The sequence below is a fragment of the Petromyzon marinus genome, chromosome 40 (genome assembly GCF_048934315.1).
Source record: "Petromyzon marinus isolate PM22_M1 ecotype Great Lakes invasive population chromosome 40, UKy_Petmar_22M1.pri1.0, whole genome shotgun sequence".
Taxonomy (NCBI): domain Eukaryota; kingdom Metazoa; phylum Chordata; class Hyperoartia; order Petromyzontiformes; family Petromyzontidae; genus Petromyzon; species Petromyzon marinus.
In genome coordinates, this window is record NC_133706.1 from 2,470,086 (window position 1) to 2,542,174 (window position 72,089).

The following is a 72,089-nucleotide window of genomic DNA, read 5'->3' on the forward strand; positions in this document are numbered from 1 at the left end:
CCCCTCTATCCGGCCGAACAAAAACTGTTTAGGCATGTGGTGACTGGGCATGCGGGCTACATGACCCAGCCAATGCAGCCTTGCCTGCCGGAGAAGCTCATTGATGGGACTTTGTCCAGATTTTTCGAGAATTTGTGAGCTCCTCACACAATCCAGCCTGGTTAAACCCAGAGTGGATCATAGGCAGGCCAGCCTAAATCTTTCTAACCGTCGAAAATGTTCCATTAGGGGGGTCCACATTTCGCAAGCGTAGAGAAGTGAGGGAATGGCTGTGCCCGAGAAGACCTGAAGCTTCGTGCAGAGCGACAGACCGGGTAGCTTCCACACAGCATTACGCAACCGATTAGAAGATAATGCCGTTCGACTGATTCGGAGTGAGACCTCTGCTGTCAAACCGGAGCCGGTCATGAGCACACTGCCCAGGTACGGGAAGCTCTCTACTCTCTCCACAACTGCCCCATCACCAATTGGGAGTTGTGGGGGTGGAGTGTCCGATGGTACAAAATACCCAGGCAGGTGCTAAGTTTTGGTGGGCCTGATGGTAAGGCCCCACCTCTTAGTGGCACGCTCCAGGTTCAGCAGCAGCGCCTCCAACTCCTTCTCTGAGCGAGCGGAAATTACCAGATCATCGGCATACATAACGTGGTTGACCAATAGGGAGCCATCCCTTGACCGCACCTGGGCATCGATCAACCTCCCATTGTATCTGTACCAGACAAAAATTCCTCCGGTACAGCCATCAAAGGCTTCACGAACTATGTGGTCGAAAAAGATGTTAAATAATGTGGGAGCCAGGGGAAATCCCTGTCGCACCCCAAGGTGAACAGGGAATGGCTCCGACTCCCGGCCACGTAGTTTTACCCGGGCCTGCTCACCATCATGAAGGACCTTAATGATCGTGAGTAGAGGATCAGGGACTCCGAAAGCACGAAGAATAACCCAGAGCCCAGGCCTACTGATGGTATCATAGGCCTTGACCAAGTCAATAAAGCAGAGATGTAGGTTTTGTTGGCATTCCCTACACCTCTGATGTAGCAGACGGACAGAAAATATGGTATCTATTCTAGATATGAAGCTTTCGTGACTGCAAGGATCCATACTCTTTGGTTCTATTCGGTAAAGTCACGTAGGTAAAAAATAAAACAACAAAATCACGACGTTTTGGCCACAATACAAGCGGCCTTCATCAGGTGAAGGGACCAGACTGTCTCGAGGATAGCGCTGGAGTGAAACACAGCCAAGCTCAGACAAAAGATTCGTCTCCCCATCCGCCAAGCTGTTTCTCCCTCCATACAGAAACAACCACTTGATACTCTGGTCAAAACCATCACACTACCATATATAGCAGGCGTTACTAAAAAGATTTCCAAAACTCTAAACAAACACAAGATCCAGGTCCGGTTAAATACAAATACACAAAATTCGTGATCTGATCCCATCCGTGAAGGATGTCATTCCTGACTTACAGTGCCCCCGGGTTTACAAATTGAGTTGTACCTGCGGTGATTGCTGTATCGGGGAGATGAAGTGACATGTCTCTGACCGAATTCGCGAGCACAAATCAGATTTGAAACACGGCAGAACGAATTCTTCTGCCGTAGCTGATCATTGTTACAACGCTGTGGGTGATCACGATATAATTTTCTCCGATACCAAGGTTCTTTGCAAACCCACGGGTTTTTATCAGAGATTTGTTCACGAGGCAATTCAGATCTACAAACACAGACACAATTTCAACCGAGAAGATGGTTTCAAATTAAGCAACCATTGGAAAGATGTTCTAAATCGAACCAAACATTAAACTAATTTTCAATGGTACAGTATATTTTTCAAGTAGTGGTACCCCAAACTTTCACAGCTTCTTAAAATCCCCTTTTCACACCACCACCATGTGGACGCTACCGTGCCCCCTCGCCAGCCTGCACAGGTCGACCCCCTTCCTACCTTTCATCATGCTAAGTCCGCCTATTAAAATGCAATTGTTTATGCTAATTCATTTGTCAAGGCACCTTAATTACTCTCACACAGCTTAAAGGTCGCGGTCTGAGCTTGGCTGTGTTTCACTCCAGCGCTGTCCTCGAGACAGTCTGGTCCCGTCACCTGATGAAGGCCGCTTGTGTTGTGGCCGCAACGTCGTGATTTTTTGTTGTTTTATTTTTTACCTACGTGACTTTACCGAATAGAACCAAAGAGTAATATGGTATCTGTGCAGGACCGCCCTTTCCTAAAACCGCATTGGGGCTCCGCAAGCCTCTCCTTAGCGTGCCTGGCAAGGCGATGCTGAATAATCCTTGCCAGGACCTTTCCCGACACACTGAGGAGTGATATGCCCCTGTAGTTATTACAGTCTGTGCGGTCCCCCTTCTTAAAGAGGAGGATCACCAGGACATCCTTCTAATCCTGTGGAATCCGTCCAGTGGTCCAGACTGTTGTTATGATGTCATGTGGGGCAGTCTGTGCACAAACGCCACCCTCCCTCAGCATTTCACTTGGGAGATCATCTCTGCCCAGCGCCTTTCCTGTTCTCAGACTCTGGATTGCCTTCAGTACTTCCTCTACAGACGGCACCTCAGCCAGCCACTCAGTCACAGGTGGTGACTTCTTCTTCCAATATTTGAGACACCGCAGCCTCAGCAGGGTCATCCCCACTTTGTCCCATGATGTTTTCCATACCGAGGGATTTCCCTCCCCCAAGACTTTACAGAAATGCTCAGTAAATCTGCAAACCTGTTCCTGGGGGTCGGAGATTGGATCACCGTTTTTTCCCCTAATGATGGTAATAGGTGTGGCGCTGCAGGTTACTTTTTTGATGATTTGTGATCGTGGGCCTCTGAGGCAAACTCCATCTCCTCAGAAACCTGCGACCACCACCCAAACTTGCAGCGCCTCATGGCTCTCCAAACCTCCGAGCGAAGGCTGCGGTAAGCCTCCTCATTCTCCGACGTGGGATGCTGTAGACAATTTGAGTGGGCCTGTCGCTTTTTATGAGCCAGACTGAACACCTCCTCTGTCAGCCAGGGTCTCTGGGGAGGTCTGGACCGTGTACCCAAAGCAGCTATTGCAGCTGCATGAGCCACTGTTCTAAACCTTGCCAATTTCCCCTTGACATCTGAAGGAGTGGGGGACGACGCCAACCTCAGCCGCAAGCGATGATTAAACTCTCGCTTGCAACTTTCATCAGCTAGCTGAGACCAGGCCACCTTGGGTTTTAATGGGGTCCTGGGTGTATACCCACCACCAGAGTGGGAGAATGGCAGGCGCATCTTACAGATGACAAGTCGATAGTCAGTGGGCAGATCAGTTCCACGGTGGTCCTGGTGTCAAGGACATGGTCCCGCATCCGCTGTTTCCTGTGTTGTCCCGCAGATGTTCTTACTTGGACCCGGTATGCATCCATGATGTTGTGTGGATGAGCCGATGCCAGAACAGAGTGTTGGTAGTTACAAGCCCATGGGCTGCACAAAAATCTAGCAGCCTCCGACCGTTGTTATTGCGCTGATCTGGTCCATGCCTTCAAATCACTCTAGACCAGGTGCCAGCATCATGACCAACTCGGACATTGAAGTCGCCCAACAGGATGACTCTATCCCGAGGGGCCACTTTAGCTAGCACCTGTGACAGGAGGTCATAGAAGCCAACTGACTCATCAGCCTTGCCTGCATCCCTCAACGGATGTTCATCTTCGGTGGGGGCATAAGTAACTATGACCCCCAATCCTCTCCTCTGGTTGATGGGAAAGTGAGCCCAAAATAGTCTGGGGCTTACCGCTTCCCACACCTCACCGCCACGCTCCCACACCCCTTTCAATCTTTTGTTCAGAAGTACAGCCACTCCCTTTTGTTTGGTAGTCTCCTGCCCCGAGTAGAGGACTGTCCACCCCTCATGGTGGCAGGAGCCAGAGCCGGTCCACCGAACCTCCTGAATACCACAGAGATCCAGGCGGTACCGGTCCAGCTCCCAACAGAGGAGTGGCAGCCTCTCCTCTGCAGTGCGCGTTTGAACATTCCACGTGGCCACACGTCGTGTTTTTTTGTTTCCGCCAAATGAGGTTTGGCCAGGAGACGTCACCTGGCCTCCGGCACAGGCTTATTAATGATATTTTCTTTTACGTGGTTTTGTGGTAATTAATTGTAGGCAGAAGGGTTACCAGCCCCTCGCACCCCTCCAGAGCCCCCATTTGGCCGCTGTGGTGATTAGAAACACCATGAGGGGAATAGTCAATCTAAATTGGCCCTCCCCCCATGGCACTGCCCACTACAGCGTTGCCATCCGGCACCACGAGGAGTTAGGGGTTGTTTTTTTACACATACACACACTCCACACACACACACCCCACGCACACACCCCACACAAAACACACACACTCCACACACTCCACACACACACACCCTACACACACACACTTCACACACACTCCACACACCCTACACACACACCGGACACACACTCCAGAGACACACATACTCCACACACACACCCTACACACACACACTCTTACACATACACACACTCCACAAACACCACACACACTCCACACACACACTAAACACACACTCTACACACACTCCACACACACCCTACACACACTCCACACACAAACATTCCACACACACACACACTCCACACACCCTCCACACACTCCACACACACACATTCCACACACACTGCACACATTACACACACACCCTGCACACACGTCACAAATACATGCTACACACACTCCACACCCTCCACACACGCTCCACATATACACACTCCATATATACACACTCTACACAGACACAATCCGTACACACTCCACACACTCTACACACACTCCACAGACTGCACACACACTCCACATACACACTAAACGCACACACTTCGCACACACACTAGACATACACACACACTCCACACACACTCCAATACACACACACTAGACACATCCCCACTCCACACACTCACACTCCACACACACCGTCCACACACACTCCACACACACACTACACAAACACTACACACACAACACACTCCACACACACACTCCACACACACTCACACGCCACACACACACTACATACACACACTCAACACACACACAATCCACACACTACATACACACAATCCACACACACTACACACACTACATACACACACAATACACACACACTACATACACTCCACACACACACTACATACACAACACACTCCACACACACTACATACACACACTACATAGACACACACTACACACATACTCCACACACACACCCTACACACACACACACTCTTACACATACACACACTCCACAAACACCACACACACTCCACACACACACTAACACACACACTCTACACACACTTCACACGCAAACATTCCACACACACACTCCACACACCCTCCACACACTCCACACACACACATTCCACACACACTGCACACATTACATACACACCCTGCACACACTTCACAAATACATGCTACACACACTCCACACCCTCCACACACGCTCAACATATACACACTCCATATATACACACTCTACACAGACACAATCCGTACACACTCCACACACTCTACACACACTCCACAGACTGCACACACACTCCACATACACACTAAACGCACACACTCCGCACACACACTAGACACACACACACTCCACACACACTCCAATACACACACACTAGACACATCCCCACTCCACACACACACACTCCACACACACACTACACAAACACTACACACACAACACACTCCACACACACACTCCACACACACTCCACACACTCACACGCCACACACACACTACATACACACTCCACACACACTCCAAACACACAATCCACACACTACATACACACAATCCACACACACACTACATACACACACAATACACACACACACACTACATACATACCCTCCACACACACACACTACATACACAACACACTCCACACACACTACATACACACACTACATACACACACTACACACATACTCCACACACACACTACATACACACAATCCACACACACTACACGCACACACTACATACACACCCTCCACACATACTACATACACACACTCCACACACACACATTACATACACAACACACTCCACACACACACACTACATACACACACTACACACACACTAGACACACACACTCCACACACACACTACATACACAACACACTCCACACACACTACATACACACACTACACACACACTCCACACTACATACACAACACACTCCACACACACACTACATACACACAATCCACACACACTACACACACACTACATACACACTCCACACACATTACATACACACACACTACAAACACACAATCCACACACACTACATACACATACTCCACACACACACTATATACACAACTCACTCCACACACACACTACACACACACTACATACACACACTCCACACACACACACTACATACACAACACACTCCACACACTACATACACACACTACACACACACTACACACACACACTCCACACACACACACTACATACACACACAGTCCACACACACACACACTACATGCACACACTACACACACACTACACACACACACTCCACACACACACACTACATACAGACACTCCACACACACACTACATACACACACTACACACACACAACACACTCCACACAACACACTCCACACACACACTACATACACACACTACACACACACTCCACACACCTCCCCCCCTCTAACCGCAGGCGCGCTCTTCACTGCAGAAGCTTCATTTCCAAGCCGCCAGCCCCGAGCAAGATATTCATTAGCGCGGCTCGGGGTCACGAACCCCTAGCCAAGGGATCTGATGGGGGTCCCCTCCCCCACCCCTCCACCACCCCCTCCCCGATTCCCTCTCTCCCCTCCCCCAAGGCCTGCCCACCGTTGTTGCTGCTGCCCAACCCCCCAGACCTCCCCTCCCGCCTCTCCCAGCTCCTCTTCTTTGTTGTCGCTCCTTTCTGTTGCCCTCCAAGGACGCTATCCGCGCTCCACTTGTAGAGACGCTCGCCTGCTCGCCAACCCTTAATCAGAGTTCGACTCCCGTCACGGAGTTTTCACTCGCTTTGTAATTTCCGCCGTGGATATCGCTCGTTATTGCTGCTGCCGCTGTTGTTGGCATTACAGACAGTGACTCGACTTACACGTTATTTGGCGACTAACTGAATGAATATCCACTACACATGGGTAACTGTTAATATTGAAATCGAAGAATATTTATCCGGAAACATGTTTAGCTTTTATTCTAAATCAGGGTCCCATGATGTACAGAGTTTGCATCGTGCAGTCTCTCGACTCTTATTCTCTCCGTGATCTCTGGCCTATCCATGTGATGTGATGAAGGGCCATTGCCCGAAACGTGGCCAAATATATATTATCATCATCAGGCAGTGTTATTGAAGCATGTGTTGAGTTGTCTTGTACTTCGAGTGATGGATGTTCTGTGGATAGACCGGTCACCGTCCAAGGAATTAGTAATTTCTAACCAGTGACTGAAGACTGTTAACGCAACACAAAGCACAACTGCAACGCTCGAATAAGCACAGAGGCAATAAAAATGTGCGTTATTATCATCATTCCAAGCGGTAAAGTGAACCATTACGAATGACGTTGCAGGTGGCCATGATGTTCCGCCAGTGTGTTACATGGTACACGTCCGACCCAACATTGGCTCTTCTGCAGTACAAACACCCAGACTTATAACCAGAGCTGTCCCGAGGGTCACAGCGAATCGGGGCGACAGCCCCGAGCCCCACGCTTTGGGGCCCCGCGCTTCGACGTGGCGGTGTCAGATATACTGCTTCCGGTCAAATTTGAAGGCGTTGGGGGGCCCACGCGGTGGGATTAGCCCCGGGCACCGCACAACCCCCTTATGGACGACCCTGCTTATGGCATGACGGAAGGTTGTCACAACATTGTCAATGGAGTCTCACCCGTGTGTTCAATTCATAATACCAAGAGACACTCTACAGATCGTGCGGGTAGCTGGTAGGCTGGAATATACGGCACATCGCTTAGTAACCCATCACAGCTATAGTAAGCGCAGCCATAGCTATAATGTGTTACGAAGGGCCATTGCCCGCCACGTCGCCTTTTATGTTTTTCCTTTTTAAGGCCACAGTGCTATTGACGAATGCGTTCGTGTTGTGTTGTTGTCAAGGCCTCAATAATGATGATATTTACACGCCACACCAAGTAGCCATTTAAGAGTGAGTCTACCTAAGGGGAGGCGACAGGACTTGGTTCAAATATTCGCCACTGTTATCGATCGCGAGCCGGGTATCGAACTCGCATCGCCGGCTTCGCAGGCGCAGCGCCACTCCCACGACCGCTCCCCGCAGACTGCACGCGTGCGCCCTTCCACACAAAAAAAACCTCGCATCTCCGTGGCATCTCACTCGAACTTATCTCTTCTGTATTAGGCGCGACGGCTTGAACCACAACAATGCGGCGATTAGCAACAACAGGGTAGCGGCGGCGACAGCAGCGACAGAAGGAGGAGGGAGGGCACCGGGGAGACGGAACGACGCCTTTGTAGTCATCAGCCCCAAATCCATTCATGCGACTTGTCACGCCATGTGGGCTCCACGTGACTGCTGACACGGAAGAGGCGGCACACTCGGTCCCTTTAAATGCATGCAGTTACAAAACCTGTGCCTCTGCGGCGCAGAGTTATAGATTCTCGCATGAAATTATAATCATAAGTTTATTATCCGAGTAAATAACCCAGCTCTGTTTCCAAGGGTGACTCGGCCAACAGACAAATCCGATAGCAAGTGTCACGAATTAATAAATATATGTGATCTAAACTAAAATAAAAAGTAATTATAACAACACGATCTTACAAATTGTCACATGTGTATGTTGGACGTCCTTCGCACGGTACGCAGCCAACCGTGCTAGTCGGAGATGCGGGGAAGGCCAACAATAAAAGGTGAGTATTGACGAAATCGTAGAAAAATTATTAACTAATTACTATTCAGTTGAATCGTCACAAAGTTAAATAACAATAGAAATATACTCTGTAGTCAACAAACTCGTCAACAACACTACCTTATAATATAAATACATATATATGTTCGGCAATGTTTCGGGCAATGAACCTTCTTCAAATGACACGCAGGGCCTGGTCGCATTGCATCTGTGTGGCGATTCCACTGCATAGCAATTCATTCAATGTAAATATTTTTTTTACGATTAAACGAATCGATGTAACGATTAATTCCGTGAATGTTATCAAAAGTAAAGCTATTCAGTTTGTAGTGCAAAAGCATCAACAACAACGAACTCACCACATCCTTCAAGAATACCGTGACATTTCAATGAAACATAGTTCGACGTTTCGCGCAATGGACCTATTTTTAAACTAAGCATGGGTGTGTGCTGTAAAGGGTCATTGTCCAAAACGCCGCCTGTTATGTCATTTTCCTTTTATTGACGAATACATTAAATATTTTTTCATTATATATGTGTTTACGGTCGCGATGCGTGCATTGAATGGTTGTGATTATTAATTATCAGCAATACTTTATATGAAATAAATGAATAACTTCCAGTTGTGTTGTTTTCACCATACCTCACCACGTTGGTCAGTGCGGGTTAGTGAAGAGGACTTTCCATGTAATGCAAATAATATGCAAGTGTCACATTGAGCCGAAAGACTCTAACAACAGCAACAACGCCGTATGAGCGAAACACTACGAGACGATATCGGGTAATACCCCGGTTAACGTCGGGGATTCGTTCCTGAAAGATGCCGCGACGAATATCAAAGCGAAGTAAATAAAATAAATCTCCAGGATAGGTGGATAAGGAAGGCAAAGGCCGAGGTGACGGATACGAGAAAGGATGGACGACGCTGTCAGCGACGTAAGTGTGGGGGTCGAGGTGACGCTGACCGGGTAGCGGTGTTCGGCACGTGACGACGTATTTGCAAGGCGTAAAAGTGGGAGGCGTAGATCGGAGGTATTACTTTAATCGATGTAGAACGTGTGTGCAGCAGTTTCAAGTTTTTTTCAAGTTTCATTTATTAGGTATAGCCTTGTGAGCCATGCGGCTCTTAAGTCGGGTGCAACCGCAACAAACAAAATATGAATACAGAACATCCCAAAGAAACAGAAACATCCTGGAATTCAACCAGCAAATATTCCAGAGAGCAGTGCAGGGAACTGCAGTGTTATACTTTGCTTTATATACTCTCGCGCTATGCTCCCCGCCTTCATCAACCCGCACCACTGACCGGCGTGGTGAAGTATGGTCAAATACCCCCTCCCGAAGACCCGCACGCGCGTGTCTTTGCGGAGCCCTCATCCAGTAGTGGATTGACAAAGAGGCCGCACACGCGTGGCCGCCTGCCCGTCTCCCTGACATTACCCCCAGCACACCCCACACCGACATCAAACCCCCCACCCTGTCCCCTCCCCCCGCATCCTCAATCCCCCCACCCCGCCCCTCCCGTTTCCTCTTCCTCATCATCACCCCCACCTCCTTCGCCCCAGGCCATAGAACCGCCGCCGCCGCGTCTCCGACCCCCTGCGGAGCGTCAATGATTGCCCCGGGGGCAAAGTGACCGTGTCCACGCCCCCCACCCACCCTCCCTCCCGGAGACGCCGCCGCCGTCGTCGGTTCCAGATTCCCCATTCGTTAAAGGCGCGGCTGGAGAGGCCCTTGTTGCTCGGATTGTGAAATACATTACACATTACAGTCACGGAGCTGCCTTGTGGAGCATATGTGCAACGTAACGAGTAAACAGACGGGTATAATTGCCTCCGGTCCATAGCTTTTCCTCTGCACGACAAAATACACCCCTAAACTCGTTGGTTCTATTCGGTAAAGTCACGTCGGTAAAAAATTAAAACATTTTTTTTACCTACGTGACTTTACCGAATAGAACCAAAGAGTATGGATCCTTGCAGTCACGAAAGCTTCAAATCTAGAATACACCCCTAAAGTATAATTTTTTACACATTCCATCAGCCGCAACGGCTTTTTCTGAGTGACAAAGACTAAAATCTCCCAGTAAGTCTTTACAGACTCTTGGGGCAATTGCTGTTTAGCGAGTACCTATGAAGAGAGGGTGGGTGACCAACACCGCGTCCAGCTACCTTTCTGTCCCCAGTGACGATTTGTACACATTTCACCAAGAATTCATTTGAGGCTGAGTCGACCTAGGGGAGGTCCACGGGCGCCTGCTGCTGTATATTTGGAGTTTGCGTCTTCTCTCCGTAGTCGTGGATGTTTCGTTGGTCCCTCCGGGTTTGCCTTCTACTTTTAGAAATATGCGTTTACAGTATTTGGCTGCTATGTATTTCTACGTGATAAGCCACTTCGTTGAGCTACCAATTGTGACCAGGTGGCGTCTGAAAAAGAGCTATATATCTCAGTGGGCCTCATCTGGTAAAATATATTTATTTGTTATAACTCGGGCAGCCGGGTATGTAGCACAGTGCGATAACCGCCGCACCATCGCTCTGGGAGTGTGAGCGCATCTTTCCAGCACCATTGACTCAATCCGAGCAATACTATGTTATCGGTTTTTATCTTAAGGATGTAAATAAAGGATGTTGGAGCTGGCCATTGTGAACGGCCAGTGTTCAAATCAAATGTGTTATGACGAGAACCCAATCGTGACAGAACAATCGTTCAGAGGCATTGTGGCTAGCAGACCTGCACATTACCATTCAGCTCCTGAACATCGCCGTACACCAAGCGTGGAATAGTGCAGGCCCGCAAAACCACAAGTTGTAAACAACAATACACAGAGCACGTGTCCAACAATGCATATGCACAGAGGATTGTGTGCTTGCTACAGTCCCTGTGTGTGTTACACGAGAAAAGCCGTCAGTGTTACTTTCTGCACCTCCGATTAGCACGGTGGGCTACGTACGGTGCGAAAAAAGTTCAACATACAGTACATAAATATGGTGTGTTATGAGCAAATGAAGCCCAACCAAAACATGTCCGTGCTACCAGAACCCACAGATGTTGCAACAATGCACGTGGTACGGGGCCACCTCATAGCATTAAATAGATTATGTAAATATACACAGGGCTTCATTAACTCATTCGACTCTGAATTTTGTTTCTTTGTCCCTCGGGTCAGGACTAAGTTGCTGCGCGACTAAGTAGTAGCCACAGCCGTAGAGCGAGACGGTATACTGGATGTGGTGTGCCGGGAGCGGACAACGCAGATGGAAGCAATCCACGGCTGTGCGGATGAGTCACAGTGAGGATGAAACCGATACAAAGTTGCCTGGTGGTGTTTCGGCTGTCTGTCTACATATAAAGTAAAAAATGCCACAACCTCCGCTCTGTTGGGCTCGTTGCGACCACAAGGCCGTGATGTCATCCTGACACGCAAACCATGCTGCGGTTTCTGTTTTGTTTTACTCAGGAAGGTGCCTATTTGTATGCACTGTATATCTTTTAAAATACGTTTATATGATTTGGTCATGCTGCTGTTGCGTCGCTATTGATGCACAAGCAACATGACACAACACATTCGCCAATAACACCGTGGCCTTAAACAAAAATAGAAGAAATAGACGTTTCGGGTAATGACCCTTCATAGCGCACAAACCGCACTCGTTCATTGAACATTGTGTTAGAAAGAAAGGTCATTGCTGGAAATATCACCTGTACTTAAAACAACTGTAAAGCTACAAAGTTATTGACGGATGTTCCGTTTTTGTGAAGTGGACAGACCTGTGCAGCAGCAGCAGTAGCAGGCGGGCCGTGTTTGATTTTGAAGCTATTAACGCCAATTGTCATCTTAAACTGTTAAATAAATCAGAAACGTTACGGCCACGGTGCTGTTATTGACACATTTGTTGAGTTGTGTGTTTGTTATTCGCGGGTATATGATCATTTGTAACGGGTCTCCAAGCGTTTACGTTTGGCTGTGGGCTGGGTTCATTCATTCAGCAGAAACAACAGAGCCACAATCACAAAATAATAGCCCGATCTGGGTATTAAAGCCGCCTGACAGGTTATCAATCAATGCACCTGCAAGTCCGTCTAGTCACACAAACTGGCAACTTCGTACCCGTGGCTGCGCACCACGGGACGGCGTGTAGAATCGAGCATGTAATATACGTGTGTTTGTTGAACTTCTTTCGCTCCATACGTAGCCGACCGTGCTAATCTGCACCGCGTGGGGATTGAGAAAACACGAAATACAAAAAAGCAGTTCGATATTTTAAAATCCCGATTTAAAAGTGGATTCCTCATATCGGAAGAAAGAGCGTTCTGACAGCCGCAGAAGCGCATCTGAAAGCGCACGATGCACCGACCGTCTTTGTTCGACGGTTAGCCAAAAACGTACGGGAGAGGGGAAAGAAAGGATGGGGGAATCCGAGGGAAAGGGATGGAAAAAGCACAGAGAAACGGGAGCCAAGGGATCAGGAGAGGTGAGGAGAGGGAGTAGGAAGATGCTGCATGAGGGCGTCGAGGCTGCTGCACGGACCCGAGTTCAATTCCCGCTCATGGCCAAACCAGTGACGATTATCTGAGCCGTGTCTGGGCCTCCCTTAGGTCGACTCAGCATGAAATGAGTACCTGGTGCGGTGTGTAAACATCGCCACCGGGGACACAAAGGCGGCCGGGTGTGGTGCTGGCCACCCACTCTCTCGTGTGCCGTGCCGGCCTTCATATGTGCTCGCGAACAGCACTTGCCACAACAGTTTGTTAAGGCTATACAGGGGATCTCTGTCTTTGGTATGGTGGTAGTGATGATGTGGTAATATTGTTGCTGATGTAGTATGGTGGGTGTTGGTGATTCACTCTTATGGGCGTGATGATGTGGTACGATGGTGGTGATGTGGTATGGTGGTAGTGCAGTGCTGCGGTACGGTAATATGCTTGGTAGCAGTAGGAGTATGTTGGTATGCTATGGTGGTAGTGGCAGTCGTAGTGTGTTGGTGGGGGATGCGTGGTAGGAGGGTGGTGGCTGGGCTAGGAGGACTATTCACCGCGCCGGGAGATAAGCGCGCCGGGCGAAAGCTGCCGCGGTAACGAGAGCTCGGGGTTGTTTGCGTGAGAGTCCGCGCTGCCGCCACCGAGTCTAGACGGCCATGTGACGCGGTCGGGGCCCAGTGGGCGGGGGAATGGTCCCGCACCGCCGCGCCTCCACCACCGCGCCCATCATCATCATCACCCCCCTCCCTCCCCTCTTGGCGTGTTGCGTGCGTGCAGTCATAGACCGGCATCACTGCACCCCCTTCGCCGCACCCTCCACTCCTCCCCCTCCCTCCCCCCTCTCACCCACAACCACCCCTGCCTGCATCCCTCCTCCTCGCCACTACATCGCGGCTCGCTGTCGTGAGCGCTCAGTGCACGCGAGATAGAGCGAGCGAGACAGGGGGTAGAAAGATCTCTGCCACACACACCACACATTCACAACACGAGCTCACATTCTTACGACGCGTACCCCGGAGTCATCGCGGCTCAGTGCTTGTATCCGACAAACGCACGTGCTGTGGATTCTACCGAACCGGCGGCACAAAACAAGAAAGACCCTCGACGGCGCGGGACGAAGAGAGAGGAACGGCGCGAGGAGGCGGCAGGAGGAGGAGACGGGAGAGTGGAGGAGACACGAGGCAGTCGCTTCTGGTAGTGGTTTTGCGCACCGCTAAGGGGTCGCTGCGCTGCGGCTGCTGCTGCTACCACTGCTGCTGGTGCTGGCGGTGGCTGGGGCAGCCGAGGGCAGAAACGGGAGCGAACGAGAGGCGCCGCGGGTGTGCATGCAGCAGCAGCAGCGGCAGCGGCGGCGGCGGCAGCGACGTCTCGGCATCGCCGGGCCTCGCCGCTCGGGGCACGCGGGTCATCCGCCGCATCCTTCATGGTCTGCGCGGGCGCGGCGCCGCGTTGCGCCAATCCCGTAGCCTGCCGCGCCGCATGTTCAGGTCCAGACGCCTGGCTCTGGTGCACAGACTGTGGCGGAGCAGAGCGATGGGCTGTGAGGAAACGGCGGCGGCGGCGGTGGCGGCGGCAGCGGCCGGCAACGGCGTTGCTGCCGCCACAGAAGACAATGTCACTGCCACCAGCAGCAACAACAGTGGCAGCAGCAGCAGCAGTGGGGAGGATGAGGGACCTTGCCGAGGCCGCTTTTGCCTGTGCCGCTCTCGGGAGCCGCCCAGCGAGATGAAGGCGCTGGCCACGGGCCTCTTGAAGCAGCTGAGCGTGGCGCAGCTCGAGTCACTGGCGGCCGCGGCCGAGAGTCGCGGCTCGGCCGAATCGGGCTGCGTGCCGTTGCCCAACGGCGATCTGGTGCTGGGGGCGCAGCGCGTCTCCACGCTGCTCTTCGTGTGCCGCTTGCTCCGCTGGCCCGACCTCCGTCACCCTCTTGAACTTAAGAGGCTCTGCTCCTGCGAGTCGTTTGGCCGAGCCGGACATCAGCAGCAGCAGGGTCTGGAAACATTGTGCTGCAATCCGTTCCATCTCAGTCGTCTCTGCTTGCCAGGTATGATTGTCAGCAAGAGGTTGGTGGAGTTAGTGAGGTTTGTGCGGTTGGTGAGGTTGATGATCACGATGAGATCGATGTTGGTGGTGATTTTGGAGTGATGAGATGGAACGCTGTTGCTTTGTTTAACCGGTTGGTGTGGAGCGGTAGGAGTAATTTATGTTCTTAATTGTATCAGTATTAGAGTGGTTGTGGAGTTAATTGGTTAAGGAACTTTACTTTAACCAGCTTTGGAGTGAAAGTATGAATGTTGTGTCCTTTAACCAGATTTGGGGTGACACTTTATGGAATTGCGCAATTTACGTAACCGGTCGTCGAGTGGGATGAGTGTCATTTGCTCAGCTAAATGGATTCAATACGGCGTTTTTTTTATCGGCCAAGCGCCCTCCAGTTTGATGTCAGCAGTTTGGAGGAGTATTCCACAAACCTTTAACCAACTTGGAGGACCCTTCTAAAACGAATGTCTTGACACTTTCCGAGCTAATCAAGTTATAGTACTAATTATACTGTTGTCCCCATTTAGTGAAAGCTTCAGAGAGTCTCACGACATGTTTTTTACGAGGTTCCTGCTACACGGGGATGTTTGTTGAATTCCTCAACATTTCACGTTTTGCTTCTAATGAGAGAACGACCAGCGAGCCGGCAGAAACTCCGCTACCAGGCGCACGAGTGGCATTAACGCTCGGCGGTCCGCACAGACGGGGTCACGAACCCACTTGCTCCACTCGCCACGAGATCGCGTTCCGTCTCGCAGACGCGGCTGCGGTCTTTGGGGAGTTGTACGCACGCCTCTTACACGATCTACCAACCCCCTTGCGGCGCTGGGCCACAGGCTCACGTTTTGTTTGCGTTAAATCGAATTATAAGGACAAAATTTGTTTTCAGTGATTTCCTTACCAACATTTCCCATACTTTGCACTGTCATCTCTTTGTATTGTTCGTTGTTTCTAAATTTTTGAGCCGCCCCTACTGGACACCTATGGGGAAAACAAGAGCTTTATAGCTCATCGGGATTCCTCCAGGATAAACTAAAGATTATGATTTCTATGCCAAAGTGCGAATCTGCGAGTGCATGACGTCGACACGGGGAGCCATCCATGAGCCGTTGCACGACTCGGAATGAGGTCTAATTTCAAGCCAGAGAATGAAGGTCACCTGTAGTGAGAAGGGGTGGGTTGGTTGGTGGTGGCTCCGCGTTAATCATTGCGGACAGGTCAGCAAGACCCTTACGAGCAGGTGAAAGCCCTATGAAACCATGCGTTACTCCGTCTCAAGAGAGGCACGGGCCCCGGGCGCCTTCCCAGCCTACTCTCTGCTTGTGTGTGCACAATACAGTATATGCATACTTTAGTGTGTGGTGTAGTATACATATACTGGTTATAAATATAGGCTGATTAAGCCACAGCGGGGTGTTTGTTGTGGGCAGTGTGTGTGTGTGTGCGCGTCTTTGTCTTGGTATGGGGATCCGTAGTGGAGCGATTAGCGAGCACTGCGACACGAAGCCGGCAGACCGAGTTCGCATCTCGCTCACGGCCAACACCGGTGGCTAATTTGAACCGGTCCTAGGCCTCCGCTAAGTCGACTCAGACTTAAATGAGTGCCTAATGTGTGTAAACATCAGCATTGGGGAAACAAAGGTGGCCAGGCATGGTGCTTTCCACACCCCTTGTGTGTTTTTACAGCCTTAATAGGTGCTCGCTAACAGTACTTGCTCCTACAGTTTTTAAGGCTATATGGGGCGGTTTTTGTACTTGGTCTTGTTTTATGGTGTTGTGGCTAAAATATGTGTTAGTGTGGATTGATAATTGAGGTGCGTGTTGTGAACACTGCCGCGTGACTGGCAGTTGATGTCATGGTGTATTGTGTTTTGGTAATGTATGTACCGGTATATGCGTGGGGGATGTTGTGTATTCGTGTACTGCACTTGCCCCAAACGTCTGTTGATTCTATACCCGGGATCTTTGTGTGTTGTGGCCCGTGGGGGTGTATAATTGTGTGTTTGATGAATACGAGGTGTGAACAAAATGTGTTCGGGCAATAGCTGCTCTGCTGACAAATCGGTCACGTGAACTCGGAACGAATGATGCTGTTTGTCATGAGCAGCATCACTTCTGGCTAATCACGGACGACGGTCCGCTCAACTCTACTCAGCCTCGCCACAGTGCCGGCACGAGCACACACACACAAAACACACTATCACTCAGAAGAAAATGTAAATAACAGCAGAAAGACAAATGGTACTATTTATAGCAACTCTCGCGGTGCCAGACGAGGCGCGTCTGAGAGAGAGATATACCAATGCCATCCCTGATCACTGCACTTCCTCCGATTTAGCATCACGTTTGTCATTATTTGGTGTTGCTGCTGCTTTGGCAGTGTTGCACAAGCACAATTCACAACTAGCACTCAACACATTAGTCAATAACACTGTAGTCTTGAAAGGAAAAGTGTAGGCAACGTTTCAGGCAATGGCCCTCTACCCCTCCCTATCCACACACACTGCGATCTCCACTACCACCAACCACCTAGCAACCCACTTCAACAAATGTACCTCAACAACCTCTATGCAACCTACTGCTACAAACACCAACCCCCTACAACCACCATCTCACTACAACCATCAACCCACCTTGAACCACCAACAGTAAATGTATTTAGGTATCATAAAGGGCTGATTTCCCGAAACGTCGCCTATTATATTTTTAATTTTAAAGGCAAACATTTATCGATCGTTCCAAAACTCACTTCTTTCCAGGTCCGCTGGTAAGACTGAAAGAAAGTAGGTGGCAAGTGCATATTATTAGCCACAGCCCATAGCTAAACATGTATTAGATTTGGTGTACCGGGATACGAATATATTGACTGGATCGCCGACACGGGACAGACCCGGCTGACATGAATATCTGAATGTGAGCATTATTTTCGTTTATTACTTGCAGTGCATAAAATACTCGCGATATTCAATATTGTACAGTGTACTACAGTATAGCGTGTTTGGTTATCGAGTGAACGCCCTTTAATGTGACCGCGCTATCCCGACCGTCTTTGTCACCCCATGCCCAGCAACGCTCGGTGACCCATCGTTATTCCTCGCCGAGTTGACCTAGGGTAGGGGGGGGGGGCAGACTCACGCAGGGCCAGTCTCGAACAGCGCAGTCTGCGTTGCACTGCCAGGACTGTGGCACGTGGGAATGGTGAGGTTAGTGGGGTTGTTGAGATTTGGTGAGGTTGTTGAGATTTGGTGAGGTTTGTGAGATTTGTGGGGTTGTTGAGATTTGGTGAGGTTGTTGAGATTTGGTGAGGTTTGTGAGATTTGTGTGGTTGTTGAGATTTGGTGAGGTTGTTGAGATTTGGTGAGGTTTGTGAGATTTGTGGGGTTGTTTTGATTTGGTGAGGTGGTTGAGATTGGTGGGGTTGGTGAGATTTGTGGGGCTGTTGAGATTTGGTGGACCGGGGTAAGGTTTGCCAAGCTGCGTGTGTCAATTTTGACATCCGTTTACACAGCGGTCGGCTGTTTGGTTCGGATTGAGAGGCCAGTATCGGTTTAAGAATGAGGGCGAGCTGTTAGGAGCTTGTTCAGGGTTAGGGCTATGGAGTGGCCCGAGGGAGGAGGGCGCGTTCCCCGTGGCGCGCCTGCCAGGAGGGTGTTGGCGCATGCTACGCGGCGTGGCTGGGGGAGGGCACGCTATCAGCACGCCTGGCGCCAGACGGACTCGCCGCTTATCTGTGTCCCCCAAACCACCCCAACCCCACCTACTCCTCCCTCCCCCCACGCCTCCCCCACTCCCCTTCCCTCTCTATCCCCCCTTCTCCGTCTCTCGCCAGCCCTGGGGCAATTATCATGCGAGTCTCCACGCAGAGCACATGTCGCCACTGCCGCCGGCAGGCTTAATAATGAAAGAGTTCCTCCTATTTATTTATGCATCTCTCCTTACCGTGCCTTTATGTCTGCCCCCCCCCGCACACACCCTGCTCTCTCACCACCACCACCTACCAACCCACTTACACCACCACGACCCACCTCGACAACCTACAACCACACATTCACTACGAACAACCCACCCACCAACCCACTTCACCCACCAATGTACCTCAACCACTACAACCACCAACCAAACCCACCTCGACCCCGGGCCCTTCCACCACAGACTCGCCGCCACCTCCCTACACCAGATTTCCGCCGGAGTCGCCCAAGCTTCAAGGTGAGGAGATCTCTAGGCGTGGTGCAAACACTGATCGGATCTTAATCTGGCTGCTGCAGTGGTATGGGGTGGGGTGAACGAAAGACGTGTGGATGTATTTGCTGTGCCGCTCGCTATAAACTGTTGAGTGTGTCCCCAGATAGAGCGGCGAGATAAGAGACTCCAACAGAGCCACGCCGGGGAGCTTTGTTGCTTTGTTGCTCAGGGCCACGCTATCAAATAATGATGGAAGATAACGACGTGGGCGATGGATTAATCGTAGGTTTGACTCTTGACTCCGCCAAGTACCTACTACGACCACCACCGTCCACCGAGCTACCCACGTCAACCACCTCCCCCCACCTAGCTTTATGCGGTGGTAGTAGATGCGTTAGAAGAAAAGGGTGCACAAAACGAAACCGAACGAGGAGACCGCTGCCTGCCAGTAGCACACACAGTACAGCACACACAAAGATCCCCCATATAGCCTCAACAGACTTTTGGGGCAATTGCTGTTAGCGAGCACCTATGAAGGCCGGCACGGCACACGAAGGGGTGGGTGGCCAACACCAAGCCCGGCCGCCTTTGTCTCTCCAGTAGCGATATTTACACATCACACAAGGTACTATTTGAGCCTGAGTCGACCTAGGGGAGGCACAGGACCGGTTCAGATAATCGTCACTGTTGTTGGCTGTGAACAAGAATCGAACTCATGTCGCTGGGTTTGTAGCACAGCGCTAACCACTACACTATTGCTCCCCACTACACTACCGTTCCTCTGACACACACTCACATAGACGACTTGCACACACAAACAGCGCTCACACATACATACACACACACTCGCACACACGCATTCTTCAACTGGTTTGGCAACAGTTGTGAGGGCAAAGCTACGAATAAATTTCACTCTGAGCAAAAATAATCTTCACGTGTCTCTTGACAGTAAATCGCAGGATAATCTTCCAAACTGGCAGACAATTCGTGCCCATGCCATCAAACACAGGCTACACAGAGTCCCCCACCCCCAATCTCAATTAAACCGATCAATTGCCGCGTCAAGCGGGCCACTGCTTACCATAAATGCCACGACTGATGGTGACACGCCCGTGATGTGGTAGGTTAGGAGGCAAAGCGTATTTCAGCTGACGTAGACTCGCAAACCCACATGACTACGAGGTGGCTTTGGTGGGTTTTCCAGGAGATACATATGGTGTGTGTGTACATATCTATATGAATTGGTACTGGGTTTCTTATGTTGACTAAGCCTCAAATGAATACCTGGTGCCATGCATAAACATCGCCACGAGGGGGACAAAGGTGGCCGGGCGTGGTGTTGGCCACCCACACCCTCGTGTGCCGTGCCGGCATAGATGCTACTTGCTAACAGCACTTTCCCCAACAGTCTGTAAAAGGCTATAAGGGGGAATCTTTATCTGTGTAAATATACTCTTCATAAATATCCGTACGTTTATGAGGGGCCTTGGCGCGCCTTTAACGCGATGCTTTTTGTGCCGCCACCCTCTCGCAGTTGGCGGTGGCGCTCCCTTCCCCTCCGTGGAGACGTCCAGCACCGAGCACCACTGGATGCCCGGCCTGCGTGGTGAGTGTCCCCTCCGATCGCTTGCTTTGTCCGTTGGTCGATCTGTCCGTTCGCCGGGCCCGCGCGCTGCGTCGCGTGTATGGAGCGGGGACATGCACATGTGTGCAGCGGGGGACGCGTGTGTGTGGAGCGGGGATACGTGTGTGCGTGTGCACAAATTATATATTTTTGTAGGGAAACTCTGACGGAATGTTTTGAACCCAAAATGTTTCTGATGGCTCGCTGAACATTGGGGCTGTCAGGGTTTCACCACCACTTGGGCCTCAGCCTTGATCCCACACGCTTGTCCGTTTAGGGTTGCTTGCCCTCGCAACTCAAGCACCGGTGTTGTAACGGTTTTTTTTAAGTGGCAGTGATCCTTGGGAAGAGATTATCAGAACTATCCCGTCTCTGCCTCCGTCCATCTCTTGATTATTCCGATCAGTGTTGGTTTCAACCAGGTGCTCAAGGGTGAGGTTTTCCAGCTTTTATTATCATTAAAGCATTGATCAGAAGCAGGCTTCCAGAACCTGGCGCCATACGAACTGCCCATACGGCCCTCTTGAAACTTGCCAGGGTGTGTACTGCCACCCACCGGCTGGATTTGAGCTGTGGTTGGTCTCCGCATCGGTTCGTGTTTGGCCTTGGGCCCTTGTCCCTTTGAACCTGCTCAAAGTCAATGTGACAGCGCTCGTCCGGGCTCGTATTTGGCTCGAGTGCCGCGGACGAAACCTCCACCAATCGTGCGGGGAGCGGGGGCCGATGCGGCGCCCTGCCACGCTTCCCTCTGCCACGGCAATCGTTGGCACTCCCCCCGCCACCACAATGGACAGCTGTCGAGATTATACACGGCGCTCCGTGATTGCACTCAGAGGTACGGGGAGAGCGAGCGAGTGAGCGTGCGAGCAGGGGGCGGGGGAGAGCGAGTGTCTCCGGCCCCCGATCGTTTTGGCAGATGGCACCCCCGCACGGCACCGTGCCCAACCCCCCCACCGCACTTGTAAAGCTCCCTTGCACGCTCACTGGGGCCACCGGCGGGGAGAGGGTTCCAGCGGATACGGGGGCTCTGAGTGGCGATGGTCACTGGGACTCGGGCTCTGCTGAGAAACGTCGCCAGTGAGAAGAGCAGTCGTTGCAGGCGCCTCCTTGTGCGTGCGAATGGTCGTACACATGCGTGGTTGTGTGTGGTTGTGTGTGTGGTTGTGCGTGGTTGTGCGTGGTTGTGTGTGGTTGTGTGCCTGCTCGTGCCTCCTCGCCAATGCTGCCACCACTCCCGGGCTTAATTTGCGACTGAAAATAAACAACGGGGATCCCCAACACTCGGGTCAAAGCAATTTTGGCGGAAGAACGGCAGAACGTTGGAAATGGTGCTGCGAGGTAGGGAGGACGGCGGCTCTGGGTGGGTTGCGCGGAGGGGTAACGGAGGAACTGAGGAGGCTGGGGGGGGGGCACTAGCATGGGGGGATTGGGGGAGCAGGAAAAGAAGGGCACCAGTCCCCTCCAGATAACCCCATCACTCTCTGGTCCTCATTGTGAGGCCTCTCTTGCCCACTCTCTCGCTCAAGTCCTCTCCACTCAAAAGGGATGAGGTCACCGCGCGCTCCAGACACCAATAACCCTTGTGGTGAGGCGCCCCGGGCCTCTTTCTCTGCTGCCTCAAGTGGTTGCCGGTGTTTGCATGGTGGGGGTTCGGGGACGGACAGAGAGGGGGGAGGGGGCTGTTCTCAGACTCTCCGCCTGGGTTGCTGGGTGCGCGGACATTTGAACCTTATGGCGGGACCCCGGCGTCCCGAATAAACGGAAGTCAAAATCGTAATTAATTTATTTATTTTTGGCGACTCCGGCCCACCGCGCACATAAACGCCGCGACCCACCTGGCGTGGATCATTCTGTTGCCATGTCATGTCGAAGCGCAGCGAGGACGAATGCGCAGAAGAAACAAAACTTTGAAACTTTGTTTAGCGCATCGTGTAGCGCTCCTCGAGAGGAATATATTGCTGTATTGTTCGCCTTCAACAGACATAAAATGACGTCGCAACACAGTTTATGCGAGAGCCGGGGGCTTATGGGACCCCGGTGTCTCGCCATAAGGTTCATTTCTCTGCCCTCTTTATCTGGCTCGGGTGGGAGGGCATGCGAGCTTGTGAGGTGGAATGTTGAGCTCAAGACTCCGGTCACCAGCCCTTGGGCTGACGAAACGAGAGCCGCGTTGTCGAGAAGTCAACATATAAGTACCTATGTGTTTTGAACTTCTTTCACACCGTACATAACCAACCGTGCTAATCGGGAAGGACAACAAACTGAACACAACAAAAAGCAGTTCTAAAGACTCCTGCTGCCATAGGAGTGTGGACTTTCCATGACTGGCTCAGGGTTGCGAGCAGCAGATTGATAATCCCCCGGTTCAGTTCAGCGGGAATTAACTTTTGAATGTTTTAGTTTTCGTGGGGAAATCTTGAGCGACCATCAATGTTCACAAACCAGCAAGTTAAATACGATTTATCCACTAAAACCCTGAGCTTCGGGGCTGAGTTGAGATGTTTGGTCAGTGCCGATTTTGCGGAGCACGTTTTGTTTGCTGGGGTGACACTGGGAATATCTGGACGTGCCAGTGGATTGCCGAATCTGCGTTTCCTCTAAGTCACTGACATTGTTTAATCATGCAGTCACATTCACCTGTGTAACCTCTATTTAATCATGCAGTCACATTCACCTGTGTAACCTCTATTGCCAGAGGACGGACCATATCTCACGCGAGCTCGTGCGTGTGTGTGGCCTTAATGAGGAAATATGTTCAATCGGCAAAGTTTCGGCCTGTTGCCCTTCTGCATAGCATGCACATAGAGGCAAATTACAGATTGAGTAGAGAATAATAAGAGTTGTAGACTTATTGGGAATAATAACCGAATTGAGTAGATATTGAGTAACAGATGAAACCTTTCGATAACTATTCAAATATTCCTAGTTGTGGAAGGAGTTGCGTTGTGTTGCACCGCACTCGCTCATTGGCTAGGAGATGTTAACTACCTCGCCAGGTTTTCTCTTCCCATGGTCACGTGGATTTTTCTACCGGGGTCCTCCGATTTTTGCCTCCACATATGGAATCAATGTCACGCGTTTACAGTATTCGGCTGTGATACATTTCCACGTGATGCTAATCCACTTCGTTGAGCTATAATTTGTGATGGCCAGGTCGCTTCTGGAAAAAGAGCTATGTAGCTTAGTGGGGCCTTACCTGGTAAAATAATGAAATAAAGAGAGGTGGCGACCGCGGGATCCTCCTCCGCCTGCCCGGGCCGTCTGAACATCAGTGAAACTGCTTGGACACCTTTGAAAAAAAAGAGTTTCACAGCTCATCGGATTTCTCCAGGATAAATAAAGATTCTGATTGTGAGCGCGACGCCGCCGCGGCTCCACTCGGGCCGTTGGCTGTCGGGCGAGTGGCGCCCTCGGCGTGCCTCGACAAGATCGCTGTTTGTTCGGCGGCTGGACCCCCCCCCCCCCGCCAAACGTGCGCCACCGCCGTTTCGCTCCCAACAAAGGCGGCGGCGGGGTTGGTTGTGTTGCGGCTTTCCATTAATAATTTATTTATCCCTTGACATTTTATTTACACAGGCATCGGGTTTCACTTTTGCGGCGCTGTGCAGCTGTCCCCCCCCCCCCCCCCCCTTGTTCACAAGCGCCCCGTGCTGCGTTTCATGGCACGAGTGCTCTCTCACTCTCCCCTGGACCCCGCGCGCCCTAAGCCACATTGGCGATGTACGTATGTATGTTGAACTTCTTTCGCACCGTACGTAACCAACCACACAAATGGTAGGTGCAGAGGAAGGATAACAAACTAAACACAAAAAGCAGTTCTAAAGAAATGAGTTCGTCAATCTAGATGATTAAAATGTGGCATAGCTCCCAGCGGCTTCCTAATATCGGAAGAGCATTCCAGACAGCTGCAGAAGCGCATCTGAATGCACATGATGCAGTGGCCGTCGTTGTTCAATGATGCTGCTGCATTTAGTTGTTTTTACACGAGGCCAGGTTCTACAATAAACAAAAAATATTTTTTACCAGGTAAGGCCCACTGAGCAATATTGCTCTTTTTTAGAAGCGACCCGGCTATCACAAATGATAGCTTAAAGAAGTGGCTTGTCACGTGGAAATTTACAGCAGTAGCCAAATACTCTAAACGCGTGATGTTGATTCTAAATTTGGAGGGAAAACCGGATGACCCGGAGAAAATATCCACATGACCACGGAGAGAGAGGCATGCAAACTAAAAATATGCGAGTGTCAGGGTTGAGATCGAACCTATGACCTCTTGCATATCAGGCGAGGTAGGTAAAATCTTACCACCACAGTGCTACATTAGCTGGGACCGTGGAGGTTCAGGTGTTGACTGCGTGGGAGATCCACAGGAGGTGGCAGAGAGCAGGACGCGACGGCACGGTGTGGCGGCATTAACCAGCATTGGCCGTGATGCCCCCGTGGTCCTGATTATTGGCACGACGTCGCCATTGCTACGTGCTTGCTAGTTGGTTCGCTGGGACAACCACAGTTGTCATTGCATGATGGTTACATTGACGAGACCACGAATGGCACCACGACTTGGATGTGGCGTGTTGATGTGAAAACGCCACTCTCTCCAGGCGCATTTTTACAAGAGATGTCTCGAATTACACTACCGTGATAAAAAAGACTGCAGCCATCCCGTTAGCAACAACCTCGTGGCTCCTTTCTATCCTCTCTGCGTTGAGCGAGAAGAAGGAAGTGTTTCTCAGGGTGAACGCCATGTCTCCTCCATGCTCCCTCAATTCTCTCGGGATGAGAATTGTGGCTGCAGGGACACCAAACTCGTTTCTCCATCTTTAATGGCCACATGACGGATGGACGGATGGACAGACGGTGGTTCCTTATTATTGATGAGTGAAGCTTTCATTTTCGACCGATCTTTTGCCGAGGGCTTTGCCCGACGTCTTCCATCACCAACAGCGATCCGCCCAGCCACGATGCGTTCCCGCCAGATTTGCGGTGGTGAGATGTTAACTCCCTCGCCTGGTATGCAGGTCGTCGGTTCAATTGTGACCCCGACACCTGTATATTTGGAGTTTGCATGTTCTCTCTCCCCATGGTAGTGTGGATTTTTCTCCACACTACCATGGGGAATCTGGCCTGATGGGTTTTTCACATTCTGCTGCCATCCCATTTCTTTATCTGATGTGGTTTTATTGTTATTGTTTTATTTCATATATTTATTGTTTTTTCTAATGATCCATCCCTCTGCGCCCTCGGCCGTGCCGTCGTAGCGCGCTGGCGGCCCCAGAGTGGCCGTGAATGAAGCGATAAACGGTTTGGGGGCGACTTCCTTTCACAACAACACAGGGGCCATGGCCACGCGTCGCACCGATCGGCGCTATTGTTTATCTGCCCCCCCTCTCTTACCCCCCCTACCTCCCGCCCCCCAAATCCCCTCCCTGCGCCCGGCACTTGGGTGCCACAGAAGTGAGTTATCTGGGTCGTAATTATGATTGTCTCTAAAATGGGCCAAGAACAATGACGCATTGTAGCATTTCTATTTACTTGGGAGCGTTTTGTTTGATATTTTAATTAGCCCCTCCCCTTTTTATATTTATTTTTATTCAGGTCCCGCGTTTCTGGACGCAACTCGGGGTTGGGTTTTAATTCTGAGCGTCCGCATGCCGCTGCCGTGTTCGTAGACTTATGACTCCGAGAGCCCGGGGTTTCAGGATGTTTAGAAATAAACCCTTCCTTAAGTTGGCCTGGCACTTGGCCGCTCGCCCGGGGACCGAGAGGGTGGGGGCACACCCGTCGTGACCCCCCTGTCCCCCCTTCTCTTCCTCCTCTAGTTATATATTTTCTTCGCGGTGAGCTGAGGGTTGTTGTCTCGAGTTACAGGCTGCCACCACGACAGAGCCCATTTCCCCTCGCGTGTAACATTAACACACCCCCCCCTCCCGCCCACCCCCCCAAAAAAATCATTAGAAGCCTCTCTCTGGATTTTCTCACATAAACGTCGGGGACTCTTTTTTTTACTCGCTGATTTTGTGATTCACCCCCACCCCCATCATGTTGTTTGAAAGTGCGTCAGTCGCAAGAGAAATCAGATCGGGGCATGGCAGCCACCTTCCCTTCCACTTGCCCTCCTTGGCACTGTCAGGGTCAGCTTGTTTAGACTGCTGGCCAACTTCCAGCTAGTTTGGAACTGCCTCCATCCCTGCCTGCCCACCCGCGTGCTCGCCCCACTGTTGGCGATTCAAAGGATACCGCCGGGAGGGCATGGCACAACTAATCGTGTCCCCACTGTGGGTTTTTTGGCTCGACTCCACCGCCCATACATGCGCGATGGCGACGGCGGTGGCGGCGGCTCATGTTGCAAGTGGCCGCGTGCCCACTGATGAGAACCGCCGAGCCATACCGCAAATGGGCGCTGAGGAGAGCCGTGGTGAGCGCTGATGCCAAGTGCCGAGCGGCCTGCCGCTCGCTCCGTCATCCACGCGGAGCCACGGCTGTCAGACCCAGACCAACAGTTTGCCCTTCCCAGTAACAACCAAAAAAAACGGAAGGGAAAAAAACCCAACCCCGAGCACCGCCCCGACCGCTTCGTTCTAATTAATGTTGTGGGATCGCAAGTCTCAAGTATGTGAAGGCCTGAGCCAAGTGTACAGACGAACTCCAAAGGGTTCCGTTTCTGGCAAAACATAAAAATATTTTGTTTGCTACCGAGCCCTTTATGGTTTACTTTCTCCACTAGTGCAGTTTACATACCTGAGCAGAAAATTTTCATCTGTGCCCCGTGTTTTCCCCTCTCTCTTTCTCCCGCCCCCGTGGATAATCCCACACATTGGACACAGGGCGCCCATTGTGGGGTCCCGTGTTTTGAATTCAGGAGCCCAAGGATGGGTTTACCCAAAGGAAGTAATGGCTTTTATTCCCCCCTCCCCCACCTAAACGTCCCATTATTTTCCAGCGATAAAAGGCATGGGAGCTCGCGATCCGGGAGAGAGCACGATTTTTTTTTAAAGACGAAACGAAACCGTGAATCGTTATGCGAGCAGTCACCGCGGGAGAGAGTTCGCGACGGGCGGCGGCCCAGTTCAAACGGTGGAATCGCCCGCCCCGGCAATTTGAGACATTCGCTTGGACTCGCGTGCGGCGAAAAACCCCCTTGTGCAAACTCAACTCAAACCGGGCGTCGTCATTTTGCGGTGGGGAAAAGGAGGGGTTGGGGGGGCGGAATCCAGTTGAACTCGCCGCCGTGTCTTTGTGAAGTCGAGCGGTTATCACAAGGAAATACCAAAGAATTACGACAAGAATTCGAGAGCCCGTGCCGGGAGGGGGAGGTGGGAGGAGAGGTCATGTGACCTCCTGCCCCGGCACGCTAGGGTACTTGGGTGTGGAGGCGCTGGTGGGAGGAAGGTGGTGGGTGCGGCGGCGGAGGAGTGGGTTGTGGGGGGGTGCAGGGTGGGGGGGAAGCTGAGGTTTTGTTTTGGCGCTAGCTTTTGGAGGCGCTGGTTTGTGGCCAAGACATTCATCTGGAACTGGTGAGTGCCACATTCCGACAGCCTTGGCCGTTGACTTGGTGCTGCCAGGGCCCGTGACAGCACCAGGCCAGTCGCTGAGCCACAAGGACGATTCCAGCACCAGTGGAGTTGACGTTTAACTGCAGAGGACACGTCTTGCAATACGTGCGGTGTTGTCGACATAGCATTGCACTACCTCTAGATTGTAACGTTTTGTTTTACTTGTTGGAGGTCTGATGTCGTGTGTATATGTAGTTTACTAGGATAGCCTCAATGAGTGTCAAGATGCTTTTGATGAGCATCCTGCTTGGGATTTTGGCCGAGCATCTAGAATATTGAGTTGTCCACATTCTGCGTTTTGTCTCTGTAAACCCCTTAACAGTTAACGATTCCACTTCGCTGACATTTTATTACTGGGCGACTAAGTGGGGTAGGTTGGATGAGTGAGAAGTAAAATTTGGCGGCCACTGCTGCGGCACGGTGTTTAAACGCCCGCTGAAGAAACCGACGCGGGGTGCCGTCATGGTCAGAGGTCGCGCGCAGATCGGGCGATATGCCCGCGACGGTCCGCGGTGTACCCCCCGGCGCCAGTTCCCCCCTCCCCCGAGAGTGCCGGTGCCATACCGTGCCGCCGTCTCGGTTCCAGACGCTGGCCGCTCGCTCGGGCGCCCCCGTGCCAACGAGCTGCGGGAGTGGCGACACCCTGGGGTTGATCGGCCGGGGCGGCCGGTCTGTTTTTATTGCAAAGTCAATTTGGAACAGAGCTGCGTGAAAGCTGAACCGAGGGTTGAAGAGTACCAGACATTTTCAACTTCAGCTCCCCCAACCCCCACCCCTCCAAACTCCCTGGGTCCAACCTCCTGAAACCCCTCATCTGCCACCCCGCCAACTACCCCAACCCATCTCCCCTTCCCCCCCCCCAACACAGCCCCACACCACCCCGGCCATCTGCCAACAAATTAAATATTTGACGTGATCCAATGGGACAGCGAGTTGAGGCGCGGCGACGGTGCCGGTGGCGGCGAGCTGCGATTGTTTGTGAGCAAGGCGGCCTCCGCACTCTTCAATCGTGCAAAGCTTTATTTGGGCCCTGTGGTTTTACTAACCGCAGCCTTCGTGCTGAGCTCTCGTCCGCCCTTGTCCACCAACAGAGACCGCAGCTGTCGGCTCTGGAGGCTTCCTCTCCTAAGCGCCGTGGATCCCGAGTCTTTGCCCGTAGAAGGGGGGGGGGTTTCTTGGAAAATATTTTGAGATCACGCACGGTCCATGGCGTGGCTGCAACGTATCGATGAATGGGACCCCGGGTCGGCCATTTGGTCATTCACTCCCCTTCTTGGCGAATGCTCGCCATCGCCACACTTAGTGTAATAGCTTGGTGGAAATCTGTGGCACAGCGCGTTTGATGTGCGCCCTGATTCAATGAATATAATGGGACCCCCACCCTGCCACCTCGTCCTAATTTCCACCTCTTCATAGCTTGCCGCCTGGGCGCCTGTGGCCCATGATGCCCCAGTGCAGTTGCACTGCCTGCACACTCGATAGCTACGCCGCCACATCGTTATGCAGAACGAGCGGTCGCCAAGGTGGGAATGGCACCCTCAACCAAGAACCCTTGGTTCTTGGTTGACGCTCGTCTGGTTACAGATGAAGGGCGTGCGTGCGTGAATCGTGTCGGGACATGCTGTTCACTTGCGGTGGGATTATGGCCATAAACGATTGTCTTGATGCAGATAACTCAGCCGCAGCGGCTCTTGAAGCAGCCGCCACCACCGCCGTTGTTTTCACTGACGTTCGGGCAACGTTGTGAACGCAGACTGAGGTTTGCCCTCCCCCACCTACTCCCTGCTCCCAACAACCCCCCACCCCAACCACCCCCACTCTAACCACTTTGCCATCTTCAAAGCACAAGCAAAGTCTGGGCCTATGCCAGATTGTCTGCCCTGATTGAGGCTGAGGCTTTAGGGCATCCGACTCGTGGCCTCTGCGGTCTCATAATAATAATAATAAATAAATCGCCTCGTTCGTAACGTGCGCATCTGGGGATTGGCGCAAGCGACAGCGCCGACACGGCAGGGGTCACGACCATTGTGGGACAGCGCTGCCATCGTTGGCATTGGCACCGGCTCGTCGTGGGGCGCTCCGTTGGCCACCCCTGCGGTCCGAGAGTCCCGGAGGAAACGTGCTGACCGTGTGCTTGTTGTTGTTGTTTCTGTAACCCATGAGCCTAGTTTCTATTAAGAGAAGCGCAGCTTTGGCAGCGGAGCGCGAACAAAAGGAACTTGCCACATCCGTCACTGACACCGCCTCTGCAACACAGACTTGTGTAAATAGGCTGACGTTTCAGGCAATGAGCCCTTTAATGCAGCGGAGAAAGACGAGATTGACCATGGGGCAACTGTGAATGGTGCAGTTTCTCCTCTGATTTGCCCAAAGGGTGACTACCCAGGGTGTCAGGACGTTTTTCTCTCATTGTTGGTGTTAAAAATGCAGATTTTTTTGTGTATGTAAATTTGGACCATACTGGCATTTGGTGTTGGGTGAGAGCATAGGGATTTCGTCTCAGTGCACATTCCAAGCCACCTTGAGGCTGAACGCCGGAGTCGTCCATTTGCCGAGGCCACCCCTCCAAGTTGTCGCGATGGACTTTTGAGTTGGTGGGGGATGGTGAGAGAGGAAGAGCGAGGAGGCAGCGTAACGGTGATTCTGAAAGACGGCGGCGAGGTAGCCTCGGAAAAGAGCGCGCATCGTGATGGGAGAGTGACAGGGAGATGTGGCAAGATGTTAACTCCCTCGCCCGGTAGAAGGAGGTGATGGATTCGATCCCCACCCTGACGCCTGTATGTTTGGAGTTTAATGTTCTCCACGTGGGAGAACATTAAACTCCGGTTTTTCCCTCCATAAGGAATCATCATCACGCGTTTCGAGTATTTTAGCTACCGCTATAAATATCCACGTGATAAGCCACTTCGTTGAGTTATCATTTGTGGCCAGGTAGCCTCTCAAAGAGCCATGTAGCTCAGTGGGCCTTACCTGGTAAAATAAGTTTAGTTGAGCTTAGATGTTGGCACAAGCTGACCCAGGACTTATGAGTGTGATAATTACGATCATGATGATAATTATAATAATAGTGGTGATGTTGCTGTAATTATGGTGGTAATGTTGAGAGGGGGCAGTGGAGGTGCAGCGAGTAAACTGGGGGCTGCCTCTCTCCCCACGTGCCCCATTGCAGACGGCCACTAAAGAGGTGATTACGGGGGCCATTACTGCCACAGCTACTTCCAGCAACGACAACAACAACAAAAATATGGAATGCTTCTCGGAACATTTTTGTCGACCTAATAGCAGGCAGGCAGACACACGGGCAGGCAGGGGAGGCTTGCTGAGAGTTATTAGACTGTACTCTATTATGTAAATGTCCCCAGGAGCTGCCATTAAGTGTTCTCCGCGCCTCAGGGCCTCAGCCTGACCTTTATTAAAGATGCAGTGCCCGGCGCGTAGCCTGCAGCACCGGCGTCTTCGTGAGCCTCGTCGTGAGTGTCGCCATGTGAGCAGCGCCCCGGAGGTTCAATTCCATCTCCCGGCGCGGCAGTTGAAACAATGGGGGGGTGGGTGGGCAAGTTTCTTAAATCCCCAGCCACCCCCCTCTGTCACCCCAGTGGTATAAATAGTTACACCATGCTCAGTCGATTGCTAGGTAAAGTGCGGCCATTTCCACCTCTTGCTGAGGCTTCTTGGCCAGCGTGGAGGAGTAGGCCAAATACCCTCGGAGGCAGAGGCTCCCGAAGTGTCTGTACCCGCGCGGATGACCGTCAAACTGGAACGTTTGTCGCGGGCCCACCGTGCGTGCAGCAAGTCGTCTGGCGTTCTGTGAAAGTGGAGTCGTGGAACCTGCAGCGGTTCCGCGAGACGCTCGGCGTGGCGTTGTGGGCCGCAAGTTTGGGGCCACGGCCCGCCCCAGAAGGTTTCTCGAGAGCTCCGTTGGGTCAGAGGCCCTTCTGCCAGCGATGCCGTGAACGAACAACTGCAGGGTTGCACCTCCACCTTTTTACGGTCCCCACGTGAGCTTTAGCATTTTTCGTCACGATCTTTATCGTCAGCAGCAGCTATTATCTATCCACTGCTGGATGAAGACCTTTTCCATCCCCCACCATGCTGCCATCATCCCTCACTGTCAAGTGCTGCTACCATCCATCTCAAATCCTCCCATCCCATGATCCACACGGCAAAGGGGATACTCATCCAGCAGTGGATAGCGGCTGCAGGTGTACGCGATGTTGCGCTGCGTGTGCGCGGGGCACGGCATGGCTCTGAAAAGCTTCAGGATTCCCCCTCCTCCCCTTCTCATCCTACTTCACCCTCCCAGCCCCCACCAGCTTCAGGGCCCTCGCCTCCCCTCCCTCTGCTTGTCGCCACCGCCCCACCCCCCACCCTCAACACAGCACTCTGAGTGCAGACACGAAGGCGGCAGGGGGGTGGATGGGTGTGTGGGTTGATGAGAGGGTGGTTGGATGAAGAGGGAGGGTGGGTGGATGAAAGGGTAGATGGGTGGATGAGTGGGTGGGTGGATGAGAGGCCGGGTGGGCGGGTGAGAGGGAGGGCGCACGGCTTGGCGACGCCGCCAGCCACTCGAGCGATTGAACGAGGCCCCGGAGCCGGTACTCGAACCCAAGTGGCCACCGCAGCGAGCGTCCTCACAAAGGCGGCAGTGAGGCCCTGAACACCGTGGCTTCCGAGCCGAGTGAGGGGAGAGAGAGATGATTGAGAGCAACGGTAGGAGGAGGAGCGGCGGACAGAGGGGCGGGGAGGCGAGGGTGAGAGCTGTTAAGCTCCGGTGCTGCTCCCTACTCCGCTGCCCCCGCCCTTTAAACCGCGGCGATGATTAAAGGGCGAGGTGGGCCCGCTGGAGGTGGTTATTATGGGCAGAGCCGACGCGGAGCCAGACTCGCAAAAGTCGCTCGCGGAGGATTTACACCCCCGCGGGGGCGTGTACGCCGAGGTGTTTAGCCGGGCAGCACGAACAAGGACCGCGTCGCCGAGTGAGAGAGAGCGATCGTCGCGTTCGATGTCACCGCCACCGCCGTTGTGCGCGGCGGTTACTCAAGTGGCGTGGAATGCGGGCCGCACTCTCCGTTCGCCGTTTTTCTCCGGGAGTCGGCGGGGGCGCTTGAAGGGCGTTGTTTAACGAGCCCGCGGCGGGCGGAACGGCAGCCACCGCTGCTCTCTCCCAGAAACCATTCCTGCCTTCCTGCGAGCTCGTAAATTGCCGGGAGTAAATGGTTTGGTCTGGTAGAGTGAGTTAATGATGTATGATGCCTGGAATGAAGGGTGGGGGTTAGGCGATGGTATAGTTCACTGTGAGGGGTGGTGGTGGGGGGTTGAGGACGACCGCCTCTGCTCTTCATGAGAAACTTCGTTGCGCTCAAGTCGAGGGCAAGTGGCATTTCAACCAGACGGCCCGGATGGCCCTGAACCGGCCCCTGAATGGTCCTGAATGGCCCGCAGGGTAGGCTGAGTAGACGGGCAGGGCGGCGTGCAAAGACCCCAACACAAACAAACACTGGGCCATTTGCCAAACAAACAAATCCCACCCAAATACAAAAACAAGGCCCACCTGGTGTGTGCAGGCACAACTGTATCGGGTCTGACCCCAGCATTCTGACTGCTGGCGTGCTCACTCCTCACTCGCTCGCTACTCGCTTGCTCTTTACTTGCTGGCTCCTCACTCGCTCGCTCCTCACGAGTGAAAACCTTTACGCTGCACCGCTCACCGCATCTGGCTTCACATGCGTGTAGCATCTTGTGATTGACATGGGCGCTGATGCAAGGAATTAAATTCTCGCCCCCCCCAACTGTCTCAAAATCTGCCCCCGTCCCCCCACCATCTCCGTAGCCCGGTGCCCCAAGTCCCTCTGGCCCTGTGGGCTCCAATGGCACATAGCCATGCCCACTGAGTGGCATCCTCCTCCTGGTCTGCAGGGATGACTGGGGGGGGGGGTGGTGGGGGTCAGCTGCGAGGCATCGCGTCTGCTTCGCGTGTTGGCAATGGGAGAAAAAAATAACCCAGCCGCGAGAATTGAATATAACGTCGTTAGGACGGTTTACGACCTTGCGAGGGGAGACAGAGAGGAGACGGCTCGCTCGCTTGCACAACTGACTGCGCGGTGGGCGGGGGGGTGCAGGAGGAGGGGAATTAATCATTCATCAGGACGACCTTAATTGACATAATGGTTCTGGCCGGTGCCGTAGAGAGTCGAGTCTGCGCGGTCTCTTCCTGCCCCGATTCATATCGGCCATGGGACAGAGCGAGCCGCATCAGAGAGCCTCCTCGCATTGCTTAGGAGGCAGACCTGTGATCGAGGAATTGGTGCTGAAATGTGTCGACGAAATACGCTAACAACCGGACTGTGTGGTGGGGGGGGGGTTTAAGGCCAGGAATGGATTAGTCACCGCAAGTGCTCTCGTTTTCTAGACGTCATCCAGGTTTACTCCTTAACAATGGGGGGTACAGCTTCGATACCAACGTGGCAGCTTGAGCCAGCAGTGCAGGTGGTGCTTAGTGGGCAATGGCTGGTGGCTCAGCGTAAGTTTGTGTGAAGCTCCACATTCCCAATGCGCTGCGGGATGGCCAGGATGGCAGCATAGCGAGTGGGTTTGTGAACCTGCCTCTGTGGATCTCCCTGAACGTTCTTACTTTGTAACGCGTGGCGGGGAAACAGAAAACTTGTCGAAGCTTTCCTGAGGGTGAAGCCCTGTGATGCATACTGTCTCGGTTGTGGGGGTTTCTTGACTATATTTCACCACTTGGAAAGTCGGGGTTGGGGGTAGGGGGTGTGGAGGTAGGACCCGTTAAGATACTGCTCGCCGCTGATGTTAGCCGTGGTCAGCAATCGAATTCTCAAGCCACCAGGTTCATAGCGGATGGTGAGCTGACCACGGTGGCAATTCGCGGCCCCCTAAATTAAAACCGTGGTGTAACAACCACAACAACGCTACGGTCCGTTTGCTCTGGAGTGGATCCTGCGACAACATTCGCACGGTCCAAATTTGGCAAATTTGAAATGTCACCCCGCAAAAAATTGCTCAATTTTGAATTTGCACGGCGATCATCGTCCACCTACTCTGAAAAAAAACTTGACAGACTCGGTGACGCGTTCCAGGGGAAACAATGGGAATCAAAATTATATAAAAAATGGCATTGTTACGCACCTGACGATGAAGACCATGTCGCCATCCCAGCAATAACGATGGCGCTCGTGTTTCTCTCCGTGCCCCCCCCTCTCTCTGGACAGGCACATTCCTGCCCCGGGACGTGCACAAGAGCAAACCATGGTGCACGCTCGCCTACTGGGAGCACAAGACGCGCGCGGGGCCGCTGTTTCACGCCTATGAGCAGGCCGTGTCTGTCTTCTATGAGCTACCTCAAAGCGGCGATGGCACCGCCACCGCCTGCACCGCCGCCGCCTCCACCGCTACGCGGGGCCTCTGCCTCAAACAGCTGCCCGGCACCAACGGCGGCAGTCAGACGGTGCGGCGCACGCGGGCCCGCGTTGGCTCAGGCCTCCTGCTGAGTCGCGAGCCCGATGGCGTCTGGGCCTACAACCGCGGCGAGCAACCGGCCTTCGTGCACTCACCCACGCTCGACGCGCCAGGATGCTCAGCTCCCGGCGGGGGCGGCGGGCGCGCCCAAGTGCTGTGCCGCGTTCCGTCGGGCCACTCGGTGAAGGTGTTCGACTTTGAGCATGCACGCCACCTACACAAGCTGTCGCGCGCTGACGACGGCGGTGCCGGTGACCGCCCGCGAGACATCTACAGCGTCCGCATCAGCTTTGGCAAGGGCTGGGGACGCGACTACTCACGCCAATGCGTGCTGGACTGCCCCTGCTGGCTGGAGGTCTTCTTCTACAGATAGCTAGCCGCCCGGCACCGGTGGAAAAACTGGACTGGCGTGGCCTGCAGCGTGAGCGGCGGTCGGGGGCCGGGTCGTGGCTGCGCCGGTGAAAGAGGGTGGTGCCCAGGATGTTCCATGAACCTTTTGAGGGAACCGGCGGATGCGCGACGCGGAGCTCGGCCACGAATGTGGCAAGCCCGATCCAGGATTTGCCCGAGCACTTGCGTTGTCGAATCAGGCGCGTCACGAAAATCACGCCGAGAGAATTTACAGCTCGGACCTCGGCGGAGCTGCGCTTGGACCAAAGCCACAATAGACGCTGACGATGCACAAACTCTTATGGCGATTCACGCGGCGAGGGCGGAGGGGGACCCCGTTGGGATTCGTTCTACCCGTCCGCCCATGCGCGCCCCGTCACGCGAAGCCTCCAAATGACACCGCCGTCGTGTGGCTGGTGTTTTTCCTCCAAATTGCCAATTCCAGGGTCCAAGGCGTGGGTGAACTTGCGTGGCTGCAGCTCGCAGAAACTTACAAAACGAAGCGAAACAAAACAACAACAACAGCGCTGGGGACTTTCCTAACGTGTTGCCGTTGCATAAAGAAAGGTTTTTGTTCGTTTCACAGAACGCTTTCCCGACTGCCCGTTGCCAGTATTTAGTGTCCGTCGGTGGGGGGGGGCAGTGGGGAGGGGCAGTGGGGGGGGGGTGTCCTTTGCCGGCATTCCCATCACTGCCCTCAACGCTACTGTGACGTCACCGCGCCCGACTTGCTCCTCAAACCGCAAAGGCCGCTAGCGCTTTATACCGACGGCGACGGAGGCGATAATAATAATTATTAATACTATTTAACAATAATAATGATGTAAATTAAAATAATATAATACAGTGATAGCTGTGATGGTAACAATACTGTAATAATTATAATATATATTTTTAAAAATCTTTTTCTTGACGTCACTTGTGGCTGTCTGCAAGTAAAGCCTCTGCTTCTAGGCCCCGTCGCCACATTTTCTCTCCCCCTGCCTCCTGCCCCGACAACTGCCTCCAGAGTGGATCACTATTTTAGTAAGCGTCGTGACATATTATCGGTATATATATTGTGATACCTGTAAATACGTGAGGCGTTTGTATTTGTACAGTGTAATTATTTATGTACAGTGCAATGTGTTGTCGTGACGAAACGTATTGTAAAATGCACTTTGTGGAGACTTTAAAGAAAAGAGAGGAGGGAAAATAAGACCGAGTTTGATTAAAACTTCTGCATCGTTTTGAAACGCGGCCTGCGTCCCTCATTCCTCATTAGCGTTTGTGTTGCGCGCCGTTTGATGGTGCGCTATCGCCCCCCCAACCCCGCCACCTCCCCCCACATCGGGGCGCCGGCACCCGGGAAGTACAGCGGTGCGTGTGGATTCAGCGCGTCCCCTGGCTCGAGCGGTGGCAGCTTGACACGCGACACCCGGGGTCGGGCGCAGCCCTAGAAAGGAAACTTTCTCATTTGGCACGTGGAGTTGGGGGGGGGAACGCCCCCTCGCCCCCACTTCAGGGTTTGTGGGTGAAATTGGCGGCGGACACGGGGCAGGGAGTGTTGAGCACGGCACCGCTCGCATAAGCATGGGGAGTTCCATTCCACACCTCTGATTAGCACGGTTGGCTACGTACAGTGCGAAAGAACTTCCACATGCACACGAATATACATTCCCATACAGAGGACTTTTGTAACATGGCGGGGGCACCATTCAGTTTCACTGCAGGAACCATTCATATAGTGGGGCCCACTCGCAAACACCAGAGTTCCTTAATACATCATTCGAGAACTCACAAACAAACACTGCTTGTGAAAGACCCAACACAGAAGATCCGCGGGTTTAATCTTCCACGAAGCTCATGGTCCACCCTAAACCGCATCCACTGCACAAACCGTGGCAGATGTGGATACCTGATGCACAAATGGAAAATGAAAAACTCTCCGGTGTGGCGAGTGTGGTCATCCAGAACAGACCGTACAACGTTTAACAACGCAATGCCCGATCAACAAATTTGAAGGCGACATCACGGCAATACACTCTGCTGCTGATGCGGTTATCTGGCTTGACCACTTTTATGTTAAATTGTAGTTGTTGCTCTGCATCTACATCAGCAGCCATACAAAAGAAGACACAAAGGGGGAGCCATGCACGCTGACTCCAGCAGGGTGCTGTGAGTGGCTCCATCGCAAAGGATGGCTCCACCGAGACGGAGAGAGAGAGAGAGATGCAGACGAGCCAGAGTAAAGAGAATTATTGACGAGGTAGGGATGAGAGAGAAAGAGAGGGGGGAGAGCTGTGAACAAGAGATAACGGTGAGTGAGATGAAAGCGAGGCACACAAGAGACACCCGGAGACAAGAGGCAGCAATGAGTGCTCACGCGTACAAACGTTTATCAGAATCCGAATATTCACAAATGTCCAGAAGTTATGAGATCGCGGCGCTACAAAGCATCGTGGCATGCACCGTCACGTGGCTCCCCAGCACATGCCGAACTGCAGTTCATGGCCCTGCTGCTCAGCATTGTTGAAAAACTCTGAGCTACGGGAACCATTTGCAGCGCCGCCCTTCTGTGGCACAGCCACAAGACTGCTCCAGTGCCACCTCCCCCCCCCCCAAGTCGTACCCAGCCTCGCGTACAAACACCACTTATCCTTTGCCATTTTACCCTCATATCCGCTGCCTCAATCGATCCACATTAAATCCTGGTGTGTGTTCTATATTATTCCTATTATTTGCATTCATGCATAAATAGCTGCGTGGATGTCAGGAGTCAACTTTAGCGGGTAATAGGATCGGCCAACAATGCCCATATGCAAGCAGGGCTGTCCACGGGGAGTGGGGGGCCCAGGACAGACCATCGACGCCTTCAAACTAAACTGGAAGTAAGTGATCTGACAATACTGCGATGTCGAAGCGTGAGGGGAGCCCCCCCCCCCCCAAAGTGCGGGGCCCGGGGCAGTCGCCTGGATTCGCCGTGCGACCCTAGGGACGGCTCTACGGATAAGAGCAGTTTGTAAATTAAGCTGACGTTTCCGATGAGGCTATTGCCATAAAATCACGTTTCAATCTTTGGTAATTGCCGCTAAATCTCTTAAGAGACAAGGGGCCTTCAACAAAGGCATTGGGCAAACCCACAGCAATGCTAGGCAGATTTAAAAAAAACATGTATTTAGCGAATGCTTTTACACTTGACTGCCATACGGTTAGAGCGCCAGATATGCAAGATAAAGAAATATGTTTGTCAATGTTATATTGTGTGAGTGGACCTCAGCCCCACGTAGCCACAGAGCCATGTGACAGCCTCCGCCAGCACGTGCAGGGCAACAACAACCTGTCCGCCCAGCACACCCTGCCGGACTTCACAACTGGAGAAGGTGGAGAAGGTGGTGAGGCCACCGCCATTCACACGGCGGATCTGTCACGTAGTAGAACGATGCCCCATCGATGTTTGGAAGTGGCACGTGCATCCTGCCCTAGTCGCACCAGAAGCAGGCTTCACCAAACTCATCATCACCATCTCATTACAATTGTTTGTCATCGGCACCAATCTTCAATCTTTGCCATTAATAACTCGCCTTTTGCCCGTCCAAGGACAGGTGTATTGCAGTAAATCTGAAACTTGCAAGCGAAAAGCAGACTGCGACGTGATATTTATTGCATCAATTCGTGTGCAATTTGTAAGTGCGCGGTGACACAGACCTATTTCACTTAAAGGTGAGAATCCCTTGTTCATAATAACGTCCTTTTTACTTCTATGTCTCAATAGCGTTACGGAGATCGCGTGACGTGAGGGTCCTGTCTTTGTAATGAAGGTTGTAAGTTGACGCCGAGGAGGGGGGAGTAGGTGCCTCGCCCCCCCATGTGGAGTCACGTCAGCCGCTTATTATGAATGGGGGGGGGGTTGTCCTTTTGGAGGACGTCACCTTATGATTATTAATGAAGGGGGCTGTTCGATGTGGAATTACGTCATCTGCTCATGATTATTAATGAAGGGGGAGGGTGCTCCATGTGGAGTGACGTCACCTGCTCATGATTATTAATGAGGGGGGGGGTCCATTTGGAGGACGTCACCTGCTCATGAATATTAATGAGGGGGCTGGTCGATGTGGAGTGACGCCACGAGCGTTAAGGACATTCCTGGGTGATTATAGTAGGTATCGTGGAAGATTCATTGTGAATCATCAATAATTATCCTTAAAAATTGGGGCTGCCCAAGGGGAGGGATGGTGACGGCTTGGGGCTATTTGTCCCTAGGCCTGACACAAAATAGGGCCACACAAGGACGCACACCCGTTGCTGGTGGACTAAGACGGCCTAACGGGTGCATTATTAGCATCAGAATGAGCTGTAAAGCTCTTTCTCACATATGTCCAGTAGGGGAGGGTAAGAACGTTACAACAACAAACAATACAAAACACCATAGTAGTGCGAGTACGAGAAAGGAAAACAAATCACCCAAACACATACAATAAAACTAAACCATCCCCACCCTCTTCTGGGTTCTTTCTGTAAAATCATGTAGTATGGGAATAAAATAATAAAAAAATAACAATTAAATTCTCACGACGTTTCGGCCACAGGTGAAGAAACAGGACTGTCCGGAAGACAGCGCTTGAGTGAACACTGCCAAGCATGGACAGCGTCTTTTAAGCTGTGTGGGAGGAACAGAGCGCCTTGACACAGGAGTTAACATATAAGTAACATGTAACTGGGGGATTAGCATGATGTTGGTGTGAGGGATTAGCACCACGGAGAGCGACGAGCTATGTTCAGACGGACGAGGGGAGGGGGGAGAGGAGTTTACATATAAATTAGCATGTAACTGGGGGACTAGCATAATGTTGGTGTGAGGGATTAACACCACGGTTGAACGACGAGCTTGTGTTCAGACGGACGAGTCCATCTATGTTCGGAACGGAGGAGGAGGGGTGGAAGAGGAGGAAACAGCCACGGTGCGCTGCTCTGTCCTATGTTGCGTTATGACTATGCTGTAAACTGGACTACTATACAATACAATATTATACCTTCCAATCTAAACTACATTGTATAATATCGTATCCATAGACAAATCCCACCCTTGAATTATACAATGCGTTACTATACACTACCCTATACTTTAGACTATAAAATATTAGACTTGTAGTATTACACTATATATTATTCTATTAACCCTACTGTATACCACACTGCTGTATATTCACTATACAATTACGCTACTATATATTGCCTTATGAATTATGTTAAACATTACGCTGTTATACTATTTATTATTATACAAATGCTATAAACTATACTATTGACCGTCGTGTGATAGGTACTAATAGGCAGTGCCAGGGAATGGACTGCGGTCTGAAATTCACCGTAAAATACAATCAATCAAGAACCGAAATGGTTTATAACGTCTATCCAATGGTTACTAAGCCAGAATCCATCTTCTCGTTTGAAATTTTCTCTGTGTTTGTATATGTGGATAGCCTCATGAACGAATCTCTCATGGTAGCCGGATGGCTTGCAGAGAACCTCCGTCTTGGAGATGTCAATGTCATGTGAGCCTACTGAATTATAACAGTGATCTGCCACGGCTGAGGTGTTCGTCCTACCGTGTTTTAAGTCCCCACCCTACGAGGAATATCCCACTGAGATATTAACACATTTTTCAAAAACGATCGAGCCACAAATGATAGCTCAACAAACTAGCCCATTATTTGGACATTTATAGCAGAAAACATGGTACAAATAATATCAATGCATGCTTCTAAATTAAGTTGCGTCAGCAACCTCTGGGGGGGCCCTGTCAACAATTACTCGTCAGAATAGCGCCTTATTGATTCAAAACAATCCTCAATGCACCGCCTCATCCGTCATACGTTATTAAGTGTGAACAATCGTGATCGCACGCTCTCACGAGTCCAGTTGATCACGAACGCACTGCGCTCATCACACACAGCAAACTCTTTGGATCAGCAAAACCACTTTAAGTTTGTTGCAAAACTATGTCAGACTCAAGGAAATATAATGAACTGGATCCAGCTCTACATTCTCACTCTTAGCAGAGAAATGGTTGCAGAACTACATTCTCACTAACAACAGGGAACAGATTTAATGTCTACATTCACACTGACCTTTCCAGGTATACATTCTCACTAATAGCAGGGAACCAGTTTCAGATATCTATGCTTACTAATATAAGCGAACTGTTTCCAGCTCCACATTTTCACTGATAGCAGGGAACTGGTTCCAGCTCTATAGTCTCACTGATAGCAGGGAACTGGTTTCTGCTGTACATTCTCACTGATAGCAAGAAACTGGATCCAGCTCTATAGTCTCACTGAGAGCAGGGGACTGGTTCCAGCTCTATAGTTTCACTGAGAGCAGGGGGCTGGTTCCTGCTCTACATGCTCACTGATAGCAGGGAACTTGTTCCAGCTCTACATTCTCACTGAGAGCAGGGGACTGGTTCCTGCTCTACATTCTCACTGATAGCAGGGAACTGGTTCCTGCTCTACATTCTCACTGATAGCAGGGAACGCGTTCCTGCTCTACATTCTCACTGATAGCAGGGAACTGTTTCCTGCTCTACATTCTCACTGACAGCAGGGAACTTGTTCCAGCTCTACATTCTCACTGATAGCAGGGAACTGGTTCCAGCTGTACATTCTCACTGATAGCAGGGAACTCGTTCCAGCTCTACATTCTCACTGATAGCAGGGAACTGGATCCAGCTCTACATTCTCACTCATAGCAGGGAACTGGTTCCATTTCTACATTCTCACTGATAGCAGGGAACTGGTTCCATTTCTACATTCTCACTGATAGGAGGGAACTTGATACAGCTGTACATTCTCACTGATAGCAGGGAACTGGTTCCATTTCTACATTCTCACTGATAGCAGGGAACTTGATCCAGCTCTACATTCTCACTGATAGCAGGGAACTTGTTCCAGCTCTACATTCTCACTGATAGCAGGGAACTGGTTCCAGCTCTACATTCTCACTGATAGCAGGGAACTTGATCCAGCTCTACATTCTCACTGATAACAGGAAACTGGATCCAGCTCTACATTCTCACTGATAGCAGGGAACTTGTTCCAGCTCCACATTCTCACTGATAGCAGGGAACTGGTTCCAGCTCTACATTCTCACTGATAGCAGGGAACTGGTTCCAGCTCTACATTCTCACTGGTAGCAGGGAACTGGTTCCAGCTCTACATTCTCACTGATAGCAGGGAACTAGTTCCAGCTCTACATTCTCACTGCTAGCAGGGAACTGGTTCCAGCTCTCCATTCTCACTGATAGCAGGGAACTGGTTCCAGCTCTACGTTCTCATTCATAGCAGGGAACTGGTTCCAGCTCTACATTCTCACTCATAGCAGGGAACTTGATCCAGCTCTACATTCTCACTGATAGCAGGGAACTGGTTCCAGCTCTACATTCTCACTGATAGCATGGAACTCGTTTCAGCTCTACATTCTAACTGATAGCAGGGAACTGGTTCCAGCTCTACATTCTCACTCATAGGGAACTGGTTCCAGCTCTACATTCTCACTGATAGCAGGGAACTGGTTCCAGATCTACATTCTCACTGATAGCAGGGAACTTGATCCAGCTCTACATTCTCACTCATAGCAGGGAACTTGATCCAGCTCTACATTCTCACTGATAGCAGGGAACTGGTTCCAGCTCTACATTCTCACTGATAGCAGGGAACTCGTTTCAGCTCTACATTCTCACTGATAGCAGGGAACTGGTTCCAGCTCTACATTCTCACTCATAACAGAGAACTGGATCCAGCTCTACATTCTCACTGATAGCAGGGAACTTGATCCAGCTCTACATTCTCACTGATAGCAGGGAACTAGTTCCAGCTCTCCATTCTCACTGATAGCAGGGAACTGGTTCCAGCTCTACATTCTCACTGATAGCAGGGAACTGGATCCAGCTCTACATTCTCACTGATAGCAAGGAACTTGATCCAGCTCTACATTGTCACTGAGAGCAGGGAACTGGTTCCAGCTCTACATTCTCACTGATAGCAGGGAACTGGATCCAGCTCTACATTCTCACTCATAGCAGGGAACTGGTTCCAGCTCTACATTCTCACTGATAACAGGGAAATTGTTCCAGCTCTACATTCTCACTGATAGCAGGGAACTGGTTCCAGCTCTACGTTCTCACTGATAGCAGGGAACTGGATCCAGCTCTACATTCTCACTCATAGGGAACTGGTTCCAGCTCTACATTCTCACTGATAGCAGGGAACTGGTTCCAGCTCTACATTCTTACTGACAGCAGGGAACCCGTTCCAGCTCTACATTCTCACTCATAGCAGGGAACTGGATCCAGCTCTACATTCTCACTCATAGCAGGGAACTGGATCCAGCTCCACATTCTCACTCATAGCAGGGAATTGGTTCCAGCTCTACATTCTCACTGATAGCGGGGAACTGGTTCCAGCTCCACATTCTCACTGATAGCAGGGAACTCGTTCAAGCTCTACATTCTCACTGATAGCAGGGAACTTGATCTAGCTCTACATTCTCACTGATAGCAGGGAACTGGTTCCAGCTCTACATTCTCACTGATAGCAGGGAACTGGTTCCAGCTCCACATTCTCACTGATAACAGGGAACTGCTTCCAGCTCTACATTCTCACTGATAGCAGGGAACTGGTTCCAGCTCTACATTCTCACTGATAGCAGGGAACTGGATCCAGCTCTACATTCTCACTCATAGCAGGGAACTGGTTCCAGCTCTACGTTCTCACTCATAGCAGGGATCTGATTCCAGCTCTACATTCTCACTCATAGCAGGGAACTTGATCCAGCTCTACATTCTCACTGATAGCAGGGAACTGGTTCCAGCTCTACATTCTCACTGATAGCAGGGAACTCGTTTCAGCTCTACATTCTCACTGATAGCAGGGAACTGGTTTCAGCTCTACATTCTCACTCATAACAGGGAACTGGTTCCAGCTCTACATTCTCACTGATAGCAGGGAACTTGATCCAGCTCTACATTCTCACTGATAGCAGGGAACTCGTTCCAGCTCTACATTCTCACTGATAGCAGGGAACTGGTTCCAGCTCTACATTCTCACTGATAGCAGGGAACTGGATCCAGCTCTACATTCTCACTGATAGCAGGGAACTTGATCCAGCTCTACATTGTCACTGATAGCAGGGAACTGGTTCCAGCTCTACATTCTCACTCATACCAGGGAACTCGTTCCAGCTCTACATTCTCACTGATAGCAGGGAACTGGTTCCAGCTCTACATTCTCACTGATAGCAGGGAACTGGATCCAGCTCTACATTCTCACTGATAGCAGGGAACTGGTTTAAGCTCTACATTCTCACTGATGGCAGGGAACTTGTTCCAGCTCTACATTCTCACTGATAACAGGGAACTGGTTCCAGCTCTACATTCTCACTGATAGCAGGGAACTGGTTCCAGCTCTACGTTCTCACTGATTGCAGGGAACTGGATCCAGCTCTACATTCTCACTCATAGCAGGGAACTGGTTCCAGCTCTACATTCTCACTGATAGCAGGGAACTGGTTCAAGCTCTACATTCTTACTGATAGCAGGGAACTCGTTCCAGCTCTACATTCTCACTGATAGCAGGGAACTGGTTCCAGCTCTACATTCTCACTCATAGCAGGGAACTGGATCCAGCTCTACATTCTCACTCATAGCAGGGAACTGGTTCCAGCTCTACATTCTCACTGATAGCAAGGAACTGGTTCCAGCTCTACATTCTCACTGATAGCAGGGAACTGGTTCCAGCTCTACATTCTCACTGATAGCAGGGAACTTGTTCCAGCTCTACATTCTCACTGATAACAGGGAACTGGTTCCAGCTCTACATTCTCACTGATAGCAGGGAACTGGTTCCAGCTCTACATTCTCACTGATAGCAAGGAACTGGTTCCAGCTCTACATTCTCACTGATAGCAGGGAACTGGTTCCAGCTCTACATTCTCACTGATAGCAGGGAACTTGTTCCAGCTCTACATTCTCACTGATAACAGGGAACTGGTTCCAGCTCTACATTCTCACTCATAGCAGGGAACTGGTTCCAGCTCTACATTCTCACTGATAGCAAGGAACTGGTTCCAGCTCTACATTCTCACTGATAGCAGGGAACTGGTTCCAGGTCTACATTCTCACTGATAGCAGGGAACTTGTTCCAGTTCTACATTCTCACTGATAACAGGGAACTGGTTCCAGCTCTACATTCTCACTGATAGCAGGGAACTGGTTCCAACTCTACATTCTCACTGATAACAGGGAACTGGTTCCAGCTCTACATTCTCACTGATAGCAGGGAACTGGTTTCAGCTCTACGTTCTCACTGATTGCAGGGAACTGGATCCAGCTCTACATTCTCACTCATAGCAGGGAACTGGTTCCAGCTCTACATTCTCACTGATAGCAGGGAACTGGTTCAAGCTCTACATTCTTACTGATAGCAGGGAACTCGTTCCAGCTCTACATTCTCACTGATAGCAGGGAACTGGTTCCAGCTCTACATTCTCACTCATAGCAGGGAACTGGATCCAGCTCTACATTCTCACTCATAGCAGGGAACTGGTTCCAGCTCTACATTCTCACTGATAGCAAGGAACTGGTTCCAGCTCTACATTCTCACTGATAGCAGGGAACTGGTTCCAGCTCTACATTCTCACTGATAGCAGGGAACTTGTTCCAGCTCTACATTCTCACTGATAACAGGGAACTGGTTCCAGCTCTACATTCTCACTGATAGCAGGGAACTGGTTACAGCTCTACATTCTCACTGATAGCAAGGAACTGGTTCCAGCTCTACATTCTCACTGATAGCAGGGAACTGGTTCCAGCTCTACATTCTCACTGATAGCAGGGAACTTGTTCCAGCTCTACATTCTCACTGATAACAGGGAACTGGTTCCAGCTCTACATTCTCACTCATAGCAGGGAACTGGTTCCAGCTCTACATTCTCACTGATAGCAAGGAACTGGTTCCAGCTCTACATTCTCACTGATAGCAGGGAACTAGTTCCAGCTCTACATTCTCACTGATAGCAGGAAACTTGTTCCAGTTCTACATTCTCACTGATAACAGGGAACTGGTTCCAGCTCTAGATTCTCACTGATAGCAGGGAACTGGTTCCAACTCTACATTCTCACTGATAGCAGGGAACTGGTTCCAGCTCTACGTTCTCACTCATAGCAGGGAACTGATTCCAGCTCTACATTCTCACTCATTGCAGGGAACTTGATCCAGCTCTACATTCTCACTGATAGCAGGGAACTGGTTCCAGCTCTACATTCTCACTGATAGCAGGGAACTCGTTTCAGCTCTACATTCTCACTGATAGCAGGGAACTGGTTCCAGCTCTACATTCTCACTCATAACAGGGAACTGGTTCCAGCTCTACATTCTCACTGATAGCAGGGAACTTGATCCAGCTCTACATTCTCACTGATAGCAGGGAACTAGTTCCAGCTCTACATTCTCACTGATAGCAGGGAACTGGTTCCAGCTCTACATTCTCACTGAAAGCAGGGAACTGGATCCAGCTCTACATTCTCACTGATTGCAGGGAACTTGATCCAGCTCTACATTGTCACTGATAGCAGGGAACTGGTTCCAGCTCTACATTCTCACTCATACCAGGGAACTCGTTCCAGCTCTACATTCTCACTGATAGCAGGGAACTGGTTCCAGCTCTACATTCTCACTGATAGCAGGGAACTGGATCCAGCTCTACATTCTCACTGATAGCAGGGAACTGGTTTAAGCTCTACATTCTCACTGATGGCAGGGAACTTGTTCCAGCTCTACATTCTCACTGATAACAGGGAACTGGTTCCAGCTCTACATTCTCACTGATAGCAGGGAACTGGTTGCAGCTCTACGTTCTCACTGATTGCAGGGAACTGTATCCAGCTCTACATTCTCACTCATAGCAGGGAACTGGTTCCAGCTCTACATTCTCACTGATAGCAGGGAACTGTTTCCAGCTCTACATTCTTACGGATAGCAGGGAACTCGTTCCAGCTCTACATTCTCACTGATAGCAGGGAACTGGTTCCAGCTCTACATTCTCACTCATAGCAGAGAACTGGATCCAGCTCTACATTCTCACTCATAGCAGGGAACTGGTTCCAGCTCTACATTCTCACTGATAGCAAGGAACTGGTTCCAGCTCTACATTCTCACTGATAGCAGGGAACTCGTTCCAGCTCTACATTCTCACTGATAGCAGGGAACTGGTTCCAGCTCTACATTCTCACTCATAGCAGGGAACTGGTTCCAGCTCTACATTCTCACTGATAGCAGGGAACTGGTTCCGTTTCTACATTCTCACTCATAGCAGGGAACTTGATCCAGCTCTAAATTCTTACTGATAGCAGGGAACGCGTTCCAGCTCTACATTCTCACTGATAGCAGGGAACTCGTTCCAGCTCTACATTCTCACTGATAGCAGGGAACTGGTTCCAGCTCTACATTCTCACTCACAGCAGGGAACTGGATCCAGCTCTACATTCTCACTCATGGCAGGGAACTGGTTCCAGCTCTACATTCTCACTGATAGCAAGGAACTGGTTCCTGCTCTACATTCTCACTGATAGCAGGGAACTCATTCCAGCTCTAAATTCTCACTGATAGCAGGGAACTGGTTCCAGCTCTACATTCTCACTCATAGCAGGGAACTGGTTCCAGCTCTACATTCTCACTGATAGCAGGGAACTGGTTCCATTTCTACATTCTCACTCATAGCAGGGAACATGATCCAGCTCTAAATTCTTACTGATAGCAGGGAACGCGTTCCAGCTCTACATTCTCACTGATAGCAGGGAGCTGGTTCCAGCTCTACGTTCTCACTCATAGCAGGGAACTGGATCCAGCTCTACATTCTCACTCATAGCAGGAAACTGGTTCCAGCTCTACATTCTCACTGACAGCAGGGATCTGGTTCCAGCTCTACATTCTCACTGATAGCAAGGAACTGGTTCCAGCTCTACATTCTCACTGATAGCAGGGAACTGGTTCCAGCTCTACATTCTCACTGATAGCAGGAAACTTGTTCCAGTTCTACATTCTCACTGATAACAGGGAACTGGTTCCAGCTCTACATTCTCACTGATAGCAGGGAACTGGTTCCAACTCTACATTCTCACTGATAGCAGGGAACTGGTTCCAGCTCTACGTTCTCACTCATAGCAGGGAACTGATTCCAGCTCTACATTCTCACTCATTGCAGGGAACTTGATCCAGCTCTACATTCTCACTGATAGCAGGGAACTGGTTCCAGCTCTACATTCTCACTGATAGCAGGGAACTCGTTTCAGCTCTACATTCTCACTGATAGCAGGGAACTGGTTCCAGCTCTACATTCTCACTGATAGCAAGGAACTGGTTCCAGCTCTACATTCTCACTGATAGCAGGGAACTCGTTCCAGCTCTACATTCTCACTGATAGCAGGGAACTGGATCCAGCTCTACATTCTCACTCATAGCAGGGAACTGGTTCCAGCTCTATATTCTCACTGATAGCAGGGAACTCGTTCCAGCTCTACATTCTCACTGATAGCAGGGAACTGGTTCCAGCTCTACATTCTCACTCATATCAGGGAACTGGTTCCAGCTCTACATTCTCACTGATAGAAGGGAACTGCTTCCAGCTCTACATTTTCACTGATAGCAGGGAACTGGTTCCAGCTCTACATTCTCACTCATAGCAGGGAACTGGTTCCAGCTCTACATTATCACTGATAGCAGGGAACTGGTTCCAGCTCTACATTCTTACTGATAGCAGGGAACTCGTTCCAGCTCTACATTCTCACTGATAGCAGGGAACTGGTTCCAGCTCTACATTCTCACTCATAGCAGGGAACTGGATCAAGCTCTACATTCTCACTCATAGCAGGGAACTGGTTCCAGCTCTACATTCTCACTGATAGCAAGGAACTGGTTCCAGCTCTACATTCTCACTGATAGCAGGGAACTCGTTCCAGCTCTACATTCTCACTGATAGGGAACTGGTTCCAGCTCTACATTCTCACTCATAGCAGGGAACTGGTTCCAGCTCTACATTCTCACTGATAGCAGGGAACTGGTTCCGTTTCTACATTCTCACTCATAGCAGGGAACTTGATCCAGCTCTAAATTCTTACTGATAGCAGGGAACGCGTTCCAGCTCTACATTCTCACTGATAGCAGGGAACTCGTTCCAGCTCTACATTCTCACTGATAGCAGGGAACTGGTTCCAGCTCTACATTCTCACTCATAGCAGGAAACTGGATCCAGCTCTACATTCTCACTCATAGCAGGGAACTGGTTCCAGCTCTACATTCTCACTGATAGCAAGGAACTGGTTCCAGCTCTACATTCTCACTGATAGCAGGGAACTCATTCCAGCTCTACATTCTCACTGATAGCAGGGAACTGGTTCCATTTCTACATTCTCACTCATAGCAGGGAACTTGATCCAGCTCTAAATTCTTACTGATAGCAGGGAACGCGTTCCAGCTCTACATTCTCATTGATAGCAGGGAGCTGGTTCCAGCTCTACGTTCTCACTCATAGCAGGGAACTGGATCCAGCTCTACATTCTCACTCATAACAGGGAACTGGTTCCAGCTCTACATTCTCACTGACAGCAGGGATCTGGTTCCAGCTCTACATTCTCACTGATAGCAAGGAGCTGGTTCCAGCTCTACATTCTCACTGATAGCAGGGAACTGGTTCCAGCTCTACATTCTCACTGATAGCAGGAAACTTGTTCCAGTTCTACATTCTCAATGATAACAGGGAACTGGTTCCAGCTCTACATTCTCACTGATAGCAGGGAACTGGTTCCAGCTCTACATTCTCACTCATTGCAGGGAACTTGATCCAGCTCTACATTCTCACTGATAGCAGGGAACTGGTTCCAGCTCTACATTCTCACTGATAGCAGGGAACTCGTTTCAGCTCTACATTCTCACTGATAGCAGGGAACTGGTTCCAGCTCTACATTCTCACTGATAGCAAGGAACTGGTTCCAGCTCTACATTCTCACTGATAGCAGGGAACTAATTCCAGCTCTACATTCTCACTCATAGCAGTTAACTGGTTCCAGCTCTACATTCTCACTGATAGCAGGGAACTGGTTCCAGCTCTACATTCTCACTGATAGCAGGGAACTCGTTCCAGCTCTACATTCTCACTGATAGCAGGGAACTGGATCCAGCTCTACATTCTCACTCATAGCAGGGAACTGGTTCCAGCTCTATATTCTCACTGATAGCAGGGAACTCGTTCCAGCTCTACATTCTCACTGATAGCAGGGAACTGGTTCCAACTCTACATTCTCACTGATAGCAGGGAACTGGTTCCAGCTCTACGTTCTCACTCATAGCAGGGAACTGATTCCAGCTCTACATTCTCACTCATTGCAGGGAACTTGATCCAGCTCTACATTCTCACTGATAGCAGGGAACTGGTTCCAGCTCTACATTCTCACTGATAGCAGGGAACTCGTTTCAGCTCTACATTCTCACTGATAGCAGGGAACTGGTTCCAGCTCTACATTCTCACTGATAGCAAGGAACTGGTTCCAGCTCTACATTCTCACTGATAGCAGGGAACTCATTCCAGCTCTACATTCTCACTCATAGCAGTTAACTGGTTCCAGCTCTACATTCTCACTGATAGCAGGGAACTGGTTCCAGCTCTACATTCTCACTGATAGCAGGGAACTCGTTCCAGCTCTACATTCTCACTGATAGCAGGGAACTGGATCCAGCTCTACATTCTCACTCATAGCAGGGAACTGGTTCCAGCTCTATATTCTCACTGATAGCAGGGAACTCGTTCCAGCTCTACATTCTCACTGATAGCAGGGAACTGGTTCCAGCTCTACATTCTCACTCATATCAGGGAACTGGTTCCAGCTCTACATTCTCACTGATAGAAGGGAACTGGTTCCAGCTCTACATTTTCACTGATAGCAGGGAACTGGTTCCAGCTCTACATTCTCACTCATAGCAGGGAACCGGTTCCAGCTCTACATTCTCACTGATAGCAGGGAACTTGATCCAGCTCTACATTCTCACTGATAGCAGGGAACTGGTTCCATTTCTACATTCTCACTCATAGCAGGAAACTTGATCCAGCTCTACATTCTTACTGATAGCAGGGAACTGGTTCCTGCTCTACATTCTCACTGATAGCAGGGAACTCGTTCCAGCTCTACATTCTCACTGATAGCAGGGAACTTGATCTAGCTCTACATTCTCACTGATAGCAGGGAACTGGTTCCAGCTCTACATTCTCACTGATAGCAGGGAACTGGTTCCAGCTCTACATTCTCACTGATAGCAGGGAACTGGTTTCAGCTCTACATTCTCACTCATAGCAGGGTTCTGGATCCAGCTCTACATTCTCACTCATAACAGGGAACTGGTTCCAGCTCTACATTCTCACTGATAGCAGGGAACTGGTTCCAGCTCTACATTCTCACTGAGAGCAGGGAACTGGTTCCAGCTCTACATTCTCACTCATAGCAGGGAACTGGTTCCAGCTCTACATTCTCACTGATAGCAGGGAACTGGTTCAAGCTCTACATTCTTACTGATAGCAGGGAACTCGTTCCAGCTCTACATTCTCACTGATAGCAGGGAACTGGTTCCAGCTCTACATTCTCACTCATAGCAGGGAACTGGATCCAGCTCTACATTCTCACTCATAGCAGGGACCTGGTTCCAGCTCTACATTCTCACTGATAGCAAGGAACTGGTTCCAGCTCTACATTCTCACTGATAGCAGGGAACTGGTTCCAGCTCTACATTCTCACTGATAGCAGGGAACTTGTTCCAGCTCTACATTCTCACTGATAACAGGGAACTGGTTCCAGCTCTACATTCTCACTGATAGCAGGGAACTGGTTCCAGCTCTACATTCTCACTGATAGCAGGGAACTGGTTCCAGCTCTACATTCTCACTCATAGCAGGGAACTGGTTCCAGCTCTACATTCTCACTGATAGCAGGGAACTGGTTCCATTTCTACATTCTCACTCATAGCAGAGAACATGATCCAGCTCTAAATTCTTACTGATAGCAGGGAACGCGTTCCAGCTCTACATTCTCACTGATAGCAGGGAGCTGGTTCCAGCTCTACGTTCTCACTCATAGCAGGGAACTGGATCCAGCTCTACATTCTCACTCATAGCAGGAAACTGGTTCCAGCTCTACATTCTCACTGACAGCAGGGATCTGGTTCCAGCTCTACATTCTCACTGATAGCAAGGAACTGGTTCCAGCTCTACATTCTCACTGATAGCAGGGAACTGGTTCCAGCTCTACATTCTCACTGATAGCAGGAAACTTGTTCCAGTTCTACATTCTCACTGATAACAGGGAACTGGTTCCAGCTCTACATTCTCACTGATAGCAGGGAACTGGTTCCAACTCTACATTCTCACTGATAGCAGGGAACTGGTTCCAGCTCTACGTTCTCACTCATAGCAGGGAACTGATTCCAGCTCTACATTCTCACTCATTGCAGGGAACTTGATCCAGCTCTACATTCTCACTGATAGCAGGGAACTGGTTCCAGCTCTACATTCTCACTGATAGCAGGGAACTCGTTTCAGCTCTACATTCTCACTGATAGCAGGGAACTGGTTCCAGCTCTACATTCTCACTGATAGCAAGGAACTGGTTCCAGCTCTACATTCTCACTGATAGCAGGGAACTCGTTCCAGCTCTACATTCTCACTGATAGCAGGGAACTGGATCCAGCTCTACATTCTCACTCATAGCAGGGAACTGGTTCCAGCTCTATATTCTCACTGATAGCAGGGAACTCGTTCCAGCTCTACATTCTCACTGATAGCAGGGAACTGGTTCCAGCTCTACATTCTCACTCATATCAGGGAACTGGTTCCAGCTCTACATTCTCACTGATAGAAGGGAACTGCTTCCAGCTCTACATTTTCACTGATAGCAGGGAACTGGTTCCAGCTCTACATTCTCACTCATAGCAGGGAACTGGTTCCAGCTCTACATTATCACTGATAGCAGGGAACTGGTTCCAGCTCTACATTCTTACTGATAGCAGGGAACTCGTTCCAGCTCTACATTCTCACTGATAGCAGGGAACTGGTTCCAGCTCTACATTCTCACTCATAGCAGGGAACTGGATCAAGCTCTACATTCTCACTCATAGCAGGGAACTGGTTCCAGCTCTACATTCTCACTGATAGCAAGGAACTGGTTCCAGCTCTACATTCTCACTGATAGCAGGGAACTCGTTCCAGCTCTACATTCTCACTGATAGGGAACTGGTTCCAGCTCTACATTCTCACTCATAGCAGGGAACTGGTTCCAGCTCTACATTCTCACTGATAGCAGGGAACTGGTTCCGTTTCTACATTCTCACTCATAGCAGGGAACTTGATCCAGCTCTAAATTCTTACTGATAGCAGGGAACGCGTTCCAGCTCTACATTCTCACTGATAGCAGGGAACTCGTTCCAGCTCTACATTCTCACTGATAGCAGGGAACTGGTTCCAGCTCTACATTCTCACTCATAGCAGGAAACTGGATCCAGCTCTACATTCTCACTCATAGCAGGGAACTGGTTCCAGCTCTACATTCTCACTGATAGCAAGGAACTGGTTCCAGCTCTACATTCTCACTGATAGCAGGGAACTCATTCCAGCTCTACATTCTCACTGATAGCAGGGAACTGGTTCCATTTCTACATTCTCACTCATAGCAGGGAACTTGATCCAGCTCTAAATTCTTACTGATAGCAGGGAACGCGTTCCAGCTCTACATTCTCATTGATAGCAGGGAGCTGGTTCCAGCTCTACGTTCTCACTCATAGCAGGGAACTGGATCCAGCTCTACATTCTCATTCATAACAGGGAACTGGTTCCAGCTCTACATTCTCACTGACAGCAGGGATCTGGTTCCAGCTCTACATTCTCACTGATAGCAAGGAGCTGGTTCCAGCTCTACATTCTCACTGATAGCAGGGAACTGGTTCCAGCTCTACATTCTCACTGATAGCAGGAAACTTGTTCCAGTTCTACATTCTCAATGATAACAGGGAACTGGTTCCAGCTCTACATTCTCACTGATAGCAGGGAACTGGTTCCAACTCTACATTCTCACTGATAGCAGGGAACTGGTTCCAGCTCTACGTTCTCACTCATAGCAGGGAACTGATTCCAGCTCTACATTCTCACTCATTGCAGGGAACTTGATCCAGCTCTACATTCTCACTGATAGCAGGGAACTGGTTCCAGCTCTACATTCTCACTGATAGCAGGGAACTCGTTTCAGCTCTACATTCTCACTGATAGCAGGGAACTGGTTCCAGCTCTACATTCTCACTGATAGCAAGGAACTGGTTCCAGCTCTACATTCTCACTGATAGCAGGGAACTAATTCCAGCTCTACATTCTCACTCATAGCAGTTAACTGGTTCCAGCTCTACATTCTCACTGATAGCAGGGAACTGGTTCCAGCTCTACATTCTCACTGATAGCAGGGAACTCGTTCCAGCTCTACATTCTCACTGATAGCAGGGAACTGGATCCAGCTCTACATTCTCACTCATAGCAGGGAACTGGTTCCAGCTCTATATTCTCACTGATAGCAGGGAACTCGTTCCAGCTCTACATTCTCACTGATAGCAGGGAACTGGTTCCAACTCTACATTCTCACTGATAGCAGGGAACTGGTTCCAGCTCTACGTTCTCACTCATAGCAGGGAACTGATTCCAGCTCTACATTCTCACTCATTGCAGGGAACTTGATCCAGCTCTACATTCTCACTGATAGCAGGGAACTGGTTCCAGCTCTACATTCTCACTGATAGCAGGGAACTCGTTTCAGCTCTACATTCTCACTGATAGCAGGGAACTGGTTCCAGCTCTACATTCTCACTGATAGCAAGGAACTGGTTCCAGCTCTACATTCTCACTGATAGCAGGGAACTCATTCCAGCTCTACATTCTCACTCATAGCAGTTAACTGGTTCCAGCTCTACATTCTCACTGATAGCAGGGAACTGGTTCCAGCTCTACATTCTCACTGATAGCAGGGAACTCGTTCCAGCTCTACATTCTCACTGATAGCAGGGAACTGGATCCAGCTCTACATTCTCACTCATAGCAGGGAACTGGTTCCAGCTCTATATTCTCACTGATAGCAGGGAACTCGTTCCAGCTCTACATTCTCACTCATATCAGGGAACTGGTTCCAGCTCTACATTCTCACTGATAGAAGGGAACTGGTTCCAGCTCTAAATTTTCACTGATAGCAGGGAACTGGTTCCAGCTCTACATTCTCACTCATAGCAGGGAACCGGTTCCAGCTCTACATTCTCACTGATAGCAGGGAACTTGATCCAGCTCTACATTCTCACTGATAGCAGGGAACTGGTTCCATTTCTACATTCTCACTCATAGCAGGAAACTTGATCCAGCTCTACATTCTTACTGATAGCAGGGAACTGGTTCCTGCTCTACATTCTCACTGATAGCAGGGAACTCGTTCCAGCTCTACATTCTCACTGATAGCAGGGAACTTGATCTAGCTCTACATTCTCACTGATAGCAGGGAACTTGTTCCAGCTCTACATTCTCACTGATAACAGGGAACTGGATCCAGCTCTACATTCTCACTGATAGCAGGGAACTGGTTCCAGCTCTACATTCTCACTGATAGGGAACTGGATCCAGCTCTACATTCTCACTCATAGCAGGGAACTGGTTCCAGCTCTACATTCTCACTGATAGCAGGGAACTGGTTCCAGCTCTACATTCTCACTGATAGCAGGGAACTGGTTTCAGCTCTACATTCTCACTCATAGCAGGGTTCTGGATCCAGCTCTACATTCTCACTCATAACAGGGAACTGGTTCCAGCTCTACATTCTCACTGATAGCAGGGAACTGGTTCCAGCTCTACATTCTCACTGAGAGCAGGGAACTGGTTCCAGCTCTACATTCTCACTCATAGCAGGGAACTGGTTCCAGCTCTACATTCTCACTGATAGCAGGGAACTGGTTCAAGCTCTACATTCTTACTGATAGCAGGGAACTCGTTCCAGCTCTACATTCTCACTGATAGCAGGGAACTGGTTCCAGCTCTACATTCTCACTCATAGCAGGGAACTGGATCCAGCTCTACATTCTCACTCATAGCAGGGAACTGGTTCCAGCTCTACATTCTCACTGATAGCAAGGAACTGGTTCCAGCTCTACATTCTCACTGATAGCAGGGAACTGGTTCCAGCTCTACATTCTCACTGATAGCAGGGAACTTGTTCCAGCTCTACATTCTCACTGATAACAGGGAACTGGTTCCAGCTCTACATTCTCACTGATAGCAGGGAACTGGTTCCAGCTCTACATTCTCACTGATAGCAAGGAACTGGTTACAGCTCTACATTCTCAATGATAGCAGGGAACTGGTTCCAGCTCTACATTCTCACTGATAGCAGGGAACTTGTTCCAGCTCTACATTCTCACTGATAACAGGGAACTGGTTCCAGCTCTACATTCTCACTCATAGCAGGGAACTGGTTCCAGCTCTACATTCTCACTGATAGCAAGGAACTGGTTCCAGCTCTACATTCTCACTGATAGCAGGGAACTGGTTCCAGGTCTACATTCTCACTGATAGCAGGGAACTTGTTCCAGTTCTACATTCTCACTGATAACAGGGAACTGGTTCCAGCTCTACATTCTCACTGATAGCAGGGAACTGGTTCCAACTCTACATTCTCACTGATAACAGGGAACTGGTTCCAGCTCTACATTCTCACTGATAGCAGGGAACTGGTTTCAGCTCTACGTTCTCACTGATTGCAGGGAACTGGATCCAGCTCTACATTCTCACTCATAGCAGGGAACTGGTTCCAGCTCTACATTCTCACTGATAGCAGGGAACTGGTTCAAGCTCTACATTCTTACTGATAGCAGGGAACTCGTTCCAGCTCTACATTCTCACTGATAGCAGGGAACTGGTTCCAGCTCTACATTCTCACTCATAGCAGGGAACTGGATCCAGCTCTACATTCTCACTCATAGCAGGGAACTGGTTCCAGCTCTACATTCTCACTGATAGCAAGGAACTGGTTCCAGCTCTATATTCTCACTGATAGCAGGGAACTGGTTCCAGCTCTACATTCTCACTGATAGCAGGGAACTTGTTCCAGCTCTACATTCTCACTGATAACAGGGAACTGGTTCCAGCTCTACATTCTCACTGATAGCAGGGAACTGGTTACAGCTCTACATTCTCACTGATAGCAAGGAACTGGTTCCAGCTCTACATTCTCACTGATAGCAGGGAACTGGTTCCAGCTCTACATTCTCACTGATAGCAGGGAACTTGTTCCAGCTCTACATTCTCACTGATAACAGGGAACTGGTTCCAGCTTTACATTCTCACTCATAGCAGGGAACTGGTTCCAGCTCTACATTCTCACTGATAGCAAGGAACTGGTTCCAGCTCTACATTCTCACTGATAGCAGGGAACTAGTTCCAGCTCTACATTCTCACTGATAGCAGGAAACTTGTTCCAGTTCTACATTCTCACTGATAACAGGGAACTGGTTCCAGCTCTACATTCTCACTGATAGCAGGGAACTGGTTCCAACTCTACATTCTCACTGATAGCAGGGAACTGGTTCCAGCTCTACGTTCTCACTCATAGCAGGGAACTGATTCCAGCTCTACATTCTCACTCATTGCAGGGAACTTGATCCAGCTCTACATTCTCACTGAAATCAGGGAACTGGTTCCAGCTCTACATTCTCACTGTTTACAGGGAACTCGTTTCAGCTCTACATTCTCACTGATAGCAGGGAACTGGTTCCAGCTCTACATTCTCACTCATAACAGGGAACTGGTTCCAGCTCTACATTCTCACTGATAGCAGGGAACTTGATCCAGCTCTACATTCTCACTGATAGCAGGGAACTAGTTCCAGCTCTACATTCTCACTGATAGCAGGGAACTGGTTCCAGCTCTACATTCTCACTGAAAGCAGGGAACTGGATCCAGCTCTACATTCTCACTGATTGCAGGGAACTTGATCCAGCTCTACATTGTCACTGATAGCAGGGAACTGGTTCCAGCTCTACATTCTCACTCATACCAGGGAACTCGTTCCAGCTCTACATTCTCACTGATAGCAGGGAACTGGTTCCAGCTCTACATTCTCACTGATAGCAGGGAACTGGATCCAGCTCTACATTCTCACTGATAGCAGGGAACTGGTTTAAGCTCTACATTCTCACTGATGGCAGGGAACTTGTTCCAGCTCTACATTCTCACTGATAACAGGGAACTGGTTCCAGCTCTACATTCTCACTGATAGCAGGGAACTGGTTGCAGCTCTACGTTCTCACTGATTGCAGGGAACTGGATCCAGCTCTACATTCTCACTCATAGCAGGGAACTGGTTCCAGCTCTACATTCTCACTGATAGCAGGGAACTGGTTCCAGCTCTACATTCTTACGGATAGCAGGGAACTCGTTCCAGCTCTACATTCTCACTCATAGCAGGGAACTGGTTCCAGCTCTACATTCTCACTCATAGCAGAGAACTGGATCCAGCTCTACATTCTCACTCATAGCAGGGAACTGGTTCCAGCTCTACATTCTCACTGATAGCAATGAACTGGTTCCAGCTCTACATTCTCACTGATAGCAGGGAACTCGTTCCAGCTCTACATTCTCACTGATAGCAGGGAACTGGTTCCAGCTCTACATTCTCACACATAGCAGGGAACTGGTTCCAGCTCTACATTCTCACTGATAGCAGGGAACTGGTTCCGTTTCTACATTCTCACTCATAGCAGGGAACTTGATCCAGCTCTAAATTCTTACTGATAGCAGGGAACGCGTTCCAGCTCTACATTCTCACTGATAGCAGGGAACTCGTTCCAGCTCTACATTCTCACTGATAGCAGGGAACTGGTTCCAGCTCTACATTCTCACTCATAGCAGGGAACTGGATCCAGCTCTACATTCTCACTCATGGCAGGGAACTGGTTCCAGCTCTACATTCTCACTGATAGCAAGGAACTGGTTCCTGCTCTACATTCTCACTGATAGCAGGGAACTCATTCCAGCTCTACATTCTCACTGATAGCAGGGAACTGGTTCCAGCTCTACATTCTCACTCATAGCAGGGAACTGGTTCCAGCTCTACATTCTCACTGATAGCAGGGAACTGGTTCCATTTCTACATTCTCACTCATAGCAGGGAACATGATCCAGCTCTAAATTCTTACTGATAGCAGGGAACGCGTTCCAGCTCTACATTCTCACTGATAGCAGGGAGCTGGTTCCAGCTCTACGTTCTCACTCATAGCAGGGAACTGGATCCAGCTCTACATTCTCACTCATAGCAGGGAACTGATTCCAGCTCTACATTCTCACTGACAGCAGGGATCTGGTTCCAGCTCTACATTCTCACTGATAGCAAGGAACTGGTTCCAGCTCTACATTCTCACTGATAGCAGGGAACTGGTTCCAGCTCTACATTCTCACTGATAGCAGGAAACTTGTTCCAGTTCTACATTCTCACTGATAACAGGGAACTGGTTCCAGCTCTACATTCTCACTGATAGCAGGGAACTGGTTCCAACTCTACATTCTCACTGATAGCAGGGAACTGGTTCCAGCTCTACGTTCTCACTCATAGCAGGGAACTGATTCCAGCTCTACATTCTCACTCATTGCAGGGAACTTGATCCAGCTCTACATTCTCACTGATAGCAGGGAACTGGTTCCAACTCTACATTCTCACTGATAGCAGGGAACTCGTTTCAGCTCTACATTCTCACTGATAGCAGGGAACTGGTTCCAGCTCTACATTCTCACTGATAGCAAGGAACTGGTTCCAGCTCTACATTCTCACTGATAGCAGGGAACTCGTTCCAGCTCTACATTCTCACTGATAGCAGGGAACTGGATCCAGCTCTACATTCTCACTCATAGCAGGGAACTGGTTCCAGCTCTACATTCTCACTCATATCAGGGAACTGGTTCCAGCTCTACATTCTCACTGATAGAAGGGAACTGCTTCCAGCTCTACATTTTCACTGATAGCAGGGAACTGGTTCCAGCTCTACATTCTCACTCATAGCAGGGAACTGGTTCCAGCTCTACATTATCACTGATAGCAGGGAACTGGTTCCAGCTCTACATTCTTACTGATAGCAGGGAACTCGTTCCAGCTCTACATTCTCACTGATAGCAGGGAACTGGTTCCAGCTCTACATTCTCACTCATAGCAGGGAACTGGATCAAGCTCTACATTCTCACTCATAGCAGGGAACTGGTTCCAGCTCTACATTCTCACTGATAGCAAGGAACTGGTTCCAGCTCTACATTCTCACTGATAGCAGGGAACTCGTTCCAGCTCTACATTCTCACTGATAGCAGGGAACTGGTTCCAGCTCTACATTCTCACTCATAGCAGGGAACTGGTTCCAGCTCTACATTCTCACTGATAGCAGGGAACTGGTTCCGTTTCTACATTCTCACTCATAGCAGGGAACTTGATCCAGCTCTAAATTCTTACTGATAGCAGGGAACGCGTTCCAGCTCTACATTCTCACTGATAGCAGGGAACTCGTTCCAGCTCTACATTCTCACTGATAGCAGGGAACTGGTTCCAGCTCTATATTCTCACTGATAGCAGGGAACTGGTTCCAGCTCTACATTCTCACTGATAGCAGGGAACTTGTTCCAGCTCTACATTCTCACTGATAACAGGGAACTGGTTCCAGCTCTACATTCTCACTGATAGCAGGGAACTGGTTACAGCTCTACATTCTCACTGATAGCAAGGAACTGGTTCCAGCTCTACATTCTCACTGATAGCAGGGAACTGGTTCCAGCTCTACATTCTCACTGATAGCAGGGAACTTGTTCCAGCTCTACATTCTCACTGATAACAGGGAACTGGTTCCAGCTTTACATTCTCACTCATAGCAGGGAACTGGTTCCAGCTCTACATTCTCACTGATAGCAAGGAACTGGTTCCAGCTCTACATTCTCACTGATAGCAGGGAACTAGTTCCAGCTCTACATTCTCACTGATAGCAGGAAACTTGTTCCAGTTCTACATTCTCACTGATAACAGGGAACTGGTTCCAGCTCTACATTCTCACTGATAGCAGGGAACTGGTTCCAACTCTACATTCTCACTGATAGCAGGGAACTGGTTCCAGCTCTACGTTCTCACTCATAGCAGGGAACTGATTCCAGCTCTACATTCTCACTCATTGCAGGGAACTTGATCCAGCTCTACATTCTCACTGAAATCAGGGAACTGGTTCCAGCTCTACATTCTCACTGTTTACAGGGAACTCGTTTCAGCTCTACATTCTCACTGATAGCAGGGAACTGGTTCCAGCTCTACATTCTCACTCATAACAGGGAACTGGTTCCAGCTCTACATTCTCACTGATAGCAGGGAACTTGATCCAGCTCTACATTCTCACTGATAGCAGGGAACTAGTTCCAGCTCTACATTCTCACTGATAGCAGGGAACTGGTTCCAGCTCTACATTCTCACTGAAAGCAGGGAACTGGATCCAGCTCTACATTCTCACTGATTGCAGGGAACTTGATCCAGCTCTACATTGTCACTGATAGCAGGGAACTGGTTCCAGCTCTACATTCTCACTCATACCAGGGAACTCGTTCCAGCTCTACATTCTCACTGATAGCAGGGAACTGGTTCCAGCTCTACATTCTCACTGAAAGCAGGGAACTGGATCCAGCTCTACATTCTCACTGATTGCAGGGAACTTGATCCAGCTCTACATTGTCACTGATAGCAGGGAACTGGTTCCAGCTCTACATTCTCACTCATACCAGGGAACTCGTTCCAGCTCTACATTCTCACTCATACCAGGGAACTCGTTCCAGCTCTACATTCTCACTGATAGCAGGGAACTGGATCCAGCTCTACATTCTCACTGATAGCAGGGAACTGGTTTAAGCTCTACATTCTCACTGATGGCAGGGAACTTGTTCCAGCTCTACATTCTCACTGATAACAGGGAACTGGTTCCAGCTCTACATTCTCACTGATAGCAGGGAACTGGTTGCAGCTCTACGTTCTCACTGATTGCAGGGAACTGGATCCAGCTCTACATTCTCACTCATAGCAGGGAACTGGTTCCAGCTCTACATTCTCACTGATAGCAGGGAACTGGTTCCAGCTCTACATTCTTACGGATAGCAGGGAACTCGTTCCAGCTCTTCATTCTCACTCATAGCAGGGAACTGGTTCCAGCTCTACATTCTCACTCATAGCAGAGAACTGGATCCAGCTCTACATTCTCACTCATAGCAGGGAACTGGTTCCAGCTCTACATTCTCACTGATAGCAATGAACTGGTTCCAGCTCTACATTCTCACTGATAGCAGGGAACTCGTTCCAGCTCTACATTCTCACTGATAGCAGGGAACTGGTTCCAGCTCTACATTCTCACACATAGCAGGGAACTGGTTCCAGCTCTACATTCCCACTGATAGCAGGGAACTGGTTCCGTTTCTACATTCTCACTCATAGCAGGGAACTTGATCCAGCTCTAAATTCTTACTGATAGCAGGGAACGCGTTCCAGCTCTACATTCTCACTGATAGCAGGGAACTCGTTCCAGCTCTACATTCTCACTGATAGCAGGGAACTGGTTCCAGCTCTACATTCTCACTCATAGCAGGGAACTGGATCCAGCTCTACATTCTCACTCATGGCAGGGAACTGGTTCCAGCTCTACATTCTCACTGATAGCAAGGAACTGGTTCCTGCTCTACATTCTCACTGATAGCAGGGAACTCATTCCAGCTCTACATTCTCACTGATAGCAGGGAACTGGTTCCAGCTCTACATTCTCACTCATAGCAGGGAACTGGTTCCAGCTCTACATTCTCACTGATAGCAGGGAACTGGTTCCATTTCTACATTCTCACTCATAGCAGGGAACATGATCCAGCTCTAAATTCTTACTGATAGCAGGGAACGCGTTCCAGCTCTACATTCTCACTGATAGCAGGAAACTTGTTCCAGTTCTACATTCTCACTGATAACAGGGAACTGGTTCCAGCTCTACATTCTCACTGATAGCAGGGAACTGGTTCCAACTCTACATTCTCACTGATAGCAGGGAACTGGTTCCAGCTCTACGTTCTCACTCATAGCAGGGAACTGATTCCAGCTCTACATTCTCACTCATTGCAGGGAACTTGATCCAGCTCTACATTCTCACTGAAATCAGGGAACTGGTTCCAGCTCTACATTCTCACTGTTTACAGGGAACTCGTTTCAGCTCTACATTCTCACTGATAGCAGGGAACTGGTTCCAGCTCTACATTCTCACTCATAACAGGGAACTGGTTCCAGCTCTACATTCTCACTGATAGCAGGGAACTTGATCCAGCTCTACATTCTCACTGATAGCAGGGAACTAGTTCCAGCTCTACATTCTCACTGATAGCAGGGAACTGGTTCCAGCTCTACATTCTCACTGAAAGCAGGGAACTGGATCCAGCTCTACATTCTCACTGATTGCAGGGAACTTGATCCAGCTCTACATTGTCACTGATAGCAGGGAACTGGTTCCAGCTCTACATTCTCACTCATACCAGGGAACTCGTTCCAGCTCTACATTCTCACTGATAGCAGGGAACTGGTTCCAGCTCTACATTCTCACTGATAGCAGGGAACTGGATCCAGCTCTACATTCTCACTGATAGCAGGGAACTGGTTTAAGCTCTACATTCTCACTGATGGCAGGGAACTTGTTCCAGCTCTACATTCTCACTGATAACAGGGAACTGGTTCCAGCTCTACATTCTCACTGATAGCAGGGAACTGGTTGCAGCTCTACGTTCTCACTGATTGCAGGGAACTGGATCCAGCTCTACATTCTCACTCATAGCAGGGAACTGGTTCCAGCTCTACATTCTCACTGATAGCAGGGAACTGGTTCCAGCTCTACATTCTTACGGATAGCAGGGAACTCGTTCCAGCTCTACATTCTCACTCATAGCAGGGAACTGGTTCCAGCTCTACATTCTCACTCATAGCAGAGAACTGGATCCAGCTCTACATTCTCACTCATAGCAGGGAACTGGTTCCAGCTCTACATTCTCACTGATAGCAATGAACTGGTTCCAGCTCTACATTCTCACTGATAGCAGGGAACTCGTTCCAGCTCTACATTCTCACTGATAGCAGGGAACTGGTTCCAGCTCTACATTCTCACACATAGCAGGGAACTGGTTCCAGCTCTACATTCTCACTGATAGCAGGGAACTGGTTCCGTTTCTACATTCTCACTCATAGCAGGGAACTTGATCCAGCTCTAAATTCTTACTGATAGCAGGGAACGCGTTCCAGCTCTACATTCTCACTGATAGCAGGGAACTCGTTCCAGCTCTACATTCTCACTGATAGCAGGGAACTGGTTCCAGCTCTACATTCTCACTCATAGCAGGGAACTGGATCCAGCTCTACATTCTCACTCATGGCAGGGAACTGGTTCCAGCTCTACATTCTCACTGATAGCAAGGAACTGGTTCCTGCTCTACATTCTCACTGATAGCAGGGAACTCATTCCAGCTCTACATTCTCACTGATAGCAGGGAACTGGTTCCAGCTCTACATTCTCACTCATAGCAGGGAACTGGTTCCAGCTCTACATTCTCACTGATAGCAGGGAACTGGTTCCATTTCTACATTCTCACTCATAGCAGGGAACATGATCCAGCTCTAAATTCTTACTGATAGCAGGGAACGCGTTCCAGCTCTACATTCTCACTGATAGCAGGGAGCTGGTTCCAGCTCTACGTTCTCACTCATAGCAGGGAACTGGATCCAGCTCTACATTCTCACTCATAGCAGGGAACTGGTTCCAGCTCTACATTCTCACTGACAGCAGGGATCTGGTTCCAGCTCTACATTCTCACTGATAGCAAGGAACTGGTTCCAGCTCTACATTCTCACTGATAGCAGGGAACTGGTTCCAGCTCTACATTCTCACTGATAGCAGGAAACTTGTTCCAGTTCTACATTCTCACTGATAACAGGGAACTGGTTCCAGCTCTACATTCTCACTGATAGCAGGGAACTGGTTCCAACTCTACATTCTCACTGATAGCAGGGAACTGGTTCCAGCTCTACGTTCTCACTCATAGCAGGGAACTGATTCCAGCTCTACATTCTCACTCATTGCAGGGAACTTGATCCAGCTCTACATTCTCACTGATAGCAGGGAACTGGTTCCAGCTCTACATTCTCACTGATAGCAGGGAACTCGTTTCAGCTCTACATTCTCACTGATAGCAGGGAACTGGTTCCAGCTCTACATTCTCACTGATAGCAAGGAACTGGTTCCAGCTCTACATTCTCACTGATAGCAGGGAACTCGTTCCAGCTCTACATTCTCACTGATAGCAGGGAACTGGATCCAGCTCTACATTCTCACTCATAGCAGGGAACTGGTTCCAGCTCTACATTCTCACTCATATCAGGGAACTGGTTCCAGCTCTACATTCTCACTGATAGAAGGGAACTGCTTCCAGCTCTACATTTTCACTGATAGCAGGGAACTGGTTCCAGCTCTACATTCTCACTCATAGCAGGGAACTGGTTCCAGCTCTACATTATCACTGATAGCAGGGAACTGGTTCCAGCTCTACATTCTTACTGATAGCAGGGAACTCGTTCCAGCTCTACATTCTCACTGATAGCAGGGAACTGGTTCCAGCTCTACATTCTCACTCATAGCAGGGAACTGGATCAAGCTCTACATTCTCACTCATAGCAGGGAACTGGTTCCAGCTCTACATTCTCACTGATAGCAAGGAACTGGTTCCAGCTCTACATTCTCACTGATAGCAGGGAACTCGTTCCAGCTCTACATTCTCACTGATAGCAGGGAACTGGTTCCAGCTCTACATTCTCACTCATAGCAGGGAACTGGTTCCAGCTCTACATTCTCACTGATAGCAGGGAACTGGTTCCGTTTCTACATTCTCACTCATAGCAGTGAACTTGATCCAGCTCTAAATTCTTACTGATAGCAGGGAACGCGTTCCAGCTCTACATTCTCACTGATAGCAGGGAACTCGTTCCAGCTCTACATTCTCACTGATAGCAGGGAACTGGTTCCAGCTCTACATTCTCACTCATAGCAGGGAACTGGTTCCAGCTCTACATTCTCACTCATATCAGGGAACTGGTTCCAGCTCTACATTCTCACTGATAGAAGGGAACTGCTTCCAGCTCTACATTTTCACTGATAGCAGGGAACTGGTTCCAGCTCTACATTCTCACTCATAGCAGGGAACTGGTTCCAGCTCTACATTATCACTGATAGCAGGGAACTGGTTCCAGCTCTACATTCTTACTGATAGCAGGGAACTCGTTCCAGCTCTACATTCTCACTGATAGCAGGGAACTGGTTCCAGCTCTACATTCTCACTCATAGCAGGGAACTGGATCAAGCTCTACATTCTCACTCATAGCAGGGAACTGGTTCCAGCTCTACATTCTCACTGATAGCAAGGAACTGGTTCCAGCTCTACATTCTCACTGATAGTAGGGAACTCGTTCCAGCTCTACATTCTCACTGATAGCAGGGAACTGGTTCCAGCTCTACATTCTCACTCATAGCAGGGAACTGGTTCCAGCTCTACATTCTCACTGATAGCAGGGAACTGGTTCCGTTTCTACATTCTCACTCATAGCAGGGAACTTGATCCAGCTCTAAATTCTTACTGATAGCAGGGAACGCGTTCCAGCTCTACATTCTCACTGATAGCAGGGAACTCGTTCCAGCTCTACATTCTCACTGATAGCAGGGAACTGGTTCCAGCTCTACATTCTCACTCATAGCAGGGAACTGGATCCAGCTCTACATTCTCACTCATAGCAGGGAACTGGTTCCAGCTCTACATTCTCACTGATAGCAAGGAACTGGTTCCAGCTCTACATTCTCACTGATAGCAGGGAACTCATTCCAGCTCTACATTCTCACTCATAGCAGGGAACTGGTTCCATTTCTACATTCTCACTCATAGCAGGGAACTTGATCCAGCTCTAAATTCTTACTGATAGCAGGGAACGCGTTCCAGCTCTACATTCTCACTGATAGCAGGGAGCTGGTTCCAGCTCTACGTTCTCACTCATAGCAGGGAACTGGATCCAGCTCTTCATTCTCACTCATAACAGGGAACTGGTTCCAGCTCTACATTCTCACTGACAGCAGGGATCTGGTTCCAGCTCTACATTCTCACTGATAGCAAGGAACTGGTTCCAGCTCTACATTCTCACTGATAGCAGGGAACTGGTTCCAGCTCTACATTCTCACTGATAGCAGGAAACTTGTTCCAGTTCTACATTCTCAATGATAACAGGGAACTGGTTCCAGCTCTACATTCTCACTGATAGCAGGGAACTGGTTCCAACTCTACATTCTCACTGATAGCAGGGAACTGGTTCCAGCTCTACGTTCTCACTCATAGCAGGGAACTGATTCCAGCTCTACATTCTCACTCATTGCAGGGAACTTGATCCAGCTCTACATTCTCACTGATAGCAGGGAACTGGTTCCAGCTCTACATTCTCACTGATAGCAGGGAACTCGTTTCAGCTCTACATTCTCACTGATAGCAGGGAACTGGTTCCAGCTCTACATTCTCACTGATAGCAAGGAACTGGTTCCAGCTCTACATTCTCACTGATAGCAGGGAACTCATTCCAGCTCTACATTCTCACTCATAGCAGTTAACTGGTTCCAGCTCTACATTCTCACTGATAGCAGGGAACTGGTTCCAGCTCTACATTCTCACTGATAGCAGGGAACTCGTTCCAGCTCTACATTCTCACTGATAGCAGGGAACTGGATCCAGCTCTACATTCTCACTCATAGCAGGGAACTGGTTCCAGCTCTATATTCTCACTGATAGCAGGGAACTCGTTCCAGCTCTACATTCTCACTGATAGCAGGGAACTGGTTCCAACTCTACATTCTCACTGATAGCAGGGAACTGGTTCCAGCTCTACGTTCTCACTCATAGCAGGGAACTGATTCCAGCTCTAAATTCTCACTCATTGCAGGGAACTTGATCCAGCTCTACATTCTCACTGATAGCAGGGAACTGGTTCCAGCTCTACATTCTCACTGATAGCAGGGAACTCGTTTCAGCTCTACATTCTCACTGATAGCAGGGAACTGGTTCCAGCTCTACATTCTCACTGATAGCAAGGAACTGGTTCCAGCTCTACATTCTCACTGATAGCAGGGAACTCATTCCAGCTCTACATTCTCACTCATAGCAGTTAACTGGTTCCAGCTCTACATTCTCACTGATAGCAGGGAACTGGTTCCAGCTCTACATTCTCACTGATAGCAGGGAACTCGTTCCAGCTCTACATTCTCACTGATAGCAGGGAACTGGATCCAGCTCTACATTCTCACTCATAGCAGGGAACTGGTTCCAGCTCTATATTCTCACTGATAGCAGGGAACTCGTTCCAGCTCTACATTCTCACTGATAGCAGGGAACTGGTTCCAGCTCTACATTCTCACTCATATCAGGGAACTGGTTCCAGCTCTACATTCTCACTGATAGAAGGGAACTGGTTCCAGCTCTACATTTTCACTGATAGCAGGGAACTGGTTCCAGCTCTACATTCTCACTCATAGCAGGGAACCGGTTCCAGCTCTACATTCTCACTGATAGCAGGGAACTTGATCCAGCTCTACATTCTCACTGATAGCAGGGAACTGGTTCCATTTCTACATTCTCACTCATAGCAGGAAACTTGATCCAGCTCTACATTCTTACTGATAGCAGGGAACTGGTTCCTGCTCTACATTCTCACTGATAGCAGGGAACTCGTTCCAGCTCTACATTCTCACTGATAGCAGGGAACTTGATCTAGCTCTACATTCTCACTGATAGCAGGGAACTGGTTCCAGCTCTACATTCTCACTGATAGCAGGGAACTTGTTCCAGCTCTACATTCTCACTTATAACAGGGAACTGGATCCAGCTCTACATTCTCACTGATAGCAGGGAACTGGTTCCAGCTCTACATTCTCACTGATAGGGAACTGGATCCAGCTCTACATTCTCACTCATAGCAGGGAACTGGTTCCAGCTCTACATTCTCACTGATAGCAGGGAACTGGTTCCAGCTCTACATTCTCACTGATAGCAGGGAACTGGTTTCAGCTCTACATTCTCATTCATAGCAGGGTTCTGGATTCAGCTCTACATTCTCACTCATAACAGGGAACTGGTTCCAGCTCTACATTCTCACTGATAGCAGGGAACTGGTTCCAGCTCTACATTCTCACTGAGAGCAGGGAACTGGTTCCAGCTCTACATTCTCACTCATAGCAGGGAACTGGTTCCAGCTCTACATTCTCACTGATAGCAGGGAACTGGTTCCATTTCTACATTCTCACTCATAGCAGGAAACTTGATCCAGCTCTACAATCTTACAGATAGCAGGGAACGCGTTCCATCTCTACATTCTCACTGATTGCAGGGAACTGGTTCCAGCTCTACATTCTCACTCATAGCAGGGAACTGGATCCAGCTCTACATTCTCACTCATAGCAGGGAACTGGATCCAGCTCTACATTCTCACTGATAGCAGGGAACTAGTTCCAGCTCTCTATTCTCACTGATAACAAGGAACTGGTTCCAGCTCTACATTCTCACTGATAGCAGGGAACTGGTTCCAGCTTTACATTCTCACTGATAGCAGGGAACTGGATCCAGCTCTACATTCTCACTCATAGCAGGGAACTGGTTCCAGCTCTACATTCTCACTGATAGCAGGGAACTGGTTCCAGCTCTACATTCTTACTGATATCAGGGAACTCGTTCCAGCTCTACATTCTCACTGATAGCAGGGAACTGTTTCCAGCTCTACATTCTCACTTATAGCAGGGTTCTGGATCCAGCTCTACATTCTCACTGGTAGCAGGGAACTGGTTCCATTTCTACATTCTCACTCATTGCAGGAAACTTGATCCAGCTCTACATTCTTACTGATAGCAGGGAACTCGTTCCAGCTCTACATTCTCACTGATAGCAGGGAACTGGTTCCAGCTCTACATTCTCACTCATAGCAGGGAACTGGATCCAGCTCTACATTCTCACTCATAGCAGGGAACTGGATCCAGCTCTACATTCTCACTCATAGCAGGGAACTGGTTCCAGCTCTACATTCTCACTCATAGCAGGGAACTGGTTCCAGCTCTACATTCTCACTCATAGCAGGGAACTGGTTCCAGCACTACATTCTTACTCAAAGCAGGGAACTGGTTCCAGCTCTACATT

At 50.0% G+C, this 72,089-nt stretch overlaps 1 protein-coding gene across 1 annotated transcript; it reads left to right on the forward strand.

Annotated features, from left to right (window-relative positions):
• The first annotated feature begins 14,270 nt into the window (after positions 1 to 14,270).
• LOC116950662 (mothers against decapentaplegic homolog 6-like) lies at positions 14,271 to 37,948 on the forward strand. The gene is made up of 4 exons (XM_032968612.2): positions 14,271 to 15,492; positions 19,641 to 19,694; positions 21,205 to 21,276; positions 36,077 to 37,948. Exons 1-4 carry the CDS (start codon positions 14,928 to 14,930, stop codon positions 36,694 to 36,696), a joined length of 1,311 nt encoding a protein of 436 aa, XP_032824503.1. The 5' UTR covers positions 14,271 to 14,927; the 3' UTR covers positions 36,697 to 37,948.
• Positions 37,949 to 72,089: the final 34,141 nt, after the last annotated feature.

What these genes read in the sequence shown, in the direction of transcription:
- LOC116950662 (XM_032968612.2), top strand. Translation starts at nt 14,928, where the DNA reads ATGTTCAGGTCCAGACGCCTGGCTCTGGTGCACAGACTGTGGCGGAGC. An exon ending in CAGTCGTCTCTGCTTGCCAG is followed by an intron (nt 15,493 to 19,640) that starts GTATGATTGTCA and finishes CTTCCACCACAG; the next exon opens with ACTCGCCGCCACCTCCCTAC. An exon ending in CTGGATGCCCGGCCTGCGTG is followed by an intron (nt 21,277 to 36,076) that starts GTGAGTGTCCCC and finishes CTCTCTGGACAG; the next exon opens with GCACATTCCTGCCCCGGGAC.